The sequence below is a fragment of the Pelophylax lessonae genome (genome assembly GCF_965119305.1).
Source record: "Pelophylax lessonae genome assembly, contig: HAP1_SCAFFOLD_270, whole genome shotgun sequence".
NCBI lineage: Eukaryota > Metazoa > Chordata > Amphibia > Anura > Ranidae > Pelophylax > Pelophylax lessonae.
The window spans coordinates 196,111-257,148 of NW_028120070.1; the positions used below are offsets into that span (position 1 = coordinate 196,111).

A 61,038-nucleotide genomic window follows, 5' to 3' on the forward strand; every position below is an offset into this window, starting at 1 on the left:
AGCAGTTTAATGTCTCACCTAACTGCCGATTTAATGTTTGATCTTGCTCAAAGTATATGGTGGGATGACTGCTACACGATTGTACTGTGAGGTGAGATGAGATGACCAATCCCGTTAGATTTATACCATGGCAGGAGCATTTTTACGTGACACAGGGGAATTGTGAAGTTATGTAATATACCTTTGTCACATGTGGGATAAGGAATGACAGTAGATACGGGACTCCCCGCCGTTACCTCCCTCATGTCCTTCCCCATCCTGCTCCTATACTTACACATGACCACTGTACCTCTCCCCCAAACTCTATTCCCGTCCACCCCTTCCTCCCTCTCCAGGATCATTCCCCCCCCCCCCAAGCATTCCTGTCCTTCTTGCCTGATTGATAAAGCCTCCTAAGCCCACACCCCTCCCTCCTTGTTTACCCCTGCCTAGCCACACATAGATACGCATGGGTATACTTCCCTCAGACTGCCACCCCAAGACTGTCCTTGCCTCCCCCCTCGGGTTACCATTTTCCCCTGTGCTGACCGGGAGGAGACGGGGGGGCTGGAAGTGGGCTGGTTGTGCCTTGTGTTCATTTAGTACTTGCTTATTTAGTATGCAGACAGGCCACGATATTGACCTTACTGTTTACCGTTTTATGGTACAATTTCATAGCTTCATCCTCCCGGCCACTGTTGCCTAATTTCCTATGTTAGGTCGTACCACACTTAACTTGGTTATAATTGTAATACTTGCAACTGTTCATCCTGATTGATTTTGCTGTTAATGTTACTGTTTATTGCTCCCTTCATCATACCACTGTTTTAATACGTTTAATGACCCTCTTAGCCATTTAGTATGAGGCATCTACTATCACTTATCATACTTGCTCTGCTGATCCCCAGTGCAGAGCCGCCTTGTGCCTGATTTGGGACCGTTCCCGGACTACAGTTCCTCACCTCAACGACAGTTTTCAACTGTTGTTGACCCGTGACACTTTGTGTCTTTCCCCCCTACTCCTCCTCTAGCGGCGGTTTAATCTAACTTGCTGACTGAGGTCGACTAGGGGACTTCTACCTAATCCCCCCATCCTTGTGTTTTTCCCCTACCCCCCTTTCCCATTCCTCCTCTTCCTGCTTGCCTTTCCCTTTCTCCCCCCTTTTTTTTTTTTTTTTCCCTCTTCTCTACCCTTTTATCTCTTATTCCTCTATTTAATTTGCTCCCTCATCTCTCCCCCTCTCCACTTTTTCCCTTTCCCCTCTATCCCCCTTCCCCTTCTATCTTATTCTCCCCTTTTTCCATTTCCCCTCTTCTACCCCTGAACCGGTTCCCTCCTTGAGTGGACGCCATCATGCCTGATCCGGAAGTAATCAACACGCAGCGCACTATCAAGATTATCTCGTCCAATGCTCAGGGACTAAACATTCCCGAAAAGCGCTCACAATTTCTGGCTGAAGCCCTAAGATTGCGAGCCCAAATTCTACTTGTGCAGGAGACTCATTTCAGAACGGGTGATCCACTTTCCTTCTTCAATAAACACTTCCCCACCGCGTTCCACGCCACGTCTGAAGGCTCCAAGTCACGTGGAGTCTCTATTCTGCTATCCAAACAAGTTGACTTCCAGCCTTTAGACGTTAAAGCGGATCCTGAGGGCAGGTTCCTTTTTGTTAAGGGCCGCCTCAACACCCGCCCGGTAACCCTGGCCAATATTTACGCACCAAACAATAAACAAGTTCCTTTTTTTCGAACAGTATGCCAAGAACTCGCAGACTTTACTGCGGGACTTCTAATACTTGGGGGTGATTTTAACGTTCCTCTTAATCCCCTTCTAGACTCCTCGACTAATGCCTCTGTGTTGCCATTCCGAGCACTGCGTCAAATCCGCCTTCAGCTCCGGTCTTTACATCTCCATGACTCCTGGAGAACACTTTTCCCTAATGATAGGGATTACACCTTCTTCTCAGCCCCCCACTCGAAGTTCTCGAGGATTGATTACATTTTCCTCTCTCAGCCAGACCTGCAATTTCTCTCTGATGCCTCCATTGAGCCGAGGGTCCTTTCGGACCACAGTCCTGTAACTATGACTCTTAGATTCCCTGAACGCATCACGAGGACTAAGACGTGGAGATTGAACCCCTCTCTTCTCAAAGATGGAGTAGTTCTTTCCAGTTTGACCTCCAAACTTAAGGAATACTTTGAACTCAATGATACTCCTGACACCGGACCCCTGGTCCAATGGGAGGCCCACAAGTGTGTGATTAGAGGCGAGTTTCTAGCTATAGCTGCATCTCTAAAAAAAGCACACCAACGCGAACTGCAGGATCTCTACTCCCGGCTGACCATCCTTGAGACGCTTTACAAACGCTCCCTCGCTCAATCTGCCGCGGCAGAGCTCCTTGAGATCCGTACACGCCTAAAGGACCTACTAGGTCTACAGGCACATCGGAGGCTGGTATTAAGCCGAAAAGTGTTTTATGAACGCGGAAACAAGAGCGGTCGCCTCTTGGCCCGGGCTACCCGTGTCAAGACTGGCCTTTCCTCAATCCACACAATCAGAGATTCCTCTGGCTCCCTCCACTCCTCTAATGTGGATATCGCCCGCCAATTCGAGGAATTCTATAAGGGCCTATATAATCTCTCCTCCACCCCAGACAACCCTTCTCAGACTGCCTCAAGGAACACCCAACTTGAGAATTTTTTCTCTTCCCATGGCATGTCTCCCCTCTCTGCTCAAGATGCCGAGGCTCTTGAATCCCCCATCACCACGGAGGAGCTCTCTAGAGCTCTCCGTGAGATGAAACCGGGTAAGGCACCTGGACCAGACGGGCTCCCCCTCCTTTACTATCGAGCTTTTGCAGAAATACTTAAGCCTCACTTTGTTAGAGCCTTCGGAAGTTTAGCGGAATCCCCACACCATTCCACGTCGCTGCTAGAGGCATATATTACAGTAATCCCGAAGGAAGGAAAGGACGATACGCTTGTTTCTAGTTATCGTCCCATTTCTCTTTTAAATGTGGACGCCAAGCTTTATGCAAAAATTTTAGCAAACCGTCTTGTCCCGCTCCTTCCTTCCCTGGTCTCTTTGGACCAAGTGGGATTCGTCCCAGGAAGAGAGGCGCGGGACAACACTACTAGGGCATTGAATATCCACCACTGGCTTACTTCCCGCAACTCCCCTGGATTTTTTCTCTCCCTGGACGCAGAGAAGGCGTTCGACAGAGTGGCCTGGGACTATCTTCTATCCATGCTGGCATCTATAGGATTACAAGAGAGAATGATAATGAGCGTACGCGCATTATACACTAATCAGATAGCCCGAGTGCGGGTCAATGGCCACCTGTCGGACGCCTTCCACCTTTCCAATGGTACGCGTCAGGGATGTCCCCTGTCCCCCATCCTCTTTGTGCTATCCCTGGAACCCTTTTTAAATATGCTCCGCTCAAACCCAAATGTCCGCGGAATCCCAGTGGGTGACACCACCCACAAAGTGGCCGCCTTCGCGGATGATATGTTGCTTTTCCTCACCCAGCCGCATATTTCCATACCCAATCTACTGAAAGACTTAACACTCTTCCGCTCCCTTTCAAACCTAAAGATAAACTACTCTAAGTCCATGGCCTTGAACGTAACTCTCCCTGCTGCAGATGTAGAGAGATGCAAGGCCAACTTTCCTTTTCTCTGGGCGCCCGTCTCCATTCCCTACTTGGGCATTCATATACCTCATCGCCTTGAATCTCTCTTTGATACAAACTACAAAACTTTACTCTCGTCTATCTGCCGCGATTTGCGGACGTGGAAGAATTTACGCATCTCGTGGTTTGGCAGAGCCGCTCTGCTCAAGATGTCCATCCTCCCTAGACTCCTATACCTTTTCCAGGCAGCTCCCATTCATCTTCCGACATCGTTTTTCTCTACGCTCCGGTCTAGCAGTACTCAATTTCTGTGGGATGGGAAACCTCCCAGGATCAAATTTTCTCGGCTGACGGCCCCGAAACACAAAGGGGGTTTGGGCATCCCCGAGCTACAAAGCTATCACAAGGCTTGCATCCTGACCAGACTTCTTGACTGGAATCTCCACTCCTCTTGTAAATTGGTTGTTACTCTTGAAAACGCCTTCTCGGAGATCCCACTTCATCTTTTGGCCTGGATGCCCCTCTCATCAGTCTCTCCGACCCTTAAACGCCATCCTTTAATTGGCCCACCACTTCTGGCCCATGACAAGTGGAGGAAGAAGCTTCAGATTGACCCGCAAATAGGCCCCTTGACTTCCTTGAGGATGAATCCTACCTTTCCTCCTGGCAACTCAATAAACTTCCTGCGACATGGCTGGCCCCATCAAGAGATTTTTGCCCACCATTTCTTTCAGGATGGGAATCTCCTGTCCTGGGAGGAGATCAACCGTTCCGTGGCCCCCTACACTCTCCCGCTCTGGTCTTACTTCCAAATACGTCATTTTCTCTCCGCATCAGCCACCCCTAGGGAGTGGTCAAGACCCCCGACTCCCCTGGAAACTATCAGTAACCGAGCCAAACCCCAACGCCACTTGATCTCTGAACTTTACGAACATCTACTAGACGCCCCTCAGGTGTCCCTGGCCCCCTTCGCACAAGCTTGGTCCCGCGACCTCCAAATCTCACTTTCTGAGAAGGATTGGGAATCCATCTGCCGCTCTGTCCATCGGGCCTCTGTCAACGTTACAACCCAAGAGAATGGGTATAAAATTCTGACCCGTTGGTACAGGACACCAGACAGAATTCATAAATTCCACCCAGGAGTCCCTGACACTTGCTGGAGATGCCAGAGAGAACCCGGCACCATGCTTCATATCTGGTGGAATTGTGCCAACATTCGGCCCTTCTGGGAGATGGTTCACAGACTGATGCGTGAGGTCACGTCCTGCGATCTTCTCCTGACTCCTGATCACTTTCTCCTCAACCACGCTCCAGATACGCAAAATGCTCGCAAGCCGATTCTTGCCCGTCATATGCTAAATGCCGCCAAGCTGTGCCTACCTTGTCACTGGAAATCGACCTCCATTCCATCGTCTAGAGAGTGGTTTCTTAGACTCAATGGAATAGAGGAAATGGAGGAATTGATCAGTATTTCTAATGACCAGGTCCACAATTTCTCAGCCCAATGGATAGACTGGATCCGATTCAAACACACCTCTACATACAAAACGATTATGGGGACCGGAGGATCACCAACTTGAACTCGAGTAATATACCGAAGTTGGAGGCCACTTCTGCGTTCTATTCTGATCTCTGCGCCCATTGTAATGCTGATCGCTGAATCCTTATTGATCATGTACCGCCTGGCTCTCCCACCTTCCTATCATTTCCAACCCCAGTCTCCCTTATTCCCTATTTTTCTTGCTTCCTCTCCAAATATTCCCACTTCTCTATCTCCTCCAAGTCCCCTTCCTTCCCCTTTCTAGTCCCCTTCCCTTCCTTCCCTTCCCACCTTTCCTGCCCCATCTGTTGTTTGTTCCCTTTATCCAGTTATAACGACTCCCCACTCCATCCCCAGTGGGTCCCTGCCTGTTTTTTGGCCGAATACTACCCCCTCCTTGCATGTGACCTGGCTAACGATACCCAATATGAAAGGCCGCTGTGGCACATGACCCCTTTTCCTTGCCTGCCCTCAGTTAGACAGGATGCACAAGATATGGGACCTCCGTCACATAGGTTATGATAATCACACGGCCATGTTTTATTTATATATTTATGCTTTACATATACCCACTGTGGACATATTGCTGCGCATACTAGTCGTTATTGCTACGTTATGCTAATATGTGTTTATTGTTTCATCGTTTTGTACGCACTCCATGTGACTGTTCTCATGCACTGTGTATATTTTGTATGTTTTCTATTTAAATTTCAATAAAAATTTATTATGGAAAAAAAAAAAAAAAAAATAATGCACTTCAAGATAATATACCGACCGTCCGGATCGATCGTGGAGTCCATAAGGGTAAAGGTGACAGTATCACAAACTGCGATCAGGACTCCTCTTTTCTTTTCGCTTGCAGAGGCAAGGAAGACATGAGGGAATGAAGGGTGGGAACAGTTCGGTGTCGCATGGATGTCAAAGTGGGTCTCCTGGGCCGTAAGAATATCCGCTTTCAGGTGGAGTGCCTCCTGCCATAGGGATCTCTGTTTGGCCGGGTGGTTGAGACCCCTGGCGTTAACCGAAACAACTTTTATACCCATGGCATCGGAGGAAAAGAAGTGTCAGAGTTCCGTAGAGATTGGTCTGGGAATGCAGGAGTGGAGTAGGTAGCAGGGAGCACGAATGAAAGCACTTTGAAGAGAAGGTGTTGGTCATCCAAGAATTGCAGAAGAGGGTGGAGTCAGGAACAAACAGCGGTTGACATGAGGTAGAGGTAAAAACAAACTGCAGCTTAAGCGTAGAAATGGGTATCCTGAGAAAGGTGATTTGTTGAGTACAGACATGCTCGACCAAAAAGGCGCTGGAGACCCCAACAAAAAAAAGGGTCAACAGCGAAAAAGTGAACAAAAACAAAAAAAAACGAAGAGCTTAAAAAAGCGGCCTCGGGAAGGCCAGGGCAGTGATTACTGCCAGGTGTGGAGGGGAACGGGTACATCAGCGAGTACCCGCTGTACGCTCAGGGGACAGTAGGTGCTAGAGAGAAAAGTAGAGCCTCCTTGGCCCCCTTGTGTTTCTTGGAGGACCTCTGGTGGGAAACCATGTGCCACTCTTGGCGAAGATGAGCCGGGGGTGAGGGGGCAGCCATGGCTTGCCCATCCTGTTCGTCTGGAAGGATATTCCACAGTCGGAGCAGGCGGAAGCCCTCATCCAGGGTGTTGACATAATGTTTGGAGCCCTCGTGGGATATTTCCAGCTTGGCTGGATATTTCCAGCGATATATTACCTTGTGATTGCGCAAGGCCTTTGTAATGGATGAGAGGTTACGGCGTCTCTGCAGAGTGAATTGGGAAAGGTCGGGTAGAACTTGCAGGTTAGCAGCTTGGGGGGGGGGGGGGTAAATCTTTGCGTTGGCGAAAGGCTGAGAGTAGATTTTCTTTCACTTGGAAAAAATGAATGCGCAGCAGCACATCTCTAGGGGTTTCTGCAGGTAGGAAGGAGGGTTTAGGAACTCTATGAATCCTGTCGATAGTGAGATCAGCGTTTGTGAGGGACGGGATTACTGCCAGAAAAAGATCTTTGGCAGAGTGAGGGAGTTGTTGTGGCAGGATATGTTCAGGGATCCCACGTATCTTCAGGTTGTTCCTGCGAGACCTATCCTCCAAATCAGCAATCTTTGCCTGCATAGAGAAGATGACCTCATGGTGTGAGGAGTGTGAGTCCACTAGAGAGTTAAATGAAGATGTGACTTTGCTCATCTGAATTTCAACTTGGTTGACTCTATCGCCAAGATGTGCGATATCAGCCTTGCATTCCCTAAGGCATGATTGTGTATCCATATGGATGGAGGTGCGGAGTGTCCGCAGCATGTCCTTCATTAAGGACACAGAGAGTGGTTGGTCCGAGGATGGAAAGTCCTGAAAGGGGTCTGCAGAGGGGGCCGCATGAGTGTCCATGGGTGATGAATAGGCCTCATGTGGAGGGGGCTCAAACCTGGGCCTAGATTTGGCTGGGCTTCTGGAGGTAGGGGATGAGGGCTCCGAGGGAGGGGAGGAGGAGGGAGGTGGAGGACTTGCCTGGAAGTTGTGCTGCTGCTGCTCCCGATCCGATCCCACCTCGGATGGATGAGGGAGAAGTGCCGGAGGACGGGTCCCGGAGCCGGCGCCATTTTGGCTGCTTCCTCGCAGCATGGGGGGAAAGAATGCGGAGAGCTTCTTCACTGGCGGCGGATCTAGGCGGCGGCGCCGCATATCCGGAGCAGCGGTGAGGTGAGAAGGAGTGTAGCGGTCCGGTGGAGTGTGGCAGGCGGGTGCGGGAGGCTCGATGGCGGTAGATGTGTCCCTGAGCGGAGCGGAGCTCTAGCAGTGTGCGGCCATGATCGTCGGCGGTCGCCACGCCCCCCCCGCCAAACAAATTTAAAAAGTGTATCTCACATGTACCGGTACAGACTATCCCGCAATTTAATTTTTTACACTCAAAGAGGGTGTATATTGAATAGCGGAATAGGACAAATTTTACAAAACGGTGTATCTCACACGTACAAACACAAACTAGGCCCCGATTACAATTTTTTCTACCCTAAAGGCAGGATGAGGAGTAGGAGGAGTTCGGAACAGGCAGGAGGCAGACTGAAGCACCCTCAAATCCTCGGCAGTATGAGATGCGCCCCAAAAATTGGAAAGGTGTATCTCACACGTACCGACACAGACTATCACGCAATTTAATTGTTTATACCCAAAGGTTTTGATTACATAGAGGAATAGAAAATATGATCCAAAAAAAAGTGTATGTATATCACACGTACACAACCACACTAGGCCCCAATTACTATTGTTTGTACCCCTAAAGGCAGGATGAGGAGTAGGAGGAGTATGGAACAGGCAGCACTCTCAAATCTTCAGAAGTATGAGATGAACCCCAAAAACTTGGAAAGGTGGATCTCTCTCACACGTACCAACACAGACTATCCCCCAATTTAACTGATCCCCAAAGGTTTTTGATTAAATAGCGGAATAGAGAATATGATCAAAAAAAGTGTATGTATATCACACGTACACAACCACACTAGGCCCCAATTACTATTGTTTGTACCCCTAAAAGGCTGGATGAGGAGTAGGGGGAGTATGGAACAGGCAGCACCCTCAAATCTTCAGAAGTATGAGATGAACCCCAAAAACCCCAAATATCATTCAGCTCTGCTGCAGGCCACAACTTAATTTTTTTTTAACCCAAGGCTGTATATTGAATAGTGGAATAGAAAAAAAGTGTATGATTTTTGAAACCACTCAATATTAGCACATGTGAACTGAACACAGCAGTGTATGATCAGTCACTCAGCACAGCACAGCTGAAGGAAAAAGGCTGCACACAGTGCCTGATAGAAAAATACTTTTCTCCCTCCTCCTCAGTGGGCAAAAAACATTGTGTTCACTGCACCCCAAAAAGATTGTGTTCACTGTACCCCAAAAAGATTGCGTTCACTGCACCCCAAAAAGATTGTGTTCACTGCACCCCAAAAAGATTGTGTTCACTGCAGCCAACACACAGCAAAATGGATGTGGACCACTGACACCTGCCTATCTCCTATCCCACACCACACAGCAATATTGATTGTAGTTTGTAGAACACACTTTCCCTAAAAATCAGCAGACTCTATCCCTAACAGGATTGATAAGATCGTAGATCAGGTGACTGCAAACCCCACCCCACACAGCAATATCGATTGTAGTTTGTAGAACACACTTTCCCTAAAAATCAGCAGACTCTCTCCCTAACAGGATTTATAAGATTGTAGATCGGGTGACTGCAAACCCCCCCCCCCCACACAGCAATGTCGATTGTAGTTTGTAGAACACACTGTCCCTAAAATCAGCAGACTCTCTCCCTAAAATGCCTACAACTTGCCCTGCCTAACACACTCCGACCTGTCCCTCAATTCTATGCGGACACAAATGAGTTTTGCCTGCCTTTCTGTCCCTAATCAGCAGCCAGCACGTTGATGTGTGCTCTCTCCCTGATCTAAACAGCAGAATGACGCCGCAGCGGTGCTGCCTCGAACTTATAAAGACTTGGTCACATGCTTCAGACGGCCAATCACAGCTACTGATACATTTGCAGGCATGGCTGGGATGGCTTAGGCACACCAGTTAAACGCTTGTTGATTGGCTGTTGAAAGCCCGCCATGAAAAGCGCGCCAAAGCATGTAAAACCCGGAAATAAAACGACCGAACACAGATTTTTACCCGAATATACAGTAAAGTGTTTGTGTCCGTGTTCGGGTAAAAAAATCCAATTATTCGGTACGAACACGAATAATACAGTCCGTGTTCGCTCAACACTAATCGGGAGTTTGTGTCGAAGAATTCTCGCAATTGGGCCTGTATGTGTGTGAGTGACTCAGGATCAGAGAGGAGAGAATTATTGCATCGCCATACAAAGGAAGAAGGGGTAGTGGGGCTAGTTAGATAGTGACATGAGAACCGCAGCGTGGTCGGACCACGTGATAGGGGATATAGAAGTGTCCAGCACAAGCGGTAACAATGTAGAGTCCACTAGGAACATGTCTATCCTAGTGTACGTATTATGGCAAGGTGAAAAAAAGTAATAGTCCCGCTCTTCCACGTGTTGGTAACGCCACACGTCATGGAGCCCCTCAGCATGTGCCAGAGAAGCTAGAGAAGGCAGTTTTGATGCGCCCCTGGAGGAGGAGTCCATGACATGGTCCATCACCAAGTTGTAATCACCGCACATGATCTGTCTACCCACTTTTAGTTTAGATACCTTCATACAAAGTTTACGTAAGAAGTAGTTGGTGTCTATTGGGGGCATACACGTTAACTAAGGTGTACGGACAATTATCTATGACACAAACAAGAATTATGTATCTGCCCTCTACGTCCTGCACCAGCTTGGAGTAGGAGAAGGATACAGAAGAACGAAGCGCCAGCATCACACCCCTCTTTTTCTCTGTAGAGGAGGCCTGGAAGTTGTGAGGATAGTCCGGGTGTGTGCAACGAGGACTGTGGTCTTGTTTAAAGTGCGTCTCTTGTACCGCTAGTACATCTGCCCTAGCTGTAGTCGCCTCCCGCCACATAGAGTAGCGCTTCACGGGGTGATTTAGCCCCTTAGCGTTCAGAGAGAGAAGTTGAAGGGTCATGGTAGCATTGGGTAAAGGGTATGATTGAAGCAGGAGGTGTTGTGCAAAAGTTCAGGAGGCAGCTCCTCCGGGGATGGGTTGCGGCTGGGATGAATGTCATTCCAGTAACAGATGGAATGTGGGAAGGAGCAGATAAGAGAGAGTACCTGAGGGGCCAGTCGACGTGGGTCTTCGGACAGGATAGTAGCAGTGCATTGCAGGAGCACAAAGAGACGACTCCGGTCCACCCCTGGAGGAAGGCGAAGATGGTGACTCGAGCGAGTGTCAATGAAAGGTTCCAAACCAGGAATCACAGGATGTAACTGCAAAAAATTGGCAAAAACAAAAACGACACACAAAAAACAAGAAAAGAGTAGGGTAGGGTAAAAAATACTTGGCCTTTTACGACCAGGTGTACAACAGGCATTGCAAAGGCATCAGGGGTGAAAAGCACGGTGGTATGTGCTCATTCAGCAAATTGGGGTCTGATCCACCCAGCGAGGGTAAGGAAAACTGCTGTCACTTGTGGCGTGATCTGGATCTAGAGGATCTTGACACGACGTTCCACTCGGGTTGAACATGCCGGGGCGGAAGTGTGGTGGTGTTGCGTTGGGGATCCTGAGGTTCTGGTACAATTCCCCATTGGCGGAGCAATCAGATCCCTTGATCCAGGGAAGTGATATGGGATGTAGTACCTTGGTGAGTCACGCAGAGTCTCGCAGGATATTTCCATTTATAAACAACTTTGTGGTTGCGGAGGGCCTTGGTGACGGTGTTCAAATTGCGCCTAAGTTGCAGAGTGTATAGAGAATAGTCTGGAAGAACCTGCAGTGATCCAATTTGGTCAGGTAGGCGATCTCTGCGCCTGAAAGCTTCCAGATTTTTTTCTTTGGCTTGAAAGAAATGGATCCTGAGCAGCACGTCTCTGGGCACTTCTTGTCGGAGGAAGGATGGCTTGGGGATGCAGTGAATCCGATCTATTGTTAAGTCCGCATTAGTGAGTTCCGGAACCGCTTTTTGAAAAAGGTCCCTCGCGAAAGACGGTAGTTGGTTAGGTAAAAGTGACTCCGGGACGCCACGGATCTTAAGATTGTTGCGTCTGGATCTGTCTTCCAGATCTGCAATTTTTGCTTGGATTTTGTGGATGTCTTCCTGATGGGAGACGTGAGAGTCCACTAATACATTATAGGAGGATGTGAATTCCTCCATCTTGTCTTCCAGATTGTGTACCCGGTCCCCCAAGCCATGCAGCTCTTTCTGGCAGTAGGAGATATATGCAGCAATGTTAGCCTGCATGGAGTTGTTAAGCATGGACATCATCTCCTTGAGCGTGGTGTCTGACACTGGCTGCCCTGTGGTGGTAATGGCAGCAAAGGGGTCTGGAGGCGGTATATAGGCCCAAGGCAGAGGGCTGATGGATGATTGAGTGCTCACCTCCATGTCCGGTGTTTCATATGTCGCATGGCTGCTGTCCCATCTAGGCCTGGATTTCGCAGGGCTTTGCGTGGAGGGAGTGGATGGAGAGGAGTCCCCTGTGCAGGATGATCGCATCTGGGTCGGTGAGCCGTGCTGCCCGGGGCTCGCCTGATGCAGGTGCGGCCGCCGCTAGAGGGCTGGCGCGCTGCGGCAATGGCTGGGAGCCGGCACCATTTTTTTTAAGACTGGGAGTCGCCGGCCGAAAGAAGTCCGAGAGTTTGCGGACTGTTGGGGCCTCGGTCTTCCGTCTTGCCATCTCTGGGGTGTGCGGGGAGTGATCACGCACTCGTTCCCGAAGAGCTGAGTTGTGAACAGCAGTTGTTGCGGGCCGTAGATCCGGAATTTGCCGGGTGGGATCAGGAGCTCCGGCTCTATGCGGCCATACTAGTTGGCGGTCGCCACGCCCCCCCGCCCCCCCCCCCCCCCCCCCCTTCTGCCTGTCATGTTTTTTTTTTTTTTTTATATAAATTTTATTGAAAATTTCTTCACAGTACAGTAACCACAATCAAAACAACATGTAATGAATGAAGGTACAGTTGTGTACAGACAGTCGCATTATTGCACCAATAATAAACCGAGAACAGGTAAATAGCAGTATTACTGCATGAAGGTGGGGGGGTGGTGGGGTGAAAAGTAGGGAACCTGGGGGGGGGGGTAAAGACTACGGAGGACAGCCATAAGTAGTTTGAGGACACCTAGAGTAGAGATAAAATATGCAAATATTCAGATAGTAAAGTGGGACCATCAATTCAATAGTGCCATAGGTAACATTGGCAGATGGATGGACTGACAATAATAACTGATGTTACATTGAGCCCGTCCTTTTCAGCTTAGCAAGATGAGCAGTATGGTACGCTGGCCGATTGTGAAGGTCCAGTTGTTCCTGATTTGTGAGCGTAGTAAGGATAAAAGCATTCCAGCGGTCGGAGAAGCGATTAAAAGAGGCAACACTCCCAACATCCATGGACAATCTTTCATTATAGAGACACAGTTTTATGTGTGTGATTTTGGGGCACAAATGGGAGGTCCATTTGTTCAGTATGCATTTCCTGGCTATAAGGATGCAAAGTAAGATCCATTCCTTATGGGGGAGACCGGTGTCCGGGGGTCTGGAAAGAACTTGCGGGTCCCAATATCCGAAGAGCAAAAGGAAGGGATCCTTGGGTATGCGGACTTGCGTGACTCCAAAAATGAAAGAGAGAACGTGGTCCCAGAAGTTGGATATAGCCGTGCATTGCCAAAAGTGGTGGGCCAGGGTGGGGCGTGGAACTTTGCAGTGTGGGCATGTCGCACCCTGTGGGTTATGAGGATCCGTAGAGAACGGCATATAGGCACGGTGCAAAATGCGCAACTGAGTTTCCCTCCAAATTTCATTCGGTGTCAGGCAAAGAGTTGCAATAAGTCCTGTTCGAAGTCGGAGGAAAAGATCTGGATGTGGAAAGGCTGTACCCCAGTTCAGAACTGTTGAGTCAGATAGGGGGGGCGTGGACTTCAAAAGGATCGGTTTATATATGCCCGAAATAGTGTTTATATTGTCAGCAATAAAATTGTCTAGGATGGAGAGGCGGAAGCGATCAAAGTCAGAGCTACACGACTTGCGAATAAAGCTCAAGCATTGTCTGTAGTAGAAATGATGAGAAGGTGGCAGGGAGAAGGCTTTGGCTACAGCAGAAAAATCCAAGGGGGTGCCAGAGGTACTGTCACACAGATCCGAAAATTTTGTGAGGCCGTTGGTTTTCCAGAGGTAAAAGATAGTGAGAACATAGGGTTTCCCTGAATCGGGAGGTGCCGAGACATGTGGAGAGGAAGATGTAGAAGCTTTCTGAGTTCCCTCCATGCAATGGCCGTATCATGGAGCAGTACATTATGTTGGAGGACAGGGGCCAAGGTTTTCCATTTGCAGTGTAGCAAGGCAGATAGGGAGACAGGGTACACCATAGCGGCCTCCAATGTATACAAAGAGCAGTGGGTAGACTGAGTTAGCCAATCAATACATATCCTAAGTAAGCATGATAAGTTGTAAACTCTTATGTTGGGGAGACCAATTCACCCCTCTCTCCTGGGCAGCTGCAATTTCTTAAGAGATATCCGTGAACGCCTGCCTCTCCAAATAAAATGAGAGATAGCCTTGTTCAAAAGCTGAACATCTTTATGTTTAAGCAACAGAGGCAGGGTTTGCATTGGATAGAGCAGTTTAGCGAAGATGACCATCTTGACCAGGTGACATCTGCCAAGGAGAGAGAGAGGCAATTCCATCCAGCTGCCCAATTCCTGTACAATTTTTTTTACAATTTTTAGTGTGTAAAGTGAGGAAGGTGTCTTACCAATTTTTATTCCTAAATAGGTTATGTGAGTTTTGGCTATAGAGAATATAGAAGTCTGTGGCCATTGACGGGTTGGACAACAGGTGAGAGGTAGTATTTCGCTTTTTTGATAATTAATGCAGAGACCCGAACATATTTTAAAAGTGTCAAAGATAGATTTTATAGTGGGTAGATCAGAAGCCGGATTGGACGTGAAAATAAGCACGTCATCAGCAAAAAGGGCCGTACGGAGGTCGTGCTCACCCACCTTGATGCCATGTAAAGGGGCTTGTTCTGCTAGGTATCGGGATAAAGGTTCCAAGGCTAAATTAAAGAGTAGGGGTGAGAGGGGGCAACCTTGTCTCGTACCTTTATGCAGGCTAAATTCCCCCGTGAGGAGACCCTCCACCACCAGTCTGGCTGTAGGTGCCTTATACATGGAATCAATCAAATGGGTGAAGACCCCAGAGAAGCCCATGTCGGAAAGGACCATCGACAACCAGTGAAAACCCACGTTGTCGAAGGCTTTCTCGGCATCCAGGGTGATGATTGCCAGGTCTTCCCCAGGGTGGAGCCGGGCCTGTTCCAAAACCACAAGATATTTAGCATGGCCGTTCTACCTTTCACAAAACCTGATTGGGCCGAATGGATTAAATGGATGGCCGAAGAGGGTAAAAGGTTAGCCAATCTGGTCGCCACTAGTTTTGACAAAATTTTTACATCCAAATTAAGTAGGGAAATTGGGCGGTAAGCACCTGGGTCAAGAGGGTCTTTACCTTTTTTAGCTAAGAGTTTAATTAAGGCTTGATTACCGGTCGGCAGATATTCGCCGCCTTCCCAAATGTTGGTGTAAACCCGATGTAGAGTGGGTTGGATCACTTCGCGAAAGGATTTGAAAAATTTGCCGGTAAAGCCGTCAGGGCCAGGGGCTTTATTAGAGGGCAGGGATTTTATGACCGAACTCAGTTCATCTGGTGAAATTGGAGCATTAAGAGTTTCCAGCTGTGAAGGGGTCACCTTAGGCAGCTTAGTGCGTTGCAAGAACTCGCGGGTGGTCGGGGGGTCAATGGGGTCTCTAGAGTAAAGCCTGGAATAGTATTCCAGCATTGCCTCACTGATCCGCTTAGGGGGAAGTTGAGGGAAATTCAGGAGGTGTGCGATGAGTTTCTCGAAAAATGGTTTGTCCGGTGTGTTCAGAGCATAAACATTGGATATTAACAACTCCGTGGAGCCAATCTGGATGTGAGCCGTACAAAAACGACCATGGTCGTCAGATGTGACTGACAAAACATTACAGGATAGATTTTTATGGATCAGTATAATGACCCCAGCCTTGCGACCTAGAGCTGCTGATCTCAGCACCTCACCCACCCAGAGCTTCCTAAGCCGGTGGAAGTCTGAGGGGGCGAGGTGTGTCTCTTGCAGTAGGGCAATGTCTGCATGCAGTCTGTGCAAGTGACGTAAAATTTTCATGCGCTTGAGAGGGGACCGGAGGCCCTTAACATTCCATGATATTAACTTCAGGGAGGGTAATCAGGGGAGAGAACTGGTTGCAGGAGTGGGAATGAACACGCCTTAGCTGGAAGCTCAGAGAGTAAGTATCTGACTCTAGATGGGGTAAGAGCAAAGATATGCAAATAAATTGGGCCAGGGCCTTCACCACAATTAGTGAGGGAAGCGAGGTAAAGGGTGAGATATAAGGAGAAGGGGTAGGGGAATACAAAAAAACAACATACAAAAACCAGTACTAACTTCTCTTTTTTCCACATGGGGTCACAATCGAGGGGGTCTCCCACTCACAACGGCCCACGCAGATGCACACAAAATCGCCCCAAGGGAGTCAAAGAGGATGACTTCTCCTGCTGTAAAAAAAAAAAAAAAAAACACAGGGGGAGAAATAATGTGTGCCCTGGGAGGGATGGAGCGAGCGGCAGGGCCAACAACCCAGGGGGGAAAAGAAGCATGGCAAAACATAGCAATGTAATCACATGTAAATACATAGAGAAAATAAAACATGTTCCCTAGGGAGCCGAGTCCTGTAAAAAAAAATGAATAAGGCATGGGAGTGAGGTAATTGAGGGTTTGATCAACAGTCAGGTGAGCGAGTACTCGCGTGAAAGGAGAATGAAGATGGAGGACAAAGTCCAACTACAGTACCTTTAGCTGCAGAACAGGCAGGTCCGAGTCCGAGACCTGGGAAAACATATGTAAAGCATACCACAAAATTACTGCGATTGAAGATTGAACATTGAAGATGCAGGAGAAAGTTCAACGGTGTTTAGTGCGGTAAGACGGATCAGCGAAGCGCTGGCGCTTCGGCGAGTCCTTTCGGGGGCTCCGTTGATCCATAGGTCGCGGGAAAGAGAGAGGCCTAGGGGTAAACTGTTGCTGATTGTCTGGATTCAAAGAGCGCAAATAATCTTCCGCCTCAGAGGGATCCTGGAATGACAGCTGCTCACCAGTAGATGATTTCAGACGCAGAATGGCGGGGTAGGCAAGGGTGAACTTTATGTGTTGTTGGAAAAGCTGGGAGCAGATTTGCTGAAAGGCTTTCCGTTTTTTTGACACTTCAATGGAGTAATCAGCAAATATTAAAACTTTGACCCCATCCACCTGAAGGGATTTGGATTGTCTGTATTTCTGCAGTAGCAAGTTCTTGTCAGCATAATTAAGAAATTTAGCAATGATGGGCCTAGGGGTCTTGCGGTCCTTAGAATGAGCCCCAATGCGGTGAGCTCGTTCTACCACATGAACACCGGTCAGACCAAGCGCCTCCGGGATGCGGCGGGAGCAGAAGTCAATCAGCTCTGAAGAAAGTAGCGATTCTGGGACTCCCACAAAACGCAAGTTGCTGCATCTGGCTCGGTTTTCCAAGTCTTCAAGTTTCTGTGACAGGAATACATTTGTCTTTTCCTGCATTTGTTCTTGGGCCTGCATGTGATAAAGTTCATCCTCCAGGCTGGAAATACGCTGCTCAGCCTCGTTTAACCTGGTGACATGTTCCCGCAGCTCCTTCTTTATTTGCAGCATGCCAGACTGCACTGCTTTCTCCACAGTGCTTTGTATGGTAGGGGACAGGAGAGAGGCAACAGCCTGTGCGATCCGTTCAATGAACCCCGGATCGATGTGCGGAGTATGGGAGGAGGAGGGGCCGCCCACCTCCATGGCTGGCTCCGAGGCCTCTGCCGGCTGCTGTGAGGAAAGCGCGGCTTGGACAGCGGGCGGTTCCTGGGCTGCCCGCGGACCCGATTTCTCCAGGAAACGATCCATCGTGGTGGCGGGTGAGTGCACGGCCGGGCTGCGGGTCCCCGATGGGTACAATAGCGGGCGAATGGCAGATTTTTAAGCCGGGCGCGGGAGCTGAGGTGGAGTGTGACTACTCCATGCGGCGCCGGAACCGAAAGCCATGTTTTTTAATTACCCTGTGACAAAAGTCTCTAGAGAATTGCAGTATATCTGGAAAAAAGGTATACAACACCTCACTTCAATCTGTGGTATTGGGGGGCCACAGTTTTATCACACCAGTTCTACAAATAATTGGCTAGTAACTGTTGTCACTGTGTGTAGCACAGTTAATACAGCAACAGAGGCCAAAAGTTTACAGGACTAAAATACACTCTTAGAAAAGTATACTGTTAAATAACATGCCACTTCAATATGTGGTATTGGGGGCCACTGGTCTATCACACCAGTTGTTCAAAAAATTGGCCAGGGAGTTTGGCACTGTGTATATCAGATTGAATGCAGCAAAAGAGGCAATATTGTTGCAGGACACAAATACACTCGTAAAAATATACTCAGATAACACCCCACTGCAATATGTGGTATTGGGGGGGGGGGGGGGGGCAATTGGTCTATCACACCAGTTATAATACATTAAAAGTGCTTTTGTCACTGTTTGTAGTCAGGGCTAGCCTTAGGTGTTCAGGCGCCCTGTGCGAGCTAATCCTGTGCACCTTTTTTGCACTTTATTTGACTTTTCTTTTTTATGATCACTAATAACTTAGCCCCCCTTACATCAGAGACCCCCCACACAAAGTCCCCTTAATTTAGAGCCCCCCTACATCAGAGAGCCCCCCTCACATCAGCGACCCACCTCACATCAGAGACCCCCACACAGAGCCCCCTCACATCAGAAACCCCACACAAAGAGCCCCCCCCTAAGGCCGGCCCTGTTTTTAGTATTGCTGCAGCAACGCTCAGTCACCACACTTGTCACAATGCTGCACAGTGCCTGCCCCTAACTTGAAAAAGATACTAGTAGAACTATACCGAAATACCAGCCCTGAAAAGGACTTTTTTGGATCTTAACAGAGCTATTTTTCCCTTACAATCTCTCCCTGATGCATGCAGCAGACCTCTCCCTACGCTGACAAAAAGCAGAATGTGAAATGGCCGCCTGCTCTGGTCTATTTATAGGATAGGAGGCATGTACATGTGCTGAAATGTTTCAATGGCTGTCCCGTTCCACCTGATGGCTGTGTCATGGGTCAAAATTCTCCCCAATGTAAACTAATATGGCCGCCACGAACAACACCATGTGTTCGAAAATTGGCGGGTAGCAAACAAGCAAAATTTGCCGCGAACCGACCGCCGGGCGAACCGCAAGGCCATCTCTAGTGGTCACCCCTCCAATCAGATATGGTCACCTCTGTTGTCATACAGGTACCTCTGCTGTGACATGGGCCATGTCACAGCAGAGGTACCTGTATGACAACAGAAGTGACCATATTTGATTGGAGGTGCCCACATCACATCAGCGTGCCATATTCACACCAGGCCAGCAGTCCTCAAATCACACCAAAAGTGTCCAGACCATATATGGAGCTAAGTGCCTGTAACAAAGCTGTATTAGTCCAGACAAGTAACTGTTATGATTGATCTGTTATGACCATAGACACACATATGTTTTCAGCATGGCTCTTTATGATGGAACAGATGGCAGAGCAGGAGGATGACAGCAAAATGAGGAGTTTTTAATACAGTGGCCTGTGGGTGTCAAACTGGTGGCCCTGCAGCTGTTGCGGAACTACAAGTTCTAGCATGCTTCTGCCTGTGGGAGTCATGCTTGTAACTGTCAGCCTCGCAATTCCTCATGGGACTTGTAGTTCTGTAACAGCTGGAGGGCCGCCTGTTTGACACCTGTACAAGGAACTACAGAACCCAGCACTGCCCTGCTTCCCTATACTGTATGCTGTAACTAGGATAGATTTACAAATCTTACAGAGCAGAAGATATGTATGTCTGCAGAAAGATGGTCTGTGGGTGGTACTACTTTGTTCCTCATTGGTTCTAAAATCATCCTAATAGAGACTATTGTATTAATAAACTCAGAATTCTGTAAAAAAAAAAAAAAACAGATATAAAAAAATTTGAAAAAAAATGTGTAGATATTAGTAAAGGTGCTACACATGTCCAATGATAAAGGAAACATTTTCTACTTCAAACTTCTATAAAGGACTGTGTGCTGTCCGAGGTGATATTGTGATCAGATTTGTATGTAGCTGATACTTTGTACATATTTTGTGTCATTTACCTATCAGGCAGCTTATGGCTTTATCTATGGACATCAATCTGCGGTTGATGATGGAAATAGATACAAATAGACTGGGCTGGGCTGATGGAATAAATACAATGTTTCGTTTATCTTGCTTCTTTTCTCTTGTAAGAATGTGTGAGCGCGGCATAAATGTTTATTCAGCTCTGCCACCTTGTGGTGATTCCTGGTAGAACAGTTGGGTATGTGTGCAGTACAAGGCGATGAAATGGGAATGTATAGAGGCAGAAAGTGGAGATGATCTCCGCAATAAATCTAGAATCAGGACGGTTCGATCCATTCCCCACAGTACTTCTCTACTAAATGTCATTATTATTAGTTTCCCACCCAAGAGCCGGACATAATTGGATTTATTTTCTTTATCAAGTAATATTTTATTGTGATAAATTGTATAATTAAAGTGCACTCTACAGGCAAACACTTTGTCTTCTTATCACACTCAGACTTGTAATACAGGTGAGTAGTAATGAGAGGAAATGTGATCACAGAACTTCATTCTCTCTCATCTCTTTTACTTCCAATCTATCTATGCTGATCGTCTACTCACCGCTAAACTCCTCCAACCAAATCCATCCCTCCTACGTCACATCACATTATAATTCATAGTTCAGGACATTATTTACTCTCTTGGCTATTAATAGACCACGCCTATAATGGATCAGAGTTGCTTCTTTTAAATCTCCCGCCGTTATTCGACTGGCCAATAGGAAGATTCAGCCGCATTATCCCGCTAAACTCGACATTGTAGAAGTTCTATTCATAGATTCGCTCATCTTCCTCCAAATCACATCACTCGTGTCGCCTTTCAGGTTCCAAATATTCAATCAATTATTTTCTATTCCCAAACACCTCCATCCTTTAATTCTGCTGAATAATTTCTGGAGATCAGAGATCATTGAATATTAAATACAAAACAAACATCCCCCATCTGAAAAGGAACACAGATCTCAGATCCCCCTTCACACTCCTTGGAAGAAAAATACATTTTATTATGGGAAGAAACCGCCCAGAACTGTGATTGGTGCAATTTTCACATTTTAAAATTTAAATTTCCCGCCGGAATTCTATGGAACGTTCCAATTATCTCAGATAGAATAATCCGACACTAAAATCTGATATCTTTTCCTCCGGGAACATCGATCATCCGTCCTCTGAATTGTCGGGCAGTTTATCTAACCAAGAATAATAAATACGTTAGAAATATTAGGTTCAGTTTCAACATAAACGATATATTCTCCTCACCCAGCAGCCAGCTCGGAAAATCGGCTCCATCACCCGGAGTGCGGACTCTACAATCAACTATAACAATGCATCAACTGCCCAACCAATGTAATTTGTAATATTGTTCTGTTCTTCCATAGCTTTGTTAAACGTAAAACAGATCGAACAATCAGATCGCAGAGTGTATGGTCAGCTAGACATCGCAGCATTCCATTTCTTAGTGAAAAGAAATGAGCGGCAATTCCTATGGTTACACAATAAATGTGTAGAAATGAGTGTTGGGAGTTGTGAATGATCAGCCCTTTGTGTGAGAAGGTGGGTGGCCCTGAAAAGGACCTTTGTTGTGATGAAGTGGGTAAGCGGTGGATGTTGGGGTTTTTTTAACCTCCGAATCCGTAGAGAGTGCGGCCCTGGCGTTTGAGAGCATAGACGACATCCATGGCGGTGACGGTCTTCCTCTTGGCGTGCTCGGTGTAGGTGACGGCATCGCGGATGACATTCTCCAGGAAAACCTTCAGCACTCCGCGGGTCTCCTCATAGATGAGTCCGGAGATGCGCTTGACACCCCCTCTGCGGGCCAAACGTCGGATGGCGGGTTTGGTGATGCCCTGGATGTTGTCCCGGAGCACCTTCCTGTGCCGCTTGGCGCCTCCTTTCCCCAGACCCTTCCCTCCTTTACCGCGCCCAGACATGATGATTCTCTGCTACAAAGACAGACTGAGATCAGCTGTCTGCCCGCCCTCCTTATATACAGCCTGAGCGGACCAGATGGAAACCTTCCTGGGAAAGAGGCGGAGTCACACCATTCATTAAAAAATAAGACAATTTAATTAATTTATAAGGCACCTAATTATTATATTATATGCCGATACATTAATGCAACAGCAATACATTTCCGGAAGATGCATTTATTCCTTCTTATCATGTATTTCTATTTATAGCTGGAGATTACACAGAGAAAGGGAATCTTTAACACTTCATAACAGAAACACAATCACCAGTTTTAATTGTTCAAAGTAATTTAATATTTATAAAATATTGTTTTGAAAAGGAAACAAGGACACGTTTTCCCGACATCTCACCTTCCTGGGTGTAAGGCTGGGCGGACCTGATGGGAGACATGCTGAGAAGGGGGCGCTGTCAGTCATTTATTACACTGCAGATAATTGCATTTATTTAGAATATTGTAATGAATGGAAACGGATGTAATTTATCAAAAGCGAGATATTTTCTTTATTGATTCATTGTACATTTTTTCTGACATGTCATAATTTGATATATTTATATAAGTTTTTTCTTTCTTCATTTACTAGTTGGAAACATTGTTAACAGTTTGCTGATTTTAAAGTTACAAAGAGGGAGCCGATCAGACATGAAACATTTGTTTCATTGTACATATGTATTTGGCAGTGTCATCATTTCTACATATCTCTACCAGCACTTTCACTTTTTTACTCTAGTTTTAATATGGGGGAAATCTGTAACTGTTACATCTCTGAAAAAGGGAACATTAATTATCGGCCAGTTCCACGATCATATACAGATGTGATGACGAAACGTGTAATACTTCTTATCCCATCATATAGAAAGGTAGAGATCTATGAGAGAAGTCATCTCACTATCATGTTCTCTGTGTAGCAGTGTGTGTGTGTGTGTGTGTGTGTGTGTGTGTGTGTGTGTGTGTGTGTGTGTGTGTGTGTGTGGGGGGGGGGGGGGGGGGTTGGATTCTGCATTCTGAGGACTTGGAATAAAAGAGAACATATGGAAATGTTTTACATTATTCAATCATCTTCACATTCCATTTCTATTCATCTTCTTGATAATAAAGCATTGATGAGATTTCTCGGATAAATGTCTCATCTGATGATCTCAGGTCTCAGTGTCGGATTTGGCGGTATAATAGGGCTGAGTATTTCTCTGTAACGTTCTTCACAATTCAGGCGGCAAATTTAAAAAAAGAGCTATGTGAAATCTGGGCCAATCAGAGCCGTGGGCGTTTCCCTCTTAAGCCAGTTATGTCTTTCTTATGAGGATTTCATAGAAATCTATTCTGAGATCTTTCTCCGTTTCCCCCCGAGAAAATACTTGTTCAGTAGACTTTTCATTGATCTCTATAGGAAACATTCTCTAGCAGGGCGGAGTCTGTATTGTAAAGTAAAAGAAAAGCTTGGAAGAAATGTGACATTTATATTTCTAACGTATTTATTATTCTTGGTTAGATAAACTGTCCGACAATTCAGAGGACGGATGATCGATGTTCCCGGAGAAAGAGATAACAGATTTTAGTGTCTGATTATTCTTTGTGAGATAATTGGAACGTTCCATAGAATTCCGGCGGGAAATCTGAATTTTAGAATGTAAAAATTGCACCAATCACAGTTCTGGACGTTTTCTTCTGATAATAAAATGTATTTTTCGTCCAAGCAGTGTAAAGGAGGATCTGAAATTTTTGTTGCTTTTCAGATGAGGGATGTTTGTTTGGTATTTAATACTGAAAGATCTCTGATCTCCAGAGGTTATTCAGCAGAATTAAAGGATGACGGAAAATGAAAACTAACCCCTATAAGGAGATCACATCGTTCCTTATACGATATAAACAATTAGATGCTATATATATATATTCTAATTTGAACAGACAGGTGTCATTATAGCACATTGTCCCCCCACCCGGATCACAATCTTAGGTGTATAAATATACGATCAGATCTCCTAAACATGTATGTCCGGCTCCTTCTTAGGCTCTGGGAAGATCTGTTGGATTTGGAAATAGAAAATAATTGATTCGGATTACTTGGCGCCAGACTTGTGTCAGTAATCATCGAGAATTTAACCGGTTTGGAAGAAATATTTGGAACCTGAAAAGCGACACAAGTGATGTGATTTTGAAGAAGATGAGCAGATCTATGAATAGAACTTCTACAATGTCGAGTTTAGCGGGATAATGCATCTGAATCTTCCTATCGTCCAGAAGGAGCACCTTTACTAATATATACACATTTATAGATGAATCAACATTAGCAGATTAAAAACGTAAAGTGTTAGTAATAAAGGAGCTAAGGAATAAAGGCATCCTCGTAGGGTGGTACTGTAAATGCGAGCATAAAAAGGTGCCACATCCCAAATTGAATAGCAAAATTGATCAGTGAACTCTTATGGCCTGTTTAGGCACCAAACTACACAAAATGTCTTACAAATGATACATTTTATTGCATTTTGTTCTTGAAATAGAAAGAGCAAATAAAATACTTGCGGTATGATACAACCCAAATATTCATAGCCACATGACCTTATATATACAGACCAATAGCTTACATGCCCGTACTTCTTGAATTGTATATTTGTTTGCTCTCTGAGCAATCCAATTTGTATACATGCTATACTTTGAGAATGTATCTTCTCATTTCATTTTTTGTTTCCTTTACATCTTTTTAAAAAAAAAAAAAATCAAATACAAAATTAAAGTAATAATAATAATTAAAAAAAAAAAAAAAAAAAAAAAAGATCACTTAAGACACATACTTTTTTCTTTATTTTAGTTGGAGTGGAAAGGGATAGGACCCCCGGACAGGTTTTTAATTCTGCTTGTGTCCCCATTGAGGGGGGTATTTACCCTCTCTATCTGTCCTGTTTACCATTTTCACTGAGCTTGAAAGTAAAAGAAAATCTCAAATGTTGGGTTATCACCGGAACAGTAGTAGAGTGGAATTCTTTCACACTGGACACTAGTTCTGGTGTGAATCAGGGATCCCCTCACTTTGCAAGGATTTCTTCTCACTCCCCGTTTAGCTATGGGACCAAAGATGGTAAAAATACATTTTTCATGGGGTTTATTATAACCCTCCCTTATTTTATATATTGAAATAAAATGGAAAAATAAATAAAAAATGATTATTAATAATAATAATAATAATAATAATAAAGACGATTAACACCAACCTCTGCCTTACTTACATCCTCTTTTTGCCCCGTGTGAAGGAATGTGTAGATTTTACCTCTGATTCTAGATACAAGGAAACATTCTACCTGAGTAGTCTATATAACTGTGTAGTAATATGTGCTAATAAAGTTACTCAGAATATCCAGTGACAATATATTTGTAATGATGAGCAGAAAATGATACAAAGATGATGAGAACATGTAATGTTTAATGTACTGACACCTTCGAAATCTCTAACAATCTCTCCCATCACATCACACAGGGATCTGATGTCCCCGGCTGATGTTTTTGTTCCAGGCTCCTTCTACTCAGCTATAGACGAGCAGATTTGTGTGTTGGAGGGAAATGTTTCCTGATCTTCTCTCTTCACTCAAGTCATGTGGAGATGATTGTAGTTGGAGATGTGAGAAGATTGATTTCTGATAGGAATGTGTGTAGAAAAGCAGGTAGAAGGAAGAATGAGACACACACTCAGGAGGTTGGAGGTGTTTGCAGCCTCTGTGTTCAGCCTCCTGAGCAGATGATGAGAGCGGTAAGTGAGAGATCGATAAGTGACAGTCCAGTGAGCAGATCGGGTCCCCGATAAAGATCGGCCATCCTTCCATTTCATATTAAAATCGTTTATCTCTCTGACGGGGAAACACAAGAAGAGAGAGAAGATTCTCCAACACTGAAATAAGAATTAGTGGGCGTGTTTAAGGTGTAACCAATAGCAGCGCAGAAGACAAATTCTATATCAACCAATAGCGGCGCAGAACGTCTGTATATAAGGCAGAGCGCCATCCCAGAATGATGTTTCTATTATCTGTTTTAAAAACTCCCTGAGAATCATGACGGAGACTGAGAGCGCCCCAGCCGCCGCTCCTCCAGCGGAGCCCGCCGCCAAGAAGAAGGCGACTAAGAAGGCGACAGCCGGAGGAGGGAAGAAAGGCAGCAAGAAGCCGTCCGGTCCCAGCGTGTCCGATCTCATCGTCACAGCCGTGGCCGCTTCCAAGGAGCGCAGCGGGGTCTCCCTGGCCGCCCTCAAGAAGCTCCTGGCCGCCGGAGGATACGATGTAGAGAAGAACAACAGCCGTCTGAAGATCGCCGTCAGGGCGCTGGTGACCAAGGGGAACCTCGTCCAGGTGAAAGGACATGGAGCCTCCGGATCCTTCAAGATCAACAAGAAGCAGCAAGAGGGCGACAAGGCCAAGAAAACCGCCAAGAAGCCATTGGCTGCTGCTAAGAAGCCGGCCAAGTCCCCCAAGAAACCGGCGGCCAAATCACCCAAGAAGCCGGCGAAGTCCCCTAAGAAGAAGGCGGCCAGCAAAGCGGCCAAGAGCCCCAAAAAACCGGCAAAGGCTGCAGCTGCCAAGAAGGCGACAAAGAGCCCCAAGAAGCCCAAAGCTGCAGCCAAACCGAAAAAAGCCGCCAAGAGTCCGGCTAAGAAGGCGGCCAAAGCCAAGACAGCAGCCAAGCCCAAGAAGGCCGCTCCGAAGAAGAAATAAATCCCAGCAGCCGGAGATCTCCATCTACACCCCCCAAAGGCTCTTCTCAGAGCCACCCACCTCCTCCTAACAGAGCTACACATACCTGCCTACACCCCACCTCCTAACAGCTACACCTACCTACACCCATCTCCTCCTATCAGAGCTACACCTACCTACCTACACCCTTCTACTCCTAACAGAGCTACACATGATATTTCAGTATGTAATGCGGCCATTATGAACGTTCTAAGAAGAATCATTGTAATGATCGTGAGATCTCATCCTCCTCTATGGGCTGATCGATCCTCAGATCTCTAAGCACTATTCCTAGCGATTCTGTTTGGAATAAGAAATGACGTTTCTAGAAAATACAAGAATGTGTCTCCTGAGAGAATCCAAACATTGTTCAATCTGTTCCTAGGAAGTGATTTGTTTTACCGTTAAATATTGTCCCAATGTATCTCTTAGGGAAGATATTGAGGAAGTGTGAATTGTTACTCTGTAATTGTTAGTAATGTTACAGATGAGTTCCATTGTATTTAGGGGACAATAAATCGGTAAAAGGATCTCCTTTATAGATGAGAAATGTGAATTTCTCTGGGATCGGTTTAGAAATGTTACGGATGAGATTTACTTCCACACTGAGGAGCGGAGAGAAAAGAGAAATGCAGTGAAGCTGATGGCCAGGAAAGTGTAGAAATGTAGTAGCGGGGATTGGCAGCATGTAGTAGGGGTGATGAGGCGGGGATTTGCAGCATGTAGTAGGAGTGATGAGGTAGTATGGAGCTCTTTGTGAGGCGGATGTGGTGGCTCTGAAAAGAGCCTTTGTGCTTTGTAGATATAGTATGGAGGGAGATAAGAATGTATTTAGGCCCTCTCTCCGCGGATGCGGCGTGCCAGCTGTATGTCTTTGGGCATGATGGTGACCCTCTTGGCGTGGATGGCGCAGAGGTTGGTGTCCTCGAAGAGTCCTACGAGATAAGCCTCGGAGGCTTCCTGCAGAGCCATGACGGCGGAGCTCTGGAAGCGCAGGTCGGTCTTGAAGTCCTGGGCGATCTCTCGGACTAGGCGCTGGAAGGGCAGCTTGCGGATGAGCAGCTCGGTGGATTTCTGGTAGCGGCGGATCTCCCGGAGAGCCACGGTGCCGGGCCTGTAGCGGTGAGGCTTCTTGACTCCGCCGGTAGCCGGGGCGCTCTTGCGGGCGGCTTTGGTGGCCAGCTGCTTGCGGGGAGCTTTCCCTCCGGTGGACTTACGAGCGGTCTGCTTGGTTCTTGCCATGGCGGAGAAACTCTTCTAATCTCCAGACGGAACAGAAGTGTGAGAACACGGGCTGTGCGGCGTCTATTTATACAGACCGCGCTCCGCGTTTATTGGTTAGTGCTGACCACGCCTTCTTAGGTTTAATTGGACTATTTCTTAGAGCTCTAATCAGCCAATGACTGAGTTGTGTGATTCAGCTTTCAGTAGGGCGGGGCTTTCCCAGCAAGAGGTCACATGGGACAGATTAACCCGAACCTGCCCGGAAAGCTGTGCGCGCCATTCCTGAAATAGGAGACATTAGAAATATTGTGAAGATGAAATGCTTTGTGAAATCCACTAAAGGACAATTTTACTATAAACTGCCCAGGAAGGATCATCGGGAAATGTTTTATTGAATCGGAAATAATTTCTGGCTTTATAAAGTCGTTTTTTTCTTAGTGATCAGTAAGGTGTCAGAGTTTAGATTTGATTTTCAGGTAAAATCTCTAATGAAGGTTTCTATGAAACGTGTAATACTTCCTATCCCATCATATAGAAAGGTAGAGTTCTATGAGAAAAGTCATCTCACTATCATGTTCTGTATGTAGCAATGGGGGAGGGGATTCTGCATTCTGAGGACTTGGAATAAAAGAGAAGATATGGAAATGTTTTACATTATTCAATCATCTTCACATTCCATTTCTATTCATCTTCTTGATAATTAAGAATTGATGAGATTTCTCGGTTAAATGTCTCATCTGATGATCTCAGGTCTCAGTGTCGGATTTGGCGGTATAATAGGGCTGATTATTTCTCTGTAACGTTCTTTACAATTCAGGCGGCAAATTTAAAAAGGAGCAATTTGAAATCTGAGCCAATCACAGCTGTGGGCGTTTCCTTCTTCAGTCAATAATGTCTTTCTTATAAGGATTTTAAAGAAATGCATTCTGAAATCTTTAATCGTTTCCCCCCCCCCCAAAAAAAATACTTGTTCAGTAGACTTTTCATTAATTTCTATAGGAAACCTTCTCTAGCAGGGCGAATTCTGGATTGTGAAGTAAAAGAAAAGACTGGAAGAAATGAACATTTATATTTCTAACGTATTTATTATTCTCGGTTAGATAAACTGCCCGACAATTCAGAGGACGGTTGATCGATGTTCCCGAAGGAAGAGATGTCAAATTTTAGTGTCGGATTATTCTATTTGAGATAATTGCAACGTTCCATAGAATTACGGCGGGAAATTTGAATTATATAATGTGAAAATTTCACCAATCACAGTTCTCTGTCTCTAATTCTGCTGAATATCTTCTGGAGATCAAAGGATGGAGGGAAATGTCAGCCAGTCCCTGTAAGGAGATCACATCCTTCCTTCACATTAAATACGATATAAACAAATATAATAACTAAATAAATATATAGCACGTTGTTCCCTCAGCGGGGTCACAATCTTAGGTGAGGAAATCTACAATCAGATCTCCTAAACATCTATATGCCGCACTCACACATTCTTACAATAAAACATCCTCCACAATCTCCCGCCTTACATTGTTACTTTATCTCAAATCACACGTTGGGAAGATCGCGGAGCTTTTATCCCACAACACAATGGAGGAGAGAAGCAAGAGAAACGATACATTGTATCTATTCAATCAGCCCAGCCAAATCTTTGTCTATTTGTATCTATTTCCATCACCAACAGCAGATCGATGTCCATAGATAAAGCCATAAGCTGCCTGATAGGTAAATGACACAAAATATGTACAAAGTATCAGCTACATACAAATCTGATCACAATATCACCTCAGACAGCACACAGTCCTTTATAAAAGTTAGAAATAGAAAAATGTTCCTACGTCATTCCACATGTTTAACACAATTACTAATATCTACACATTTATAGATGAATCATCATTAGCAGATTAAAAACTTAAAGTGTTAGTAATAAAGGAGCTAGGGAATAAAGGCCTCCTCACAGGGTGGTGCTGTGAATGCGAGCATAAAAAGGTGCCACATCCCAAATATAATAGTAAATTGATCAGTGAACTCTTATGGACTTTTTAGGCACCAAACTACACAAAATGTTTTAAAAATAATACCTGTTGTTACATTTTGTTCTTAAAACTAGTGATCGACCGTTATAGTTTTTTTTTTTATTGCCGATACCGATAGTTTGGTCATCGCATATCGGTAAATATCAACCGATATTTTCTAAAATTAAAATAAATAAAAAAAAATAATATATATATACATATATGTTTTATTATTATTTTTTTTACAGGTACTCTTGTGGAGGGATCTGGGGGTCTAAAAGACCCCAAACCCCTCCTCTGCGCTTGGAAACATTCAAAACGCCACGTTTGGCTGTTTTATATGCTGTAATTTATTAGAATTTTGCGCAGAATGTGGGGAAGTCCCCTCCCCCTCCTTGTAATGGCAGGCTGTCCAATGACTTCATTGGAGAATTGTCTTCTTCTATAAAGGACTGTGTGCTGTCCGAGGTGATATTGTGATCAGATTTTTGTGTAGCTGATACTTTGTACATATTTTGTGTCATTTACCTATCAGGTAGCTTATGGCTTTATCTATGGACATCGATTTGCTGTTGGTGATGGAAATATATACAAATAGACAAAGATTTGGCTGGGCTGATTGAATAGATAAATGTTTCATTTTTCTTGTTTCTCTCCCCCATTGTGTTGTGGGAAAAAAGCTCCGCGATCTTCCCAACGTGTGATTTGAGATAAAGTAACAATGTAAGGCGGAGGATGTTTTATTGTAAGAATGTGTGAGTTCGGCATATACATGTTTATTCAGCTCTGCCGCCTTGTGGTGATTCCTGGTAGAACAGTCGGGTGTGTGCGCATTACGAGGCGATGAATAGGGAATGTATAGAGGCGAGTATATAGTATAGAGTGGAGATAGATCTCCGCAATAAATCTAGAATCAGGATGGGAATAGAAGGAAGGTTCGATCCATTCCCCTCCCAGTCTAGGCGATCTACAGTACTTATCTAAAGATAATTTAAAGAGAAAAGTTTTCTATTTTCTAAAAATTAATTAACTTCCTAAATAACAAAACACATGAAGATCGGAGTAGAGCTCTGCTGTGATGTCTGTGGGTGGCTCTTAGAAGAGCCTTTGTGTGTTGTTGGGGTGATGGGTGGGGGAGGGGTATTACTTGGCGCTGGTGTACTTGGTGACGGCCTTGGTGCCCTCGGAGACGGCGTGCTTGGCCAGCTCTCCGGGCAGGAGGAGGCGGACGGCGGTCTGTATCTCCCGGGAGGTGATGGTGGAGCGCTTGTTGTAATGAGCCAGGCGGGAAGCTTCGCCGGCGATGCGCTCGAAGATGTCATTGACGAAGGAGTTCATGATGCTCATGGCCTTGGAGGAGATGCCGGTGTCGGAGTGGACCTGCTTGAGCACCTTGTAGACGTAGATGGCATAACTCTCCTTCCTGCTCTTCCTCCGCTTCTTGCCGTCCTTCTTCTGGCTCTTGGTCACGGCTTTCTTGGAGCCCTTCTTGGGCGCCGGGGCGGACTTGGCTGGTTCAGGCATGATCAAGGATAAGAATGTTTTCTCCGCTCTGAGAAGAGAAAGTGTACTGGCGCCGCCCTCATGTGCTGCTTATATAGGCTGTCCTATGCAAATGAGCTTCCTTCCTCCTCACTCTTCTATTGGAGGACTCAGCCATGTGATGGGGAGTGACGTCATGCTTTCCTACCTCTTTTACCGATTGGTCTAGATACAAACCTAGAGGTTATTGGCTGGCTTCAAACGTGGCCAATCACAGGGCGAGACGTCATATCATTCAGAGTATAACAGGAAAGGGAGCGGCTCCAGCCATTCACATCTCTTTGAGAACTCCATTATCACAGAATCATGTCTGGCCGCGGTAAACAAGGAGGAAAGGTTCGGGCTAAGGCCAAGACCCGATCATCCCGGGCTGGTCTGCAGTTCCCAGTCGGTCGTGTTCACCGCCTGCTCAGGAAGGGTAACTATGCCGAGCGGGTCGGGGCCGGAGCTCCCGTCTATCTCGCCGCTGTTCTCGAGTATCTCACCGCTGAAATCCTCGAGCTGGCCGGCAACGCCGCCCGCGACAACAAGAAGACCCGCATCATCCCCCGACACCTCCAGCTCGCCGTCCGCAACGACGAGGAGCTCAACAAGCTGCTCGGGGGCGTCACCATCGCCCAGGGAGGAGTCCTACCCAACATCCAGGCCGTGCTGCTGCCCAAGAAGACCGAGAGCCACAAGGCTGCCAAGACCAAGTAATCCCCAACTCCTCTTCCTCACCAAACACAAAGGCTCTTCTCAGAGCCACCCACAACTACATACAAAGAGCCTCATACCTCATTCTGTGTCTTACAACAAATCACATCTATCACTCAGTAGGAAAAGTTTTTCATTCTTACAAATACCTCTAAAAAGCAAACAACTTGCTTATTAACCCTTCTAATACCGGGGACTTGTAGTGAGAACATTTCCTACATCTAATGAGAGCCTTCCACTCATTATTGGAGAATCTCCTTTCTAAAGTTCTCATCTCCCTCCAGGAACTCCTCGTCATTCCCCATCCTTTATTCCTGCTGAATGGATTCTACAAATCAGCAATTACCAAACAAAACATCTTCCCAAGGATCTCCGATATCATCCAAGTCAGGATTCTCCTGTAAAGGAAGAAAAAACGTTCAGAACTGTGATTGGCTCAAATTTCCCGCAGGAATAGCATGGAAAGTTACAATCCTCTCTGATTGGCTGATCTGACATAAAATCTCCCTTCCGGGGAAAATTCATCAACGGTCACCCTCTGCTTCCAGGCAGTTTTATAAGCATTGAAATGTTACATTGTTTTAGGGTTTGATTTTACTACAGAATCCTCAGCCATTACTGGCGGATGAAAGGAATGCCCACAGCTCTGATTGGCTCAGATTTTAAATTTGCCCGCCTGAATTGTGGAGAACGTTACAGAGAAATAATCAGCCCTATTATACCGCCAAATCCGACATTTATCCGAGAAATATCAACACTTCATAGTTTTATTTTCACCGCTTAGTGAGGAATGACTACAAATGGAATCTGAAGATGAAAGAAAAGAGAACATATGAAAATGTTTTACATTATTTAAAGTCCTCAGAACCCCCCTCCCCCACACACAACATGAGAGGACTTCTCTCATAGATCTCTACCTTTCTATATGATGGGAAATAAAGGATTGCATGTTTCATTATCAGATCTGTGTAGAACTATATCTCCCCTCTGCCTGATATACAATTTGTACATATAGCAGATGCACAGATTTCTTCTTCCTGTATTACAATCGGAATGTTCACAAAAATTCTATTTCTAGAATCATCTCAGTATTAGTGATCTCCATTCTTTTCATAATGAAATATACATTTTTAGGTTCAGTTCCAGGATAAACTATGATCTATTCTCCTGACTCAGCAATCGGCTCCACCACCCTGAGTGCTGACTGTACAATCTCCTATAGATCTACTGACCGCCCAATAAGATTCCACATATAATATTGTCCTGTTCTAACATCTATTGTTCAATCTGCTTTATGTTTAGCAGAGTGTATGGGCAGCCAGACATCGCTCCATTCAATTTCTTACTGAAACAATTAGCGGAAGTTCTTATTGTTACACGATAAATATATAGAAATTACATTTCTGAGTTATGAATCATCATCAGCCCTTTGTGTGAGAAGGTGGGTGGCCCTGAGAAGGACCTTTGTTGGGGTGAAGTGGGGTAAGCGGTGGGTGTCAGGGTTTAGCCTCCGAATCCGTAGAGAGTGCGGCCCTGGCGTTTTAGGGCATAGACGACATCCATGGCGGTGACGGTCTTCCTCTTGGCGTGCTCGGTGTAGGTGACGGCATCGCGGATGACATTCTCCAGGAAGACTTTGAGCACTCCGCGGGTCTCCTCATAGATGAGTCCGGAGATGCGCTTGACACCCCCTCTGCGGGCCAAACGTCGGATGGCGGGTTTGGTGATGCCCTGGATGTTGTCCCGGAGCACCTTCCTGTGGCGCTTAGCGCCTCCTTTCCCCAGACCCTTTCCTCCTTTACCGCGCCCAGACATGATGATTCTCTGCTACAAAGACAGACTGAGATCAGCTGTCTGCCCGCCCTCCTTATATACAGCCTGAGCGGACCAGATGGAAACCTTCCTGCGAAAGAGGCGGAGTCACACCATTCATACAAAATAAAGATAATCTTATTCATTTATAAGGCTCCTAATCATTATATTATATTCAGATACATTAATGTTGCATTACATACACAGCAATACATTTCCAGAAGATTCATGTATTCCTTCTTCTCATTTATTTTCGATTTATTCCTGGAGATTACACGAACAGGAAATTTAACACTTTATTACCAGAAACAAAGTAACCAGTTTCATGAAATTGTTCATAGTAATTTCATATAATTTAAATTTATAAATATTGTGAAAAGGAAACAAAGACACACTTCAGACATTTCACAGGCTGAGCGGACCTGATGGGAGACATGCTGAGAAGGGGGCGGGGTTCAGTCATTTATTACACTGTAGAGAAGTTAATTTATTTAGAAGCTTTTAAATGTTTTACTGAATAGAAACGGGTGTAATTTATCAGAAGCGCAATGTTTCCTTTATTGATCCACTGTACATTTTTTTCTGACATATCATGATGATATATATATATATATATATATATATATATATATATATATATATATATATATATATATATATATATATATATATATATATATATATATATTTCCCTTACTTAGAAACATTGTCAATATTTTGCTATTTCTATTTACAAAACGGGACCGATAAAATAGAAGCATTTGTTTTATTAATTCATTGTACATATGTATCTGGCAGTGTCATTATTACTACATATTTCTACCAACACTTTCACTTTTTTATTCTGGTTTTAATATGAGGGAAATCTGTAACTACTTCATCTCTGAAAGACAGAACACTAATTATCGACCAGTTCCACGATCATATACAGAAGTGTATATGTTAATTTTCTCGGATATATGTCTCATCTGATGATCTCAGTGTCGGATTTGGCGGTACAATAGAGCTGATTATTTCTCTGTAACGTTCTTCACAATTCAGGCGGCAAATTCAAAACAGAGCAATATAAAATCTGAGCCAATCAGAGATGTGGGCGTTTCCTTCTTTAGCCAGTAATGTCTTTCTTATAAGGATTTCAAAGAAATGTATTCTGAGATCTTTCTCCGTTCCCCCCCCCCCCCCCCCCCAGAAAATACTTGTTCAGTAGACTTTTCTTTGATCTCTATAGGAAACATTCTCTAGCAGGGCGGATTCTGTATTGTGAAGTAAAAGAAAAAAGACTGGAAGAAATGTGACATTTATATTTCTAACGTATTTATTATTCATGGTTAGATAAACTGCCCGACAATTCAGAGGACGGTTGATCGATGTTCCCGGAGGAAGAGATATGAGATTTTAGTGTGGGATTATTCTATCTGAGATAATTGGAACGTTCCATAGAATTCCGGCGGGAAATATGAGTTATAAAATGCGAACATTGCACCAATCACAGTTCTGGGCGTTTTCTTCCGATAATAAAATGTATTTTTCCTTCCAAGGAGTGTGAAGGGGGATCTGAGATCTGTGTTCCTTTTCAGATGGGGGATGTTTGTTTGGTATTTAATATTCAATGATCTCTAATGCTGTTGAATATCTTCTGGAGATCAAAGGATGGAGGAAAATGACAGCCAGTCCCTGTAAGGAGACCACATCCTTCCTTCACACATAAATACGATATAAACAAATATAAATAAATAAATAAATATATAGCACGTTGTTCCCTCACCCGGATCACAATAGGAAACCTACAATCAGATCTCCTAAACATCTATATGCCGCACTCACACATTCTTACAATAAAACATCCTCCACAATCTCCCGCCTTACATTGTTACTTTATCTCAAATCACACGTTGGGAAGATCACGGAGCTTTTATCCCACAACACAATGGGGGAGAGAAGCAAGAAAAACTAAACATTATATCTTTGTCTATTGGTATCTATTTCCATCATCAACAGCAGATCGATGTCCATAGATAAAGGCATAAACTGCCTGATAGGTAAATGACACAAAATATGTACAAAGTATCAGCTACATACAAATCTGATCACAATATCACCTCGGACAGCACACAGTCCTTTATAGAAGTTAGAAGTAGGAAATTGTCCAATAAAGTCATTTGACATGTTTACTAACATCTACATATCTGCATCTACATGCATTTCTTGTTTTGGATAAAATGTCACTTCTCCTGCAGTGAGATAGTCTCGCGGTCCCACTACTGCTTTATTTTTCTCTGTTCTTGTTATTTTGAATTACCTTTTTATTCACAATAAAATATATTGAGGAGAAAAAAAAGGCCTGCATTCTTGCTTATAAGAAAAAACTGACCTGATGGAAGACTGATGGAAGGGGCAGGGTCACAGCCATTCAATGATCTGCAGAGAATTTAATTTACTTAGACACATTGTTAAAATGTTTCCGATTTCTATTTACAAATAAGAGACTGAAATGAAACAACTGTGTTTATTGATTCGTTGTATATATATTTATCTGGCAGTGTCATGATTACTACAGATTTCTACCAGCCCTTTCACTTTTTGTTTATTTTAGGATGTAGGGGGGAATCCGTAACGGCTACATGTCATGTCTGAAAGATGAAACATTAATTATCGGTCAGTTCCCCGATCATATACAGATCTGATAATGAAACATGTAATACTTTATTTCCCATCATATAGAAAGGTAGAGATCTATGAGAGGAGTCATCTCACTATCATGTTCTGTATGTAGCAGTGGAAGGGGGGGGTTCTGCATTCTGAGATCATATGGAAATGCTTTACACTATTCAATAATCTTCCAATTTTATTTCTGTTTATTCCGTACTAATCAATTAATCTGCCTGAAAATAAAGCGTTACAGATATTTATTGGATACATATCTCATCTGATTATCTCAGTTCTCAGTGTGGGATTTGGTGTTATAATGGGACTGGTTATTTGTCTGTAACGTTTTTCACAATTCAAGCGGGAAGATTTGAAAATGGCTAATTCAGATCTGAGCCAATCAGAACTGTGAGCGGTTTCATTATCAGCCTTCATTGGTCAGCGATGTCTTTATGAGGAATCCAAAGAATTGTATTCGGAGATTTTTCTCCATTTTCAGCCCAGAAAAGATTTGTTCCATAGACTTTTTATAGATCTCTATAACAAACTATCTCTATAACAGAGCAAATTCTGTATTCTGATGTGCAAAATCAAACCTTAAAACAGAACAATAATATTTCTACATATATATTTCCTGGAAGTGAAGGGACAGTCCCGGAAAGAGTGATATTTTCTATGAATAATTTTCAGTGTCGGATTAGCCGATCTGAGATGATTGAGCAGATACAATGTTTCACTTTTCTTGCTTCTATCCTCCATTGTGTTGTGGAATAAAAGCTCCTTTTCAAAAAAGTTTTTTTTCAGCAAAAACATGCCCCCCTTCTCCTGGGCACCCAGTTCTTCCATGACATATTTGGGCATTCAACTCACCTCCCAGTCCTGGGCAGCACCCTCAAATCTTCAGAAGTATGAGATGAACCCCAAAAACTTGGAAAGGTGGATCTCACACGTACCAACACAGACTATCCCCCAATTTAACTGATCCCCAAAGGTTTTTGATTAAATAGCGGAATAGAAAATATAATCCAAAAAAGTGTATGTATCTCACATGTACACAACCACACTAGGCCCCAATTACTATTGTTTGTACCCCTAAAAGGCTGGATGAGGAGTAGGGGGAGTATGGAACAGGCAGCACCCTCAAATCTTCAGAAGTATGAGATGAACCCCAAAAACTTGGAAAGGTGGATCTCACACGTACCAACACAGACTATCCCTCAATTTAACTGATCCCAAAAGGTTTTTGATTAAATAGCGGAATAGAAAATATGATCCAAAAAAGTGTATGTATCTCACACGTACACAACCACACTAGGCCCCAATTACTATTGTTTGTACCCCTAAAAGGCTGGATGAGGAGTAGGGGGAGTATGGAACAGGCAGCACCCTCAAATCTTCAGAAGTATGAGATGGACCCCAAAAACTTGGAAAGGTGGATCTCACACGTACCAAAACAGACTATCCCCCAATTTAACTGATCTCCAAAGGTTTTTGATTAAATAGCGGAATAGAAAATATGATCCAAAAAAGTGTATGTATCTCACACGTACACAACCACACTAGGCCCCAATTACTATTGTTTGTACCCCTAAAACGCTGGATGAGGAGTAGGGGGAGTATGGAACAGGCAGCACCCTCAAATCTTCAGAAGTATGAGATGAACCCCAAAAACTTGGAAAGGTGGATCTCACACGTACCAACACAGACTATCCACCAATTTAGGGGAAAAAATATATAATAGACAGATAGAGGGAGAGCCGAGACTCAGGAGGATTAGCACAATATATTTTGGGGTGTCATTTTTGCTATGTGCATACTATGTGTTTGAAATATCTTATAAATCAGGGGTCTTCAAACTATGGCCATCCAGTTGTTTAGGAACTACAATTCCCATCATGCCTAGTCATGTCTGTGAATATCAGAGTTTTACAATGCTTCATGGGACATGTAGTTCCGCAACAGCTGGAGGGCCATCGTTTGAGGATCCCTGTTATAAATGAACAACTTTGTGTAAAAAAAATGCACTTTAATTTTCTTTTCATATTTTCCAAAAACTTGAAAAGAAATTACATGTTCAAAAGACTCATTATGCTTAACAGAATATACGTTTGGGTGTTTACTTTGCTAAATGGGGTAATTTTGTGGGCGTTTCATTTGCACTGGTGCTCAAGGGCCTTCTTTTTTTTTTAAACATAAATTTTTATTGAAAGTTTTTCAGATAATACAGTAATAACAAAGTATTGGGTAAGGCCGTGATTACATAAACAGAAGCATTAACATCAGCTTCAAATGTGCAAATACAGGAAAAATTGTCAATGAGCAAAAAAAGGCATGTTGAGAGCCCCTAACATAGGGAACCCCCAACCATAATTGCATTATAGGCATACCAGTAAGAGTAGTACCTCAATAAACCATGGGCGAGGGCGGACCTAGAACCCGAACGGAGTGGGAAGATGAAAAGAGGAGTACCTGTCCCCCCCAATGGGAACACACTGTGAACAGGTAGTCCCCAGCGTCGCTTACTGGACAAAGCGGGCTGCCACTACCCGCCCCCTCACTCCGGGGTCCAGGCCGCCAGCGTGTGGTGAGCCCATTACAAAGCAAATGGTGAGCACCATTTACTACTAGCAGACAATTGGAAACCTCAAAACATGCCAGACTTGTTGATTACAATGAGAATCGCCATCGCAGCCTGGAGGGAACTACATAAACACACAAATGTAGGAGATGCCCATTGTAAACAAAGACTACCTATCCGACTACTAGACATCTTGATCCCATGTCTATCTACCCTAAAATGGAAGGACAGTGACATCCACTGGATTGACGACCTCTTTAGCGACATCGACTGAAACCATTTACTTCCCTCACTCAACAATACCAAATCCCTCGTTCGGAACTATAGACTTACACTCGTATCTCCACGTTCCTGACTAAAAACCCACCAGCACCCATCACTATTCCATACCCAGTATACCAGTTCCTCACAACCCCTCCTGGGTCGATAAAAGGCATCACCTTCTTCTATAACATATTCCATGCCAAAAAAAAAAACTTTTCAAAAATGAAATCCCATGATTAAGTGGGAGGGCGACCTCCAACGACCTTTCTCACCACAACAGTGGACCCACACCTTCCGGCACTCGTACGGGGTGTCGAAATGCACCAACCACTGGGAACTGTCGTAGAAAATTCTCTCCCGCTGGTACCTTACACCATATAGGCTGTCTCAATTCTACCCAGCACACTCCCCGCTCTGCTGGCGAGAGTGTGGCCAGGTTGGCAACTTATACCACATCTTGTGGACATGTAAAAACCTTACAAGCTTCTGGAACCAGGTCTTTGGCCTCATCTCCTCTGTAACACAATCGCCCATTAAGCTAAATCCGGCTTTGGCACTCAATACCCTGGCCATCGATCTGCTTCCTAGTAAGGTCAGATGGGTTGTTTCACACATTTTGCTGGCCGCTAGGGCCACCATTACTAGGAGATGGAAAAAAAAAAGAAGCACCAAACCTATTGGAGGTTGTAGCCTCAGTGACACTCACGTTTGAATTTAAGAAATCACTAGCATTACAGTGCCATTCTCTTAGGACACATACCAAACACTGGGAACCATGGATCACTTGGAATGATAAATGAGTGTTAATTGTTTCTGACTATATCTCTCGAATAACAATACCTTGTATTACTTGTTGTTTATGTAAATTTTTTTTTTCTGTTGTGTCTTTTGACACCTTGAATGCATTTCTTGTATCTGCTGTTTAAAACCAATAAAAATCTGTTTGGGAAAAAAAAAAGAAGTAAGTGTCGGCCATAAAAGGCCCCAAAAATTAGCCCACATGGGTTTAACTGACAGCAAAGAACTTAGTATTTGATGGCTAGAGGTACAGTAGGCATTCACAGTATACAGAAGTAAGTGTCGGCCTGTATAGGCTCCAAAAAAATTAGCTCACATGGTTTGAACTGACAGCAAATAACTTAGTATGTGATGGCTAGAGGTACAGTAGGCATGCACAGTATACAGAAGTAAGTGTTGGCCTGTATAGGCTCCAAAAATTAGCTCACATGGGTTTAACTGACAGACCATTGTTAGACCATGTGTCTGTGGTCAGATGTATCTTGGCACCAACACTGTGTGCCAGAGATATATTCACTTGCCGCTGAACATGGCCATACAGCTCTGGAATGCCCTTTTGCGAGAAATATTTCCTGCTTGGGACCTCCCATTGTGTTGTTCCAATGGCCACAAATTTACAAAAGGCCTCCGAGTCCCACAGTTGATATGGCAGTAGTTTGCGGGCTATCAGTTCCGACAAGCCAGCAGTCAAACGTTGGGCAAGAGGGTTATCCGGCATCATTATTTATTTCCGCTCCAACATTTGGACCACAGAAGCCTGCCTTTTTCCAGAACAACGTGATGACGGCATCATGGAAGGGGGAGTGGAGGGCAAATGTGAGGAGAGATGAGAAGGAGAAGGGGCTGGACGATGAGAGCCTGGAGTGTTGCTTTGTGGGTTCTGATGGTGTTGCTCCCACTGGGCTCGGTTATGGGAGTTCAGGTGCCTTCTTAAGGCGGTGGTCCCTAGGTGAGTGTTGGGCTTACCGCGACTTATGCATGGACTGCAAAGGCTGCAGATGACAACACTGTTGTCAGCAACGGACACATTAAAAAAAACCCACACTGCGGAGCCATGTGCCGGCGTCCTGCTAATGCCAGATGTGACTGTACATGGTTGATGGCTCACTCCTGATACATTTGCAGTCTGCTTTCTACCTCTTGTGCAATGCAAATTCTGCCTGCCTCTCCTCCCTATCTGCCGGCCCGTCTCCCCCTCTGAACTCCCTTCCTCTTTCTCTCTTGTGGACTCCCACGTGATGTCCATAGGCTCGTCATCATCCACGTCACCTTCCCCACTACTAACATTCAAGATCTCTGAGTAGGCAGCAACAGCGGGGACCAACCTCCTTGGGCTGATCTGGGTACTGTCGTCAGACTGCTGAGTGGCGGCTGTTGCTACCTCCTCTTCCTGATCCAATGCCAACAATGGCTGTGCATCGCAAACGTCTTGTGATGGATTGGAAAATAATTCCAGTGACTCAAATGGAGGGTATGTGGTGGTGGTGTCTTTGGGGGTGCACACAGCAGAGCGTGAAGAGGGTGCAGATAGAGAGGATGAGGAGGGTGCAGAAGAGGAAGGCTGAGTGACCCACTCAACCAAGTCTGGTGCGTCCTTTGCCGTAATTGCACGCGCCTTTTGAAACTTCACAGTTAGGCTCCGGCCTATTGCTCCTGCCCTACCACTACCACCCCTGCATACGTCTCTGTCTCTTCCTCTGCCTGTCATGTTTTTTAATTACCGTGTGACAAAAGTCTCTAGAGAATTGCATTATATCTGGAAAAAGGTAGATAACACCCCACTTCAATATGTGGTATTGGGGTATCTATCACACCAGTTCTACAAATAATTGGCCAGTAACTGTTGTCACTTTGTGTAGCACAGTCAACACAGCAAGAGAGGACAATTTTTTGCAGGACTAAAGTACACTCTTAGAAAAGTATACTGTTAAAAAACACCCCACTTCAATATGTGGTATTGCGGGGCCACTGGTCTATCACACCAGTTGTTGAAAAAAATGGCCAGGGAGTTTATCGCTGTGTGTATCAGACTTAACTCAGCAAAAGAGGCAATATTGTTGCAGGACACAAATGCACTTGTAAAAGTATACTCAGATAACACCCCACTTCAATATGTGGTATTGGGGGGCCACTGGTCTATCACACCAGTTCTACAAATAATTGGCTAGGGAGTTTGTCACTGTGTGTAGTATTGCTGCAGCAATGCTCAGTCAGCACACCTGTCACAATGCTGCACAGTGCACAATACTACTACTAATCCACTATAATATGCTTTCTACAAAGTATATTATACTGTAGATTAACCCCCTCCCCCATCCCCTTTTTAGTGCACTGCACAGCAATACCAAAAAAATTGCAGCCCTTTAAATGACTGTTGTGGACATTAACAGAGCAATTTGTGTCACTGCTGACGATCTCTAACTGCCCCTACAGCACAGACTGGATACTTGCCCCCAATACTAAAGAGACTGTAATAGACCCTATACCGACATTGCAGCACTTTAAATGACTTTTGTGGACATTAACAGAGCGATTTGTGTCACTGCAGATGACGATCTCTAACTGCCCCTACAGCACAGACTGGATAACATGTCCCTATACTGAAGAAAGACTGGACCTATACCGATATACCAGCCCTGAAAAGGACTATTGTGGACATTAACATAGCAATTTGTGTGACTGCAGCCAATCTCTAACTACCCCTAAAGCAACCCCTGGATACCTGTCCCTAACCTGAAAAGAGACTGTAGAAGGCCTATACGGAAATACCAGCCCTGAAAAGGACTTTTGTGGATCTTCACAGTGCTATATGTGTCTAGCAAACTCTCACTGATGAGCACAGCAGACCTCTCCCTACACTGGCAAAAAGAGGAACGTGAAATGGCCGCCAGGTCAGGTCTATTTATAGGGTAGGGGGACTGTCCATGTGCTGAAATGTTTCAATTGGCTGTCCTGTTCCACCTGACGGCTGTGTCATGGGTCAAAGTTCTCCCCAATGTAAACTAATATGGCCGTCGCAAACTACGCCATGTGTTTGCAAATTTGTCGGGTAGCAACCAAGCAAAATTTGCCGTGAACCGACCGCCGGGCGAACCGCAAGGCCATCTCTATTAAGTGGTTAATGTTAGCAGCAATATACTGTTTGAACCAATAATGTGTTAGTTTATAGACAATATTTGAGCAGCAAACACCACTTGTTGAAGATTTCATTGCTTGGTGGGTGAACCTTCTCGAAAGGGGCAAACTTGATCTTTGGACACATTTGTGTGTGTGTGTGTGTGTGTGGGGGTGGGGGGTGATTTTTGTATAATTTTCAGGTCATTAATCTCTTTTCTTGTGCTTTTCAGGGGTTTTATTGCTCTAGTTGACTAAATTCAAATGTCCATATTTACTCTGTAGCACTTAAAACCCTAACTAAAAAAAAAAACAAAAAAAAAAAAAAAAACATAAATTATAATACATTTAAAAAAGAGCACTTTTTATTTTTTTATTTTCCCAGCCTTGTTCCCAGAGACTTTAATGACGTTCGTTGTTCAGCTCCGAAGTTATGTGATGTTCGGAAGTTATGGAACGATGGGGGGGTCCAGGATTGGAGATTATATGTAACTTCACCAATAAATGAGCTAAACATTTCAGTGAAACAATTTTCTACTTCTAACTTATATAAAGGACTGTTATCCGAGGTGATATTATTGTAATCAGATTTGTATGTAGCTGATACTTTGTACATATTTTTGTCATTTACATATCAGGCAGCTCATTGATTTAGCTATGTACAATGATCTGTTGCTTATTCATTAAATAGATACAGATAGACAAAGATTTGACTGGGCTGACCGAGTAGATACAATGTTTCGTTTTTCTTGCTTCTATTCCCCATTGTGTTGCGAGTTAAAAGCTCCACGATCTTCCCAAATACAAAGTAACAAATTTATGGCGGGAGATTGTTGAGAATCTGTTATTGTAACAATGTTTGAGTGAGGCATAAAAGTTTAGTAACCGAGTGCGCATGCGCGGCTGCTCCGTCATGGCAGCTTAGCCCGGAGCTCCGCGCCTCCCCGGTCTCATTCAGGCACCAGCGCCGGCATCGGAGCGCACGAAGCCCCGCAATCGGCACTGATAGCTGCTCCTTCCTCCAGCGGTTCACCCTTGGATGTCGGCGGGTCCCCGGAGCGAGGTCTCCCGCCGTCTAATCTTCTTGTCCCCGGAGCGGGACACAGCCAAGATGGCGACCGCGCCTTCTCTTCCCTCAGAGGACGGAGGCACACAGGAGGTAGGGGACATGCCAGCTTGCCCTATGGACACCCCCTCAGCCTCCCCCGATCCCTGGCCATCCCCAGTGACCCCTGCATACCTGCCACAGCCCCCATTACTATCACCAGCCTCCACTGAATCCCTCCTCAGCAGACACCTTGCACAGACCCCAGGGATCATGGGGCTGCATTCACCAGAGGCCCTGGCTTTCCCTCACCAACCAGGCCTCACCTCCCCAGGACAGTTTCCGGACATCACACTGTTGATGACTAGGTTCTCGGAGATGCTAGCTGCCGGCCTGGCCCATAATGCCTCACAAATCACGGGATCCATTAAGGCGGAACTCCAGAACCTTGGCACCCGGATTGAAGCAATTGAGAGCACTGTGGATCAGACTGTCGCAAGGGCCAATCAAAACACAGCATGCATCCAGACTATCCAAGATCAACTAGACACAGCGCTTAGTAAGCTGGATGATATGGAAAACAGAAGCAGACGCCTAAATTTTAGGGTCAGAGGGATCCCAGAAACCATCACGGACATTCCTACCACAATTAAAGCTTTTATTAGGGATCTCATTCCGAACATTTCGGACCATCGCCTGGAGCTCGACCGGGCTCACAGGGCCCTACAACCGCCCCGCAAAGATGGCCTTCCCAGAGATGTTATCGTCAAACCCCACTTCTATGGGGTTAAAGAGGAGCTCATGAAAGTGAGTAGGGGTAGGGAGGACCTATCCATCCAGGGTCACAAGATTCAACTCTTCGCCGACCTCTCCCCCTTCACTATTCAACGCCGAAGAGCTCTAAAGCCGCTTACACAAGCTCTTTCTGCCCGGGCGCTGAAATATTGGTGGTCTTTCCCCTTCCGGCTGAACTTTCAATTCCAGAACAAGACGTACAACTTCACCAACTTCCAGGAGGGTGAAGGCATGCTCCTGCATCTGGGTATCATCACCAGGGATCCTGCCCCGTCCACTTCCAGGAGAGAATCTTCCAAGCGACCCCCTCCGATCAGCCCTGTCTCCTCAGTTTGGAACAAGCAGCAAACGAAGCGTCACCGTGATGTCCAGCCTCCCTGATATCTGCATTGCTCCTCTGGAATCTTCTTTCTTCAGTCGTCGAAGTTCGTCCTTCCTCGCCTGATGGGGGTCCGAGATGATCCCTGCCTCCATTTTTTGGCCCCCCTTTTTGGGTCTGTTTCCGGACTGTTTTGTTCCCTTTTTCCAGCGAACTATTTATTTTACAATTTTTGATCTGACTTACCTCCTCTATTTTCTTCACGCTGGTCAGGTTCTTTTTGAATACTGGGACTGTAATTACTGCTTAATCTGTTGTCGTTAAGCTTGCAGCTCCCCCCCTCCCCAGTACCCCCTCCCCCCCTTATTTTTATCCCCCCCCCCTTTTTTCTTTTTTTTCTTTTTTTTCCCTGCCTACCTTCCCCTCCCCATGTTGTCCTTTTCCCCTGTCCCCCCTAGACCTAACCTCCTATTGATGCTTTTGGGGCAACTCCCCATTTTCTACACCTAGGGGTGATTTTCGTGCTCGAATTTTGCTATCTTTTGTTGATTTTTTTTATGAGGGTGCCGGGCTGGTGCCCTATGGCCGGAGAGGCTTTAATGTGCCTCCTCCTGTCGGACGTTAGATGATTTCATCTGGCCTCCCTCAGGAATGTGCCCTGACTGGTTCAGGACGCATCCTTACACGTGATGAGGAGCTGCGGGTCCTTCCTGCGGCTTTCTCATCCCTTGGCAAGTCTTTGGACTTGCTACTTTCTTCTTCCTCTGTTGTCTTCTTTTTTCTCTTTTTCTCCCTTTACTGGTGTCTTTTTCTTCCCCTTAGGTTCCTGCGGTCCTTCTGGTTCCCTGTTGCTCCTGACAAGCCTGCTACTGCTGTGAATAGTCTCCTCCGGGGATGTTCTCGGGATCCCGCCGGATCACCTACTTCAGCGTGCCTCCTCCCCGCGCAACATGCAGCCTAATGTGAGTACGGTCTCTTCTCTACAGGTGGCATCACACAACACCCAGGGCTTAAATTCACCTGTTAAGCGTAGGAAGGCATTCCAACATTACCATTCCCAAGGATTGGGGGTTCTCCTGCTTCAGGAGACTCACTTCCCGGAATCCTACCAACCGACATATGTCCACCATAAATACCCCTTGTTTTATCTTGCCAATGCCCCCTCCAAACAGAGAGGGGTGGCCATATTTTTTGCTAAATCCCTTTCCTTCTCGCACCTGCACACCGTAAGGGACCCCCAGGGCCGATTTATTCTGGTCAAGGGCCACATACAAGGAGTGTTATACACATTTATTTCTTACTATGCCCCTAACAAGGGTCAGGCGAAATTCCTCTCCGAGATGTTTCTCCTTCTCTCTCCCCACTTTGAGGGCCGCGTTCTCATTGGAGGGGATTCTAACTTAGCCCTCGACTGCTCCCTTGATAAATCCCAATCCTCCGGTGGTCGGCTTCGCCGACCTTCGAAGCAGAGCCTTCGGGTGGCTAGATCGCTCCATGCATTGGGTCTGATTGATATTTGGCGGGAGTTGAACCCATCTACTCGGGATTACACACATTTCTCGGCCCCTCATCATACGTTTGCGCGGATTGACCACATTTTCATCCCCACGACGGATATCCCTTCTGCCCAGAAGTCTAAAATTAGAGAAGTCCCTTGGTCGGACCATTCCATGGTCACTCTTCAGCTCTCCTGCTCCCTATTTCCCCGAGGCCCCTCTCCATGGAGAATTAATGAATCTATTCTGAGCGATCCGGCTAGATGCTCCATGATAGACACCGTGCTTCGCGAATACTTCACGCTTAATGATCTCCCAGACACATCCCCTACTACCTTATGGGGGGCCCATAAGGCTGTCCTGCGAGGCTACCTCATCCAGCTGGGGGCGAAAATTAAAAAGGAAAGTCTAGTTGATATCACCCGCTTAGAGACAGAATATATTCGCCTCCGTAGAGCCCACAAGCGCTCCCCTAATCCCTCCTCTCTTGCCGAACTGGATGCGATTAAATTGTCACTTAACCTGGCCCTAACTTCCAGGGCCGAAAAGGCCCTGCGCTGGCAAGGGGCTCGCGCTTATGCTTTTAGAGATAAAATGGGTACAAAATTGGCATCGAAGCTCTCCCCAAAGTTTCGGGCGATTTCCATGCCCAAAATAAAATCCCCCGCTGGTGTTCTTTCGAGCAACCCTACATCCATCATGGATTCCTTCCACTCCTTCTATTCCCAACTTTATGCGGCCCCCACCCCCCATAAGGGGGACGATCCTGACTCGTTCCTAGACAACGTGCCTCTCCCCCGCCTCACGGATACGCATAGATCCCTTTTGGAATCCCCTGTTGACGAACGGGAGGTGCTGGAAGTGATCAAGTCCCTTCGACCCAATTCCACCCCAGGTCCTGACGGTTTTTCCAATTCCTATTACAAGACATTTGCGTCGGTCCTATCTCCTTATCTGGTCAGGTTCTTCAATGCCCTCAGGGGCGGAGCTCGCCTGGATGAAGCCTCTAATAAAGCTTACATTTCGGTTATCCCCAAGCCGGGGAAGGATCCCTCCGATGTGGGCAATTACAGACCAATATCTCTCATTAATAATGATTTAAAGATATTGACCAAAATTTATGCTAATCGCTTATCCAGCTTTATTGCCAAATACATTCATAAGGATCAGGTGGGGTTCATTCCGGGTAGGCAGGGACCTGACCAGATAAGGAGGGTTGTTGATGTCATCTCGCTGCTAAATTCAGGGTGGGACGGAGGCCCTTCCCAACCTGGTTTTCTCCTGTCATTGGACCTACAAAAGGCCTTTGACTCCCTTTCATGGCCGTTCCTCTTCCGTACCCTCGAACGATGGGGTTTTGGTCCCTCTTTCATCACTACACTACGAGCCCTTTACTCCCAGCCGGCAGCTCAGGTCAGAATGCAGGGATACTATTCTGCAGACATCCGGATCCGGAGGGGAACGAGACAGGGATGCCCCCTCTCCCCGCTCCTTTTCGCTGTTGCCCTTGAATCTCTTGCTTCAGCGATCCGTCTTCACCCTGATATACATGGCATACAATGCGGGTCCGAGTTCCACAAATGCGCGTTGTTCGCGGATGATATAATGCTCTTTGTTACGTCCCCATTGATCTCTCTTCCCAATATTGTTTCCCTCTTGGACACCTTTGGGGCGGCTTCTGGCTTGCGAGTAAACATGACTAAGTCGCTGGCCCTTAATATCACTCTCCCTGGGCCACTGGTGGATCGTCTGAAAGACCATTTCCCCTTCTCCTGGCAATCGAATTCTATTCCTTACCTTGGAGTCTCCTTGACTCCCACTATAGACAAACTCTATTCGACCAACTATCCGCCCCTGATACAACGACTAAAACGGGATCTCTCTGACTGGTCTCGCTGTCACATTTCCTGGTTAGGGAGAGTCAATGCGGTTAAGATGACACTCTTGCCACGTATTCTTTATTTTTTCCGGTCGCTCCCAATCCCGGTGCGGAAATCCCACATTAAAAACTTACAAGGACACATCTTTAAATTTATCTGGGGAACGAAGGGATATAGAATTAATAGACTTACGCTTCTACGCTCCCGGAAACAGGGGGGCTTAGGAGTTCCGGACCTTTGGAAATATTATCTGGCAGCACAGCTGACTCAGTTTTCCGTCATTTATTCCAGAGGGGGGAAGCCTGACTGGTACTTTATGGAACGCCAAGCAGTCCCTCGACACACCATTGACTACCTGCTTTGGAGACCTGCTCGAGCCCGCCCCCCGGTGCTGGCCCCTACTCTTTCACATTCTTTATCCATCTGTGATCGCATACACAAAACGCATAAAGTTACTTCGCCTTGGGCTCCCCTCACTCACCTATTCCATAATCCGGCCTTCCCTCCAGGTGAAAACATAGGGGCATTTAAATGGTGGACTGACAAAGGCATGTACAGAATTGGCCACTTTTTGGATAGCTCGGGTCCTATCACTCTTTCTCATTGTACCACAAAGTTGAAGATGCCGCCTGTAGAGAAATTCCGTCTTACCCAAATTTCGCACTTTATTAACTCTCTTAGGTCCAAATTCTCTGAACCCCTACGGGTAACACCTTATGAACAGTGGTGTGCTAAAATTTCTGATGTCAAGGGGGGAATCTCCCTCATTTACGCTCTACTGAACGATGCACAAACCAAATCTGTCTATATGTTTAAATGGGAGCAGGACCTCAAATTAGACTGGGACCTCTCTGACTGGCACGCTAATGTTGGGCGCTCTTTCCGGGGTATTCATAATATTGGCCTCATGGAAGCTAATCTTAAAGTTATTTTGAGGTGGTACATGGTGCCGGCCAGATTGGCCACCATCTTTCCCTCCACATCCCCTACCTGCTTCCGGGGATGTGACCTGGCTGGCACCATTCTCCACATCTTTTGGGAATGCCCCAAAATCAGGTCGTTTTGGCAGCGCATTTACGGCATTGTTCGTCGGATTTCTGGTCTCACGTTGCATCCATCTCCTGCTCAAGCCCTGTTGAGCCAACGCATCCCTAAGCTCCCTAAACACACCCAATCCCTCATTTTCTACATCTTCCTTGGTGCCAAGATGGCGATAGCCAGGCAGTGGAAGATGCCTTCGGTTCCACTCCACTTGGCTAAGTGTAAGATTTCGTGGATAATGGCACAGGAGAAGATGTATAGTATCCTGGACGACTCCAGAGAGAAGTTTGAAAGTATCTGGGAACCCTGGGCAGCATACATGAATGTTAGTATTTGATGTTTTCTTTGCACTGGACTGTGGGGTAACAATTATTTCCTTTTCCCTCCCATTACCCTTTTACCAATATGTCTCACAGTGTCTTCAGGAACTGGTCCGCAGGAACCTCCGTCCCCCCTTTTTGCATTCCCTTCTCTTTTCTTTCTTCTTTCTTCGTATGCTGTCTGCCTTCTTTCTTCTCTCTTTTTCTTTTTCCTATCCTTTGCCTGTTCAACTCTTGGTTTTACTGTACTTATAGCCAACTGTTGACAATCCGAATTGTTTAGGACTCTAGGAAGTGATTTGGAGACTATGTTTTTTTATTTCGGTGGAGCTTTCATCGTACCTTTACACACCTGAAGTTGGGGCCCCGTGCCTCTTTCATCTAGGGTTGGTAGATGGCATTCTTGTAGGTTGTTCTCCCTTGCAGTTTATTTATTTATTTTTTTTTTTTTTTTTTGGGTCACTATACGATTTTGCAGTTCACACGTGGTGAGACTCCTCCGAGACACAGTTTGCTCCCTTTAGGGGTGTCTTGGGTGGGGGCTCCCTACGGTTTTGGGGGCTATCCCCTGCACTTACTAGATGGTGACCACTTTTTGTTCTCTTATAGCATGTAGGTTTGTCTACTTTTCTCATGACTTAACCCTAGATGTTTTCATAGCATTGAGGGCTGGGTATCCACCTGCTACAGTTGACCTCCATTTTTCAACCATTATTTGTTGTAAAATAGCCTTCACTATTGTATCACTTCCATTGTTATTTGTCTTTGTTACTCTCTAATAAAATTTATTGAAATTAAAAAAAAAAAAAAAAAAAAAAAAAAAAAAAAAAAAGTTTAGTAACCTCTGCCACCTTGTGGTCATTCCAGGTACAACACCTCGGTGTGTGCAGTACAAGGAGATGAATAGGAAATGGCTAGAAAGTGGAGATGATCTCCGCAAAAAAATATAGAATATATAGAAATAAATTATTATGACTATTATATATTTATTGAAGCCTCACAAACATGTCACCCACATCTCTGTACAAAGAGCCGGACATACGCAGCATTTATTCCTATTCTTAAATAAGGATATATTTTATTAATGTGATAAATTGTATTATTACTGTCAGATGAAGTGCACTCTAAAGGCAAACACTTTGTCTTCTTATCGCACTCAGACTTGTAATGCAGGTGAATAGTAATGAGGGGAAATGTGATCACAGGACATCATTCTCTCATCTCTTTTACTTCCAATCTTTTCTATGCTGATCGTCTACTCCCCGCTAAACTCATCCAACCAAAACCATGCACACCTACATAGAGCTCCAATGTCAGAACACATTGTACTCCATATTTCCAGAAATTATTTCCCCAATTTGCTATTAATAGACCACGCCTATGATGGCTCCGAGTTGCTATATTTAAATCTCCCGCCATAATTCTACTGGCCGTTAGGAAGATTCAGCCGCATTATACCGCTAAAGCCGACATTGTAGAAGTTCTATTCATAGATCTGTTCATCTTCCTCCAAAATGACGTCACTTGTGTCGGTTTTCAGCTTCCAAATATTTCCTCCAAAGCGGTAAAATCCTCGAAGATTACTGCCACAAGCCCGCCAAGTAAACCCAATCATTTTTTTTTTTTTTTTTTTTTTTTAATTACCAAACCCAACGGATCTTCTCAGAGTCACCCACTTCTATCTAAGAAGGAGCCGGACATACATGTGTGGGAGATCTGATTGTATAATTAGACACCGAAAATTGTGATCCGGGTGGGGGGACAATGTGCTATAATGACACCTGTCCGTCCTAACAGCAATTAAGTTTTTTTTTTTTTTCATATGATTTTAAAGTCTAATATAACACATTGAATTGATGTGAGTTTAGATAAGCAGGTGATCTCCTTGGTGTCCATTGCCCTCCATCCTTTAGATTAGACACATTGTTGGGATATGGGACCCATAATCCAATGATAAGGTGCAGAGAACCGTTTGATGGATCAGTAGATGACTCCGGGGTGACATAGTCGGAGCTCAGCACTAACTGCAATACATTTTGCTGTTTTTAAACATATTTGTGATGATCTAATAGAGACAACATTGATTGATTTTCCTTCCACCTATTCTGGAGCTGTTGTAGGGTCAGGAAAATTCGCATTACCCTAATTCTATTTTTCACATTATATGGGGGAGGGGGTGGGACTACAACAATAAATAGAAGACTTTACTTGCACAAGTAATAGAAATGAAGGAAACAGTGAATTGTACAGAAATCCTCTCTTCATCCATTCCCTGTTCATATTTGGCGCTATTCTTCCTTTACTGCGGTTTCCTCGTTCTTCCTTGGAGATTACACAGAAAACATTCATCTGTCACACATCATAACAATTTCATATTTATACAATATTACTGTAAAAAAAAAAAAAAAAAAAAGGCCTGCATTCTTGCTTATAAGAAAAAGCTGACCTGATGGAAGACTGATGGAAGGGGCGGGGTCACAGCCATTCAATACTCTGCAGAGAATTTCACTTACTTAGACACATTGTTAACATTTTTCTGATATCTAGTTACAAAAACTGTGTTTATTGATTATTTGTATATATTTATCTGGCAGTGTTGTGATTACTACAGATTTTTACCAGCCCTTTCACTTTTCCTTTATTTTAGGATGTAGGGGGGAAATCCGTAACGGCTACATGTCATGTCTGAAAAATGAAACATTAATTATCGGCCAGTTCCCCGATCATATACAGATCTGATAATGAAACATGTAATACTTTATTTCCAATCACATAGAAAGGTAGAGATCTATGAGAGAAGTAATCTCACTATCATGTTCTGTATGTAGCAGTGTGTGTGTGTGTGTGTGTGGGGGGGGGGGGGGGTAGGGATTCTGCATTTTGAACATATGGAAATGTTTTACATTATTCAATAATCTTTCATTTCTATTTCTGTTTATTCCATATTAATCGAATCTGCCTGAAAATAAAGTGTTAAAGATGTTTATCGGATAAATATCTCCTCTGATGATCTCAGTGTGGGATTTGGTGTTATAATGGGGTTGATTATTTCTCTGTAACGTTTTCACAATTCAGGCGGGAAATTTGAAAATAGCTATTTCAGATCTGAGCCAATCAGAACTGTGAGCGGTTTCATTATCAGTCTTATTTAGGCAGGGATGTCTTTATGAGGAATCCAAAGAATTTTATTAGGAGATTTATCTCCGTTTTCAGCCTAGAAAATATTTGTTCCGTAGACTTCTCATAGTTCTCTATAACAAACATCCAATAACAGAGCAACTTCTGTATTCTGATGTGCAAAATCAAACCTTAAAACAGAACAATAATATTTCTACATATATATTTCCTGGAATTGAAGGGACTGTCCGGGAAAGAGTGATATTTTCTATGAATAATTGTCAGTGTCGGATTAGCCGATCTGAGATGACTGAGCAGATATAATGTTTCACTTTTCTTGCTTCTATCCCCCATTGTGTTGCGGAATAAAAGCTTCACGATCTTCCCAGATAAAGGAACAATGTAAGGCGGGAGATTGCGGAGAATCTCTCATTGTAACAATGCAGCAGAGGTGATTAGAGCAGTTGGGTGTGTGCAGTACAAGGCGAGGAATAGGAAATGTATAGAGCCAGAAAGGGGAGACGATCTCTGCAATAAAGAAGGATGAGATTAGAAGGTTTTATTCATTCCCCTTCCAGTCTGACCGACCTACTTCTCATCTCAAGATTATTAATGATGCTATTTTGAGTTCATTTTAAATTATCCGAAGAGCTAAAACTTGTAAAAGTAATAAATTGTACGATACATAAAAATTGTATGACAGCTCGGTTGTTTAGTATGTGGGTGGCTCTTAGAAGAGCCTTTGTGTGTTGTTGGGGTGATGGATGGGGGAGGGGTATTACTTGGCGCTGGTGTACTTGGTGACAGCCTTGGTGCCCTCGGAGACGGCGTGCTTGGCCAGCTCTCCGGGCAGGAGGAGGCGGACAGCGGTCTGTATCTCCCGGGAGGTGATGGTGGAGCGCTTGTTGTAATGAGCCAGGCGGGAAGCTTCGCCGGCGATGCGCTCGAAGATGTCATTGACGAAGGAGTTCATGATGCTCATGGCCTTGGAGGAGATGCCGGTGTCGGGGTGGACCTGCTTGAGCACCTTGTAGACGTAGATGGCATAACTCTCCTTCCTGCTCTTCCTCCGCTTCTTGCCGTCCTTCTTCTGGCTCTTGGTCACGGCTTTCTTGGAGCCCTTCTTGGGCGCAGGGGCGGACTTGGCTGGTTCAGGCATGATAAGGGATAAGAATGTTTTCTCCGCTCTGAGAAGATAAAGTGTACTGGCGCTGCCCTCATGTGCTGCTTATATAGGCTGTCCTATGCAAATGAGCTGCCTTCCTCCTCACTCTTCTATTGGAAGACATGGTCATGTGATGGGGAGTGACGTCATGCTTTCCTTCCTCGTTTACCGATTGGTCTAGATGCAAACCTAGAGAGCATTGGCTGGCTTCAAACGTGGCCAATCATAGAGCGAGACGTCATATCATTCAAAGTATAACAGGAAAGGGAGCGGCTGCAGCCATTCATATCTCTTTGAGAACTCCAATATCACAGAGACATGTCTGGCCGCGGCAAACAAGGAGGAAAGGTTCGGGCTAAGGCCAAGACCCGATCATCCCGGGCTGGTCTGCAGTTCCCAGTCGGTCGTGTTCACCGTCTGCTCAGGAAGGGTAACTATGCCGAGCGGGTTGGGGCCGGAGCTCCCGTTTATCTGGCCGCCGTCCTCGAGTATCTCACCGCTGAGATCCTCGAGCTGGCCGGTAACGCCGCCCGCGACAACAAGAAGACCCGCATCATCCCCCGACACCTCCAGCTGGCAGTCCGCAACGACGAGGAGCTCAACAAGCTGCTCGGGGGCGTCACCATCGCCCAGGGAGGAGTCCTACCCAACATCCAGGCCGTGCTGCTGCCCAAGAAGACCGAGAGCCACAAGGCCGCCAAGACCAAGTAATCCCCACCGGTTCATCCACGTCACCCAACACAACGGCTCTTTTAAGAGCCACCCACCCATCCATACATAGAGCTGCATACATCTACATTGTTATTCGGAGATCTAATTGTAACAATGAAAGATTGCATTTATTTTCCAGGTAGGAAATAAAATACTTACTATGACTAGAAGGTGTGATTCCCCATGGGGGGGAACAATGTCTTAGGATGACACGTGGCAGTAATAAGAAATGATGATAGATGTTTATATTGGAACGCTTTCAGTGTCCCTTTTTATAGAGCAATGTCCTCTCATTACAGGGACTCCTCTTCATTCTCCTCCATCCTTTACTTCTCATCATCACAAATCATTCTAGAAATAACAATCCCCCCCCCCCCCTCCTCCTTCACTCTCACCGCAACACAAATATACATTGTCATGTCATCTCTCATGGAATCTCACAGTTCTGATTGCTGCAATCTTCATGTTTCCCGCCACAATTCTCTTTACACTTCCCATCTACCATCACGATAATACAGCAGCTTCTATTGTGGAACATTCATCAACGGTCCCTTTATTTCACAACGATAATCCATACATTGATAAACGTCCGTTTTGTTGTTTGATACTTCAGAGTCCGCCCTGCTGTAGAGATGATTAGAAAGTCACTGAACACGTGACCTCTACTCTGAGAAAGGAGAGGGAGCGCACACTTTCTTTGTACTCATAGGAAAGACATTAGTGGCTGGCTGTGGGATCTCCCACAACTCTGATTGGCCAATATTTCAAATTTCACCCGCCTGAATTGTGTAAATCGTTACACAAAAATCCATTTCTTTTATACCGCCAAATCCGACCCTGAATACTGAGATCAGCAGAGGAGAACTTTGATTGGAAAAACATCAACACTTTAATTTCAATCAGATTAGAGAGGGGTGACCGGATTATTACTGACCAAAAAATGTCCTTTATTGCAAGTGCTCGGAATCCACCGCTATACACAGAACACGACAGTCACATGACTTCTACCTTTCTTTATGATGAGAAAATAGAGTAATGATCATCTAGAAATGTCACTGAGCGATATTTATTGTCCCCTTATCACACCCCGAATTTTTCTATAAAGAAATGTGAGGTGACTGGAAATAATGCCTAAGAAAGGGGTTTATCGGTGTCTCAACAAGCTAGCTGAAAAATAATAAAGTGATCTAACGATATTGTAAGCGGAGAGAATATAAACACTAGATCGCTTCGATCTGTTGTATTCCAAGTGTGTTTAGCTAAAAAGCTTTCATTCCGACATGATAAAAGTTGATCTAAGAGAAATAAATGGTTACAGCTCTTTGTAGGAGAAGGTGGGTGGCCCTGAGAAGGACCTTTGTTGGGGTGAAGTGGGTCGGTGGATGTTGGGGTTTAGCCTCCGAATCCGTAGAGAGTGCGGCCCTGGCGTTTGAGCGCATAGACGACATCCATGGCGGTGACGGTCTTCCTCTTGGCGTGCTCGGTGTAGGTGACGGCATCGCGGATGACATTCTCTAGGAAGACTTTGAGCACTCCGCGGGTCTCCTCATAGATGAGACCGGAGATGCGCTTGACACCCCCTCTGCGGGCCAAACGTCGGATGGCGGGTTTGGTGATGCCCTGGATGTTGTCCCGGAGCACCTTCCTGTGGCGCTTAGCGCCTCCTTTCCCCAGACCCTTTCCTCCTTTACCGCGACCAGACATCTCCAAGCTCTTCGTGTATCAGACGAATGTGAAGTAAAAGCACCCAGCCTCGCTTTATATGCAGCATAGGCGGACCTGATGGAGAATAAGGGGGAGGGGTTGGAGGAGGGCGCGTCCAGACGTCACAATAAGTCCGCCTCTCTGTGCTCTCAATCATCCAATCCTCAGCAGTTCCGTGATTTGAATTTCCCGCTCGATGATGCTCTTTGTTCAATAGAAAGAACAACATTTCACTCCTTTTGGGTGACCATTGGATGTTACCTGATCATCATTACTGGTGAGGTCATGTCTCTGACGTCACCCAGGATCCTCCAAATAAATGTCCTCACTACATACTCAGACATCGGAATATTCACATTCAGTGAATAAAATATAATAGTATCCTAATATAAAAAAAGAATATATAAAATAATATATTATGAAGTACATAGAAATCGCAAAAATACCATAAAATGCAGCATTTGTAACACCCCCACCCCACCCAAAACGAGACATAATACCTCCCAGCTTTTAGTAGAGTGCAGATCTCCTAGATAAATGACCCCAACCGGAAAAAAGAAAGAAGAATACCAGAGATGTGAGCGCACTCAAATGTCCATACAACTGCCCTCCCCCTTTTTTTTTCCATCAATATGGAAACTAAAATTCTTCCAACCACCCCAACATTTAGACAATTGTCTTATGAAGAATTATCAGTTTTCCAATATTTTCTAGAAATCCATTTCCTTCCCAATAATTATCACAATCGTTTAGCCGACTTTTTATTACATATTTTGACCAGAGAAGACTTCATAGACCATTAACGCTTCCTGCATATAAAGTTCTCCCCTCAATCCATCCTCCTGTTTATAACAGATGTTCTAACACCTTCCACTGGTGACCTTCCTATCCAGATTACTATATAAAGTCCCCACAATGAACGCTCGGCTCTGGGTTCCTTCCGGTCATACACTGCACGGATAGATTGTGACATCTAGAACCCTTTGCTGATCTCTCACAAGTCATGTTCCCCCAGAGTCCTGGAACAGATGAGATGTCACACAATGTATTATGTCTCCAGAATCCCGGATCTCTCATCATCTTCTATTAGAATGGGATAGGACCCTGCACAGCTGCTGCACATAACCAGAGGGGTACAAACCAATTCCATCCCTCAGTGCTCATACACCAACCAATCTCACCACATCATTGCACTGTATCAGTTAATGTGTTATTCTGCAGCAATACACCCTGGATCAAACATGCCCCATTCTCAGCAATCAGATCTTTTAGCCTACTTGTTTAATTAGAGGTGTACCACTGTATAGACAAATTGATCATTCATTACAGATCGATCTTAGATCCACATAAGATGATAGACAGATAGATAGATAGATAGATAGATAGATAGATAGATAGATAGATAGATAGATAGATAGATAGATAGATAGATAGATAGATAGATAGATAGATAGATAGATAGATAGATAGATAGATAGATAGACCGAAAATCTATCTATCTATGTGTGAAAGGTGCAGTAGCGGCACACCTATTATAATTATTACACAGGGATTTGATTGAAAGGGGAATTCAGCAATAGGTGTTAGGATTTAATACTGATCCACATGGGACATCTAGAAATAATGATCGCACCGAGCGATCCCTCATCTGCCGACTTCTAAAGGTTTTATCTGACACAAAAAAAACATGCAAAATAATCCGATAAATTTTGCAGTCTGGATGCCATTTCCTCAGATCTTCAGCTATGAATTGTAATTCTGTTATCAAACTGCACACACTTATCCGTTTTATTCTGTTCCTATGGATTCGGAAAGGAAGCCATGAAATTACATTGTATCTCTTCACAGATCCCCGCACGGAAGTCATTCCTCTTTTTACCAGCAGGTGTCAGTGTTTCTCCTCCATAGAGAATACATTGGAGCAGTTTAGTTCAATTTCATTCAAATGGATCTGATAGAAAACTTCCTGAGCGCTGATCCATCTGGAAACAATGACACCGACTGATCCCAGATCTGCCCGGAGCAGGGAGGGCAATGCTGGGGGGACGATTCATTGTCTGCTCAGAGATCTGTCCCTCCATGTTAGTACAGAATTGTGCTGGATGGAATAAGCTGTGCAAGTCAACTTTCTACTTGTTATTCACTAAGAACGGAATAATCAGATCAGTGAGATCGGAGGAGGATTTTCTGTCATCTCATTTACTGTATTATGGAGAAAAACTGTCCAATCTCAGATCTTCTAATTCTTACACCGATTAGGAATCTCCGATCTTTTTTTATTTTATATCATATTTCTGATGAATATTTTCTCATTTGGCAGGAAGGAAAACTGATAGAAAGGATCCTCAGCCATTCAATACTCCGAAGAGAATTTCATTTACTTTGTAACTAGAAACCAGCAACATGTTTACAATGTTTCTAAGAGGGGACAGATCTGCTTCTTCAGACATGAAATATTTGTGTTATTGATTCATTGTACATATCTGGCAGTGCCATGATTTCTACCAGTCATTTCACTTTTTTCTTATTCTAGTTTTAATATGAGGAAATCTATAACTGCTACATGTCTGATAGAGGTCAGTTCCATGATCCTACACAGATCTGATAATGAAACATGGAATCCTTTATTTCCCATCATATAGAAAGGTAGAGATCTACCGCCAGTCCATTCTCACAGTCTATAATTCCTAAATCTATAAAGATATGTCTGATGAATGTTTTCTCTTTTTGAGAATAGAGATCGCTTGTATGATGTAAAGTAACTCCCCTCCCCCATCCCACACAAAGATGGTGACTCTACTTACAAAGATAACGTGCAGATTTTGGCGGGCATTTTAAAAATGCCGCTTTTTTTAAGAAAACCAATCATTGAAAGGCGTGTGAGTTACTTGTCCAATCGGAAGGCAGTGCTGTGTATAAATGGCTCCGCAGAGCGGCAATGCCTCACATTCACTGTTCCAGCAGAGAGTTGAGTAAAGATGGCGAGAACCAAGCAGACCGCCCGGAAGTCCACCGGAGGGAAAGCTCCCCGCAAGCAGCTGGCCACCAAAGCCGCCCGCAAGAGCGCCCCGGCCACCGGCGGAGTCAAGAAGCCTCACCGCTACAGGCCCGGCACCGTGGCTCTCCGAGAGATCCGCCGCTACCAGAAATCCACCGAGCTGCTCATCCGCAAGCTGCCCTTCCAGCGCCTCGTCCGAGAGATCGCCCAGGACTTCAAGACCGACCTGCGCTTCCAGAGCTCCGCCGTCATGGCTCTGCAAGAGGCTTCAGAGGCTTATCTCGTCGGACTCTTCGAGGACACCAACCTCTGCGCCATCCACGCCAAGAGAGTCACCATCATGCCCAAAGACATACAGCTGGCACGCCGCATCCGCGGAGAGAGGGCATAGAAGGGAAGGGCACCACCACTCCTACTACTACTCCCATCATCCCAACACAAAGGCTCTTTTCAGAGCCACCACATCCTCCTATATACAGAGCTCTATATATATATACTACCTCATCACACCGACTACATGCTGGAAAATACCGGCTACTACATTCCCCGGGATCACCTTCACCACATCTTTCTTTTCTCTCCCTTCTCTGCGCTCCGAAGCTCAGTGTGGAAGTAAAGCTCACCTCTAATATAATTACACAGAAAACATTCACATTTCTCATCTAGAAGGGACATCCTTTCTCTTGCCGATTTATTGTAATAAATACAATGGAACTCATCTGTAAGACAATTCACACTTCCTCTATATCTTCCCTAATAGATACAATGTTACAATATTTAACGGTAAAACACACTTTCCTAGGAACAGATTAAACAATCTTTGTCTCTTTGGTTCCCATTCTCTCAGGAGACACATAGTTGCATTTTCTAGAAACGTAATAATTTCTTATTTCAAACAATGGAATCGATCTCGAGTCATTAGGAATCGTGCTTAGAGAGCTGATGACCAATCAGCCCATTTAATTTGTGGGGGGAGGGGGGTAAACCTTACACAGTCCACATGGAGATGTCACTATGGGGATCAGGAGGGATT

The 61,038-nt window shown here is 45.0% G+C and overlaps 6 protein-coding genes across 6 annotated transcripts; 3 read left to right on the top strand and 3 right to left on the bottom strand.

Annotated features, from left to right (window-relative positions):
• Positions 1 to 26,053: 26,053 nt before the first annotated feature.
• On the top strand, positions 26,054 to 26,710 carry LOC309543623 (uncharacterized protein; the record flags this gene model as incomplete). Its single annotated transcript, XM_082276079.1, has 1 exon — positions 26,054 to 26,710. One exon carries the CDS (start codon positions 26,054 to 26,056, stop codon positions 26,708 to 26,710), a length of 657 nt encoding a protein of 218 aa, XP_082132205.1.
• A 4,388-nt stretch (positions 26,711 to 31,098) lies between these two features.
• On the bottom strand, positions 31,099 to 31,488 carry LOC309543646 (histone H2B 1.1-like; the record flags this gene model as incomplete). Its single annotated transcript, XM_082276100.1, has 1 exon — positions 31,099 to 31,488. The coding sequence occupies one exon, from the start codon at positions 31,486 to 31,488 to the stop codon at positions 31,108 to 31,110; it is 381 nt and encodes a 126-aa protein (XP_082132226.1). The 3' UTR covers positions 31,099 to 31,107.
• A 324-nt stretch (positions 31,489 to 31,812) lies between these two features.
• On the top strand, positions 31,813 to 32,205 carry LOC309543649 (histone H2A type 1-like; the record flags this gene model as incomplete). The annotated part of the gene is made up of 1 exon (XM_082276103.1): positions 31,813 to 32,205. One exon carries the CDS (start codon positions 31,813 to 31,815, stop codon positions 32,203 to 32,205), a length of 393 nt encoding a protein of 130 aa, XP_082132229.1.
• Positions 32,206 to 33,705: 1,500 nt separating this feature from the next.
• LOC309543647 (histone H2B 1.1-like) lies at positions 33,706 to 54,586 on the bottom strand (the record flags this gene model as incomplete). Its single annotated transcript, XM_082276101.1, has 2 exons — positions 33,706 to 34,029; positions 54,233 to 54,586. 2 exons carry the CDS (start codon positions 54,584 to 54,586, stop codon positions 33,706 to 33,708), a joined length of 678 nt encoding a protein of 225 aa, XP_082132227.1.
• Positions 54,587 to 56,695: 2,109 nt separating this feature from the next.
• LOC309543620 (histone H4) lies at positions 56,696 to 57,007 on the bottom strand (the record flags this gene model as incomplete). Its single annotated transcript, XM_082276077.1, has 1 exon — positions 56,696 to 57,007. The coding sequence occupies one exon, from the start codon at positions 57,005 to 57,007 to the stop codon at positions 56,696 to 56,698; it is 312 nt and encodes a 103-aa protein (XP_082132203.1).
• Positions 57,008 to 59,977: 2,970 nt separating this feature from the next.
• On the top strand, positions 59,978 to 60,396 carry LOC309543648 (histone H3.2; the record flags this gene model as incomplete). The annotated part of the gene is made up of 1 exon (XM_082276102.1): positions 59,978 to 60,396. The coding sequence occupies exon 1, from the start codon at positions 59,986 to 59,988 to the stop codon at positions 60,394 to 60,396; it is 411 nt and encodes a 136-aa protein (XP_082132228.1). The 5' UTR covers positions 59,978 to 59,985.
• Positions 60,397 to 61,038: the final 642 nt, after the last annotated feature.